This window comes from Channa argus, chromosome 8, assembly GCF_033026475.1.
Source record: "Channa argus isolate prfri chromosome 8, Channa argus male v1.0, whole genome shotgun sequence".
Lineage (NCBI taxonomy): Eukaryota > Metazoa > Chordata > Actinopteri > Anabantiformes > Channidae > Channa > Channa argus.
Genome location: NC_090204.1, coordinates 22,572,533 through 22,644,250, shown reverse-complemented (window position 1 = coordinate 22,644,250; position 71,718 = coordinate 22,572,533). Strand labels below are relative to the sequence as shown.

Here is a 71,718-nt window from a genome sequence, read left to right as displayed (position 1 = left end):
CTGCAGCGTCCCCAGTTTGAGTCTAGCTGGGGACCTTTCCTGTACATTTACATTTCTGCCCTTGCGTGAACAAGTGATAGGCCCTAAATATGATGCTATGTGAGCGTAAACAACAAGGCCTGGCTCTGTCTGATCTTACATGTGCATTTGATGGCGGTTGAGGCTCGGAGCCTAGACAAACACGGGGAAGGAATGTGTAGCTACTTCTGGGCTTAGCGCACTGATGAAAGCTTATAAAAGCCTGAAGATATGATGTGTGACCTTTTTAAATAACTCACAGGAAGGATGAAGAATTCCTGTCTGGGTGAAGAGTTGAGACAGTTTAATATAATTGCTGTGGGTGGAAGCAACGCAAACTCAGCTTTTTTTGTTGTTTTGTTCAACTCGCGGTTGGTATTTGCATCACGTTAGGATTGTTCTGCATGTGTGGGGACTGAAAGTCTACATGTTAGTGGCTCTTTAAGTACTTTAGCATAGTGATGCTTGGAGCTTAAAACATGGGAACTGTTTACAAAAGTGGCAGATAGTCGGTCAGAAAAAAAGGTTAAAGTTCTCCCAGATTCCAGACGTCGAAATTACCCAGATAATCCACATGCTTCTAAGGTTTGGGGCCCCTAGCGACCCCCTCCTGCTGCTCCCCTCAGCTCCCCATGCATACTGTATGAATGCTGCTGAACTGCTCTTGTAGGTTTTACAAATGACACGGACCTAATGGATTAAATTCTGGTAATAACTAGTATTACTGCCTCGTGGTTGTGCAAACCGGTGACGTTGCAGTTGAACTTAATTGAACCATAATCTAATCAGTTCATCCAAGTGATTCTTTATGCCAGATGTAATGAAATTCCCCCAGGGGTTCTTGAGGTGTTGCATTGATGACAGTGATACAAACATGAGGTCACAGTGAACTTAGTCTTTGTTTAAATTCGGTACAAACTCAAGGATGAACCGATTAGAATTTTGCGATCAGGAATCAAAGTTTGCATCGACAGGTGCTGATTCTGGAGCTCGGCTTGCTGAGTGCACCAAATATAAGTTGTAAACGAGGTTGATGCGAGAGCATAGTCCTAAACTAAAGAACCTGACAAAATAAAGCTACATGAATGAAACGTTTTCATAGATTAGAGAATTGGTGGAACTTTGTACCCTCTGTATTGGTGATCACGGACAACATTCCTGTTTTCCACCGCAGCCGACATACAAACACATACATATTCAGTGAAATTGTATCTAATGAAGAAAAACAAGGTGACAATTAAAAGGTCGTATGTTTCCTCTTTTATGACAATGCAAAGACTCTGGGAGGAGTGCTAGCCAGCGCTGCATTCAAAGAATCACTGATTCTGTTGCTGTAATAAAGAATAACTTAGGCACAGTCGCTTGTAAATAGTAAATATTTACAAATAAAAATAAATACATCTTCAGGAATTGTATGCATATATATTTTTATGTGGTTGACTCCAAAACGTACATGCAATGCTACATCAAATGCATACACAGCACTGTTAAGCCCTTATTGATTTGACTGGGATTTATGTGACACTTCAGGTTCAAACGCCAGACTGGCCAATCTGGGTCATAGCAAACCCTTGTCGATGCCATGCAATTATTAATATATGTCTTTTAAGCTTTGATGAAACATTTGTCGGTCATTCGAATGCTGCTTTCTGGAGTAATAAATTCTCAAAACCAACGAGATCTTGACCCATCACATCGATATGTCATAATTGCATATTATCTTCAATGCAAACAATAAGGACTTAAAACGTGCTGAATGTCTAGATAATGTTTTTTTTTTCATGTAGGTTAAGACATACTGTATATGTATGCTTTTGTTTAACGAGTAAATATAACCTCTTTTTGTGATATATTCAACTAAACATATATCGTTAAAATATTTTACCACTGCACATCAATACCAAATCCGCCATTATATCAGTCAGTCCCAGCTTAGTGTAAGTCTGGTGAATACCACTTAATTGATAACGTATGTATGTAGTAGTCAATAATAATTTGTGGTTAAATGTGTAAAGTGTCATTAAAGCGTTAACAGTTGATTAATCAAATGTGACTGTATGTTCTCATCTGATTGCGAGACCACTGCTCCCTTACATTACTGCAATTTTGAGCTTTTATGATTTGACCCAAGGTTCCTAATTCTGACAGCACAATGGGACACTGCTCAGTAACCAGTGTGGACGTGTGTGTAGTACTGCAATCCTGCAAGTCCGGGTCTCCCGTGGTCTTTACGGATGCGTTAGCACCTAAAACCAGGTCTGCGTGCAAACGTGCATCGTGCGTTAGCACACGGGAGAAACAAAAAAGACCTTTCTTTGTATGAAACCACTGCTCTGTTCACTTCTTTTTCTGAGATTCCCTCCAACTTGAGTTTCCCATCTTAGCAACTTGCAGTTTAGTGGCAGCCAAGGAGCGTGACCACTGAGCCAACCAGCTAGTACTGTTCTCAAGAATGGCTCTCACAGGATGCATTGCAACCAAAGGGGGGTGGGGTGGGGTGGGTGGGGTGGGGTGGGGTGGGGGAATCCAAACTTAACTTTCTAAGTGAGTGTGAGAAAGTGAGAGACCAAAAGAGCTAATAATCATAAGTCATTGATCTTACTGTAGATGTGCTGTAGGTTCTTTTATGAGAATGAAGTCTTAAATGGAAAATATTTGAAGAATCTTTTAATTAAACAGCCAATCGTGTGTACGTCATGTGGTTTCATGGGGAAACCATCAGGAGACATCCTGACGTCTGAGTAAGACTCAGGATTTACTGTAAACGTCTTTTTAAAGTCAAGCCGTTGGTTTAACAAAAGTGCAGATGCTTTTCATTTGAATTTAGTTCATTTTGAAGTATTTTGCATCCTACTGTTCTGTCTGACACAGTTTCCCTGCTGTACTAATGCAAAGCTGTATCTGTGACGCGGACCTGCAGAAAATGCAGACTCCACACTGTGATTAGTCTGCACTGGATGCTCCGACATGTCTCCACCTCACATTTCCCCCTAATGACGATAACAGAGGACCAAAGTAAGACTCTTTCTCTGCTAGTGGAACCATTACCCTTGGACGATACATGGCGATCAGTAACAAACACAAAAGCTACAAACTTGTCTAAACAGGTCTGGTAACTCTACAACAACACCTTGATGCAGAAGGATAAGTCTAGACATGTTTTCCACAGATTATTCCATCGCCAAACTTTACATATGCATCCAAAAGTTGCCTTTGTGGCCTAAATACACATATTTGCCTGTATGTTCCCCATAGGAACGTTTTGTAGCTGTGTTAATATGAATATTTAACTGCGAGCGTGTGTGTCTGTGTGTACCTGCTCGTGTGGCTTACAGAGGTCGCAGGTTCTTTGGGCTCCATCTTTGACGGGGAAATAATCGTTAATCAAGTGCCAATTGAGGGTCCGTACGGTGTTTGGGTGTTCAGTGGGGAGGTGGGGCCATTTCAAAAGGCAGTGTTTCCCTTTAGCTAGATTTGAAACATAATTTTGAAATCTAATTTTTTTTTGACCTTTTTGCGAAATAAGAGTTTTCGATTTGTCACAAACGTTGGTTGTTTATTAATCAATTCTCAAATAAAAAAAAATTAAAGTTTGTTTGCTAGTGTCTTTATGTCATGTAACTGCGGTTTGAAACCTTCCCAACCCGACTCCTCAGACTTTCACTTAGTGGATCAGGAGCTCCTGGTACTGGCCAGAGCGGAGGAAACGGCCGAAGGAGTCTTTCTCCATCAGGGCGTAGATCCTCTTCTGGGCCAGGTCAAAGGTCAAAGGGGAGAGTTGCATCAGGTTCCTCAGGGTCACGACCTTGGTGAAGTAGTCGATGTTCACCTGTGGAGGGAGGAAGACTTGCTCTCAGAAAGTGAGGATGATAATGAAGTTAAAATCTGGGAAGTGCTATGGACAGTGTGTAGAAATGTGCTGATAATAAAACAGCACCAGAAGAGGAAGTGATGATTCAGCACTATCATAATGTCATCGTTCCTTTTTAGGTACGATGTGCTGTAGAATTTAATTAGTCACCGTTTATTTTAACTGGCCATTTGTTATGTTTATCCCAGATGAAGCATAAACAGACACCACTTCCCGTCGTGTTCGTCCGAAGATTATTCCAAGGAAAAGACTAAAAGTTTCCATGAAAGGGTTTGAAACAGCGACTGGATATAACTGACCTGAGCCGCCTAATATTAATGCCTGGCTGTGGCTCGGTTGGTGGAGCAGCCGTCCATGAATCCCAGATTCTTGCTGGATAGACGTCCAAGTGTTCTTGGACTTGACACTGAGAACCCTATTGTACTAATTATTACTACTATTATTATTATTATAAATAACCTAAGATGGAAAAACAGATATTTTTCCGATTTAACTGACCTCATGAAGCCCAATCAGAGCTTCAAACCCCATCATGATTTAAAAATCGGAGGTTTTTTCTCTCGTCCACTCAGCCATGTACTGACTGTGAGTAAAGCCAGTGGTGGAGCCCCGCCCTCCTTTCTCTTCGGTCATTTCTCCGTCTGTTTGCGGTTATATTTTCTTCTAGCGTTTGTGTCACTTTAGTTTTGTTTTGTGCCTCTTTTGGGTAGTTTCAGCTTGTTCAGCGAGTCATTTTGCACGTTCTTTTGGTTATTTGGCCTCTTGTAACTGAGCTCTTTAAAACAGGAAATGTGAGAATTAACATCAGACGATTGCTTTAGTAACCGATCCATGCATATCCATCCTGTGCCTGGCCAAGAACAAATGAGTGACAGTCTATAAATCAGTGAGCTGTGCAGGTGTTGGTTGGCAGTTGGACAAAGACAGGCTCACTGGGCCGTTTTCCTTAATATTTTCCACTGACTTAGGAAACTGCACCCACCAGATAACAGTGGATTAAAGGGGACAGAGTTCACCCTGAAATGTTGTACAGTACAACTCGAATCCCTCACCCTAGGTGGTTTACCTGTGTGCTCACGCTGTTCACTACTGTACGTGCAAAGTGAGCTGTGAGCTCACCTGTTTACACACAAGCACGCCTGTATTTCCTCTCTGCACATTTATTTACGGATGAGTCAGGGACCCTCACGCCTTCGTGCCGGTGTGCACAACGTTACACCGACAGTTTGCTCCGACGGATTTGTTTTTCATGCTCTTACATATTCAGCTGCTCGGGAGTGAAATGTTCTGTAACATTTAGACAATATTACTCATCAAAGTACAACTTCAATGCTTCGCCCATAAACTGCACTGAGAGCAGCTTAATACACGTACAACTGTACTGCACATGTTTCTGCACATGTTCACACTCCAGAGACAATGTTTTAATTATATCAGTAACTAAAACATGTTAAACAATCCTTATTCCACAGAAAGCTCAACTGATTTAAAAGAAAACATGGGGGGGGGGGGGGGGGGTCTCTAACCTCTTTGGGCCCCTCAGACTTGATGAAGTCCTCATAGATCTTCTTGGCCTTAGTGGCCATCTTCACGGGGTTCTTGATCTTCTTGAAGTCCTCACAGGCCATCCAGAACTCAATGTTCTCATCACTGAACTCAGACTGCAGGAAGCTACGGAAAGCAGCCAGACCATCTGTGGGAAGAAGTGGGAGGATGTTCGATAAAGACATGAACAGACAACAAAATACGGCACGGAATTTCATTGACTGTTGAATAAGGTCATGAGTCACAAAAACTAATTGTTGGACTTATCAACCATTTTTTTATTTTTTTTTTCTGTGGTGAGACATAAAAATGAAAATGACCCTGAGAAAAGCAACAACAACCGTCCGACCATCTGTCTCCCTCCCTCATTTAACAGCTTTTATCTAGGCTGGCGGTTATGGCCAGGGAGGGGGGGGTCGGAGCCATGCTTGTTTTCCAGCTATGCCTACACAACCCTTATGTTCCAGTTTCTTATTGACTGAACACACCTTAACAAGGTAATCAGCAGGTGTAGCAGTGCAGGGCTGGTTAAACAAAGAGCAGGGCTGCAGGGTTTGTGACCACTACTGCAACCGTAGCGTAAGATGGCTTCACTTCGGAGGAGCTGCCCTTTTAAACAGCTCCACCGCCACAGATATGACGTAGAAACAGGTAAAGTATTTATGCATTTTTCAGCTTTACAGTATATCAGAGGTATTACTGCAGCTGTGCTTAGTTTCCAATTTCCAACCCGTATGATTTTGTCCCTATTAACTAGATTTATTCATTGTCTGTAGCCAGCTATCAACTGGTTAATGTTATTACCATGTTATTACCTTATATTTATTACAACATAATAATCCTGTTACAGTATTACAGAAATATGACCCCCAGGACCTTGTTTATACAAAAACACAACACCTTGTTATCTTGTTATTACTGCTGCTATTAACTAGAATTTAGCTTCACATTATTTTCCAAGTGACGCTGGTCTTCCAGCAGTGAGACTTCTGCACTTTCATACCACATGTTAAAGAACGATGAGAAATGTGACTCTTGCCACAATAGTCGTTTCATTTTTGAATAAAGCCACTGTACCCAAACATCACTCAAGGCCCATAAATGCCATGTTACAAACATTTTCCGACTGTTGGACCAAAATACTTTTAGTTTTGATACACATGAAAGCGCAGGACAAAAATAACCTTTGATACAACAACTACTTCAGCAATTGCCATTGTCTGAATAAGCATATGCTGCAGATGATAAACATGCAGCACTGGCCTTTGGGCTATTATTCGGAACCGGTGGTTTGGTTCAAAATAGCACCAACAGTAGTTGCAAGCGAGCTGCATCTTCAGCACATGGACCCACACAAAACAGAAGCACATACATACAGTATAGACACTTGCGATTTTCTATCACAGCTGCCACATCCAGGACTTTCATGGACGAGCAAGTTAATATCTGTACAGTTCAAATAATATTTACTGTCCCTCTGATAATGAACAAAGCCAGAAATTAAACACTGCACAGACATCAGCTAAAACATCTGAAATCTCTGTATTTGAGAGTAGCAATAGATTACGTGTTTGTGTCGCCCAATGTGCGTTGCCTTATGCATGTTTTAAAAATCTAAAGCAGAAGGTTTGGGGCAGCCAAGAGATAATAATTCAATGAAAATCCAGTGGGAATTAACAAGGAAGAAGCCACGAAGAATAATGTGAACGTAAAGGCCAATGTAGATCAATAACAGTGACACAGCCGTGTCTGCAACTGTTCAATAAATCAGTGCGGGTGGACTCATTTAATTCTCCCCCTTGGGATGTTGCCGCAACACACACAACCTCCACGGACCCACACGGACGCATGCACACACTCGGGAGAAGCATTACTCTCTCTGTCCCAGCCGGTGCTGAAGGAGCCACTTAGAAAGGTCTTTTGCCACCCACTGAGCTCAGCAGACAAGATGTTCCTCCGCTAACATGGGTCAGCTGCTCTCTAACATCTGTACGATGCACAGGGGGGCGTCTTACGTGATGTATGAGCAGGACGGTTTATTTGTACCGCTAAAGACCATTAGCCAGTAGAGTTATTCATCAGTCTTGCTGCTGAAGTAAACAGTAACGTGGGCTGGTCTCTGGTCTGTAATCAGTATATCTGTCTCAGTCTGATGTATATTTGAATGTTTTAACTATATTATTGTTTCAGCCCATTACGATTACGTTTTCGACATGTACGTGAAATACGTTTAGGTAGTAACGATTACTTCACCGCGTAGCTGCAACAACACTGATCCAAATTAGACATTGATGGAAACTCTGGAAAAAGTGAGCTGTAGCTGTCGAATTGTACAAGTTATCAGATAATATCAACCCATCGTTACGTTCGGCAGGTTATCCACTAACTACATATTATGAGTGAGGTGTGTGTGTGTGTGTGTGTGTGTGTGTGTGTGTGTGTGCTGTAATAGAAAACATGACGATGCCAGTGTGTGCGTCCCATTTCATATCATGACTCAATGTTGTGACTTTAGTCAGTGTTGTTTCTATATTTTAACCCGCCCACGATCTTTCCTCTAACCTCCTCATTACATGTATCCAATTTTTTTATGCCACACTGAAATGACAGCGCAGCACATAATTTTGCATCATATTCACCTGCTGTCGGTCACTAGCAATGTGGAGCAGGTACCTACTGCAGCATAGATATGGTTCTGATAACAAATGAGGGTGTGAAAGCAGGTGGTCTTGAGTCAATCGTAAAAACGTTGCTATCATTATTATTCCGAACAAGCAGTGGTCACATGGATGTGTGGGGGGATGAAAATACAAAAATAACAAGCTCTTGCTGGACTGATGCCCATTAGACAGACACCAGACCTCAGGGAGGGCGTGCGTTCTCCTTTCGGATTGGTTCAAGTTAAACCAAAGTACCAGCCGATAAGATGCATGAAGCACACTGCTCTGCAAAGTATGAAATAAGGATCCTCTTAGTATTTTTTTGTGAGGAAACCACAAAGCCGAGACACGGCAGAGTGCACATAACAACCGCCATCATGTAATGAAGTCAGTTTTATTTTGGGATTTCAACAAGGTGTGTGTGTGTGTGTGTGGAAGGGGGAGTATTGATGCTTTAGCTATGAGTACGACAGCGATGTGCAAAAATAGCACCATTACTTTGAGATTAAAAAGCTGTAGTCAACAGGCAACACACAGAAATAGAAAGATGTTAAACCAGTCACAACACAGAAAAGGACAAAATGCACCGAATCTGAAGCTCTAACGTTCTGAACTGCAGCCAATTATTCACACTGCATGTGAGAAATCTGGTATTACAGTCACAAACTTAAGTTTAAGGTGTTCGTTGGGACTGGGAGGTGACTGTAGGTGTCTTCTTTGATTAGTCTCTAAGTAAAAGGGAGTGACTCAGGTAGACTTACAGCTGTTGTTCAGGACTCGGTCCAGACCCTCGCGCCACTCAGCAGCCTCCTCAGGAGTAGGCCTGTGCACAAAATACCTCAGTTCAGTCACAAATTTAAGCTACAAAGCACATTTTTACTCCTACTCTCCAAAGTATTACAGCTTGCTGTACACGTTGCTGCGCACTAAAGACGTTCGGGTTGAAGACTAAAACCAAATTGTCTTATCTTTTGAAATACTTTCACTCCAGCTTCACGCAGTTAGTTTTAAGACACTTCACTGCAGACCAAATGTTTCTGTGCACATCTGTATTCACTCTGCTGCCACCATGATGAGTTACATCAATAATAAAAATGAGTGCAACTGTGCAACAACAGTGCGACAACAAATAGGACGACCACCATCTTGCTGCATGAACTCTCCCGACTCGTTGCTATCAGAACTATCCTAAATCCCACAAAGTCGAAGCATTTCATTTCATTATAATCCTTTGATCTCAAATCCATATGTTGTCAGTGTACAGCTCAAGTAAATGAACTGGCCCTGCCATTCCAATACTTTTGGAAGGAGACAGTCTAAATATTTGCATGCACATTTAATGTAGTGTGGTGTTTCCAGTCTCATAACGCCAGACTCTGGTTTTTGATCTGAGTGACTTAAGGTTTCTGGAAAACATCCACTAAGGATGGACTGGCCCTGGCGTATGTGCTGGACCAATCAGGAGCAGCGAGCTGAAGCACTTTAGAGGAGGAGTAAAGAGCAGAGCCGTGATGCATCGTCTACGCTTCACCCCTCGACATACGACGCCAGGCAGCAGCCTGGTGAGAACTCAGGCTCGCTTTTTGGAGGCTAAGCTGCTCTGCTCTCCAGGTTAACAGTGCTGGAATAAATGTTGGAACATTTCCAAGTTATGTGCAAGATACAACATAAATCGAGTAAACAGAGAATAATCACACACCATTAGAAAGTCGTCCTATTCTAAGAGAAGATGAAGAAGAAGAATGAGACTCAAAATCATTTGGTCAGATGTAATCTAAAAATATTCTATTTTTATCAAACTAAATATTACTATTACTATCATCATTACTACTAATACTAATAATGAGATGTTTGTGTTTTAACAGTGGAATCAGTGCAATGACTTAATGCTAAATGAGCAAAATTTGTCTTCATTTCTGTAATTTTGAAAAGGAAAAACTAAGCAGAGTTGTGCACGTTCACCCACAATACTACAATGTAAAATCGCCCCCCCCCAAAAAAAACTATCTATGTGGCTTCATTTCATTATTCAATAATTCCAACGGAATTAAAAACAAGACCCTGAGATCTGAGCCCAGTCAGTGTCAGCAGAGGTGCCCTGTCCTTTTGATGTGTCCACAGCTCTGCTTTGCCACCATCAATTATCTGGATAACGTCCCCCTGACGTTCATCAGACTCACTTGTGCGGCTTCTCCGGCTTCTTCTCAGCCTTCTCGGGGTAGGGGATGATCAGGTCGAATGCTGTTTCCGGCTTCTGCAGTAAAACTCCCAATTTCGACTTGATCCCCTTGGCCCTGGATGCCAGAAAGCAGAAGGGGAGACAAAGTCTTTGTTTTAACCTCTATGAACAGGGGGAATTCCACCTTTTTTTGCAGGCTTACAACATTTATCTTCCCCTCATCAACACGACGCTGCTCTGCTCTACTTGGGACGGACTCTATTTCTGAGCGTTTCTGCGGCTGAGGGAAAAGTACATTTGCTATAAAAAGTGCAAAAATCGTATCAAATTATTTTCAATTTTAATGAGATACAGACACAAAATTCTCACATTCAGTGTATTATATACAAGCTAATTCAGTCATAAAAGTGCCCTATGCATTACCTGATGTTTTGTATTTGAATCCAGTTTTTTGCACCAGTATTAACTAAATGAAAAATGATCGTTGTTTTCATAAAGTTTGCATTGGAAAAAAAGCGTTCAAATATTTATTTTCTTGATTTCTGCAGATTGGAAAAAACCTTGCTGACCTCACCTCAGGTTAAATGCAACAAACAACACATCTACACAATGTATTCAATACGTCAAAAACATGGACAACGGTTCAAACACGGATGAATGTACCACGCAAGGCCAGAAGGTCTGTTCAGTAAAGATTTTCAAGTTCACAAAGGTGAATTTTCAGGCTCATCAGGATCATTTTTCATACAGGGTGATACACAAGGTGCAGCAATGTGCAGGTCTCACCTTTCGATGCAGGTGTGGGGTAAGGCTGCTAATCCTTTGCACATTGTCCAATGCTTTCGGTGCTTTTCAGCCCTTCAGAGAGAAAATTCAGTCCTCCTGTTAGCGCAGTGTGTAGCCTGACTTCCTTTTTGCTTTCTGACTCTGGCTCTCAGCACATAGGGAGTTTTATACCGACACCCTTTGGGCTCTGAGCCAACAGCTAAGCCAATCGGACTGGAATGTGTGGAGCACGGGCGACGGAGGAGCCTGGCTGAGGAAGGGTGGATGTGAAAGGCTGTTTGCTTTGAGGTTTCAATTAGTGCTGGGTGCAGGATGCAGTGAGTTTTCTCTGAGTTTAGACCTTCAGTTAATTTAATTTGATGTATTTATCACAGCGAGCATCGCATCTACCTTCGACTACTTTGTGAAATGTATTATTTCTGTTGAAACCGAGCAATTTTAGCATAGTCAACACACATGTTAGAGCATCCACTCGACTGCCCATTACATTTGTAAAAGAAATAGTTTTAGCTTTTATTTTTCTCTTCCAGTTGGTAAAAAAGCAAACTTAATTTGGGGATAAAAATAACAGATTTGGCTGCTCTAAAAGCATTTTTAGCATTTTTTTGGCTAAGATCTATTTATTACCCAAGACAGCTGTGTAGGACCTTCAGTGCTAATATAACGTTTTCTAATGCAGTGCAGAACTTTGTAAGAGACAGATTTATATTTCTTTAAGCTATTGTTCGTACCAAAGAATAGCTAATTTAAACAGCCTTCAGCTGACAAAACGGGAACTTTAATTTGGCACAACATGCCGTCAATAATACATTTTTTTTCATTTTTCAGCAATTTTATATCGGTGGCCAGTCACTGTCAGGGGTAAAACAGAGCCTATGTAATATTAAACCAAACGGTTAACAACACATGCTCTCAAACTGCCCAAGAGCCACGGACTTATGAACCAGTTCAGGAGACTGTGCACCGTTGTCCAAACATGTCTAGTAATTATACTAAAGTTATTCTTGCTCAGCACAGCCAACACTCACTCAAATAATCAGCAGCATTTCATTCTCTTTCACGTTAGTGTGCTCACCATCATCAGCACGGTAAAATCCCCCAATTTCCTCCAACCACGAGTGTCCTGGGATGTAATTCGTTTTGCTTTTAAATTGTTTTTGAATTGAACTTATTCGTAATATGAGTAAGTGCTGTCAAATGCACTCACTTGAATTGCCCGTCTAACCGATCGGAGAATTTCAATTATTTCTGCTTCACCGGGAAGTTTTGTAGATTTCTAATTTATTTTTTTTTTTTTTGTACTTTTATAAGAGCTGGGCAGAGCCGTACTGCTCCTTTACTTTCATTTCCTAATTTATTTAAAGAAAAAAGATTACAGACATTTGTGCCATGTCACAAAACATGTACGCTCAAGTTTTTGTTCATCTATGCAGACAGGACAGTCCGGATATAAACTCTCAAACTGGACACAGTCAGGACACGGTTCCTAATATTACGCCTGCTAATGACTGAACTATTCATGGTCCAATGGATTCCCGATCAGTTCAGAAAGAGATTTTCCATTCATATTTTATTTCAAGGCCTTAGCATTGATGAAACTCAAACAAATAAGTGTCCAAACAACTGAACTAGTGTTAGTCACAAAGGAGGGAAATGGACAGAGGACATAACTGTTCCTTAAATAAATGCCTGTAAAAGGTTTGAAAAGTGAGGGAGAGCAACCTCCTCGGTTCCTTTCAAACCTGCTGTACTCACGCTTGGAGATCAATTATACTGCTCCCTCCGAAATTCCCGATAAACTAAATTTCATCATTCTAATGTTTTTTTTAAGCACAGACCGGGTTTGTTTTGCACATGCACATTGCACACGTTGTTTCGTGCGACAGCGAATCAAGAAAAACAAGCAAACCAGACTACATGTGGTACTTTTCATTAGAACCACTCAGCTATTATGTTTGCTCCACACTGACTGGATAACACAGAGTCTCCCAGTTTCCATGAAAAAGCACTGGTATTTTGGCATATCTACATTTAAAATCTGCAGAGACCGAAGTGAGAAAGATATTGGATCAGTTTCATTAAGATGGTTTCATTAAGGGCAGTTGTAGCTCAGTTGGTCCGCGGACCACAGGGTCAGTGGTTCCATTCTCTGTCCTGGCAACGTGGGCAAGATATTGAACCCATAGTTGCTCCCCTGACCAACCCCTTGGATCGCAGCCACTGCCATGTGTGTGTGAATGGGTGTGAATGGGTGAATGAGAAGAAATATTGTAAAGTGTTTCGGATAAAAAGCTATGTAAGCAGCAATTAGGACCATTAAGATCCACCACAATCATCTCTAACTGTCTTGTGTCAAGACGTCTCAAGTGGCAGATTATCAGGCTGCAGGTTTGTAATTCTGTTAAAAGTGCCGCCGGTTGAACGTACAGTACATGCACATGCTTCAGGAAGCAGGACAAAAGTCAAAGTTATCTGCTACAATCTGCATTGACATGTGGAGTTCGTTTCACCATCCAGAGCATCAATATGAGGCGAAGTATTAAAGCATTTAATTTAAAACGGAACCGAACACACACAAAAAAAGGATTTTTGCTTCACTAAATCCAAGTTCAGCAAGTTGATCCCACACAGCTCAATACTGCCACCCGGCTTTCATTTGCACCACGGGGATGAGGTCAAAGAGCTGTCGGGAAGAGGAGGACTCTGCTTCTCCATAAACAGGTTGATGTTCAGATGGCACAGTGTTAAAAAAAAAGAAAAATAATCAATAATCAGGGGACTTTAACGGGGCCCCCAAATACCAAAATATAGAAAGCACATCACAACTGTTCCCCGTGCAGTTCATACCCAACAAGTGACGCTACCATGTCTAAACCACATCAGGCCCACAGGCCATCACAATGTATAGGAAACCAACCCTACGCACGAGAAGCTCCAACTAGCGGAAGGCCTGAAAGCATTCTTCTGCAGGTATGACAATGCCACACACACACCCAATATGATGCAATTGTCCCCCCACCCCCCTCCCCACTGACCCCAACACCATCATTAGGGATCTGTGAAAAGAATGTGCGTCAGAGACAAAAGATCAGGAAGTCTCCAGGGCCAAACAGAGTATGGGCTGTGTCTCAGACCACGTCCACATTAAACCAGGTAAATGTGTAAACGTATCTTTCTTTGTCCGTGTTGTCAGTCCGGACTGAAAGGGCAGTTTGTTTTACTGTAAACCGGAGCTTTACCAAACCAGCCTTTGGGCTTTGCTGTCTTGGTGTTGTGCTCCACAAACACGGTTACATTGGTGCCAAAACAGATGGTGACGTAACTCTTGGAAGTCCAGTTTGCTTGTTTCCTGATAATGATTTCTGCTTGTTCTTTCACAAAGCCATAGGGCCAAACTTCTTGTAGTCTGCTATAAAAAATGCGAAGAGCAGTAACTGGAGCTGTGTGAAGTCCCCGTCCTTTTTAATTGTACCTTCATAGAAATCCACCACCACAGCACTAAATATCCTTTGGGAGACTGCTAGTGATCCACCTGAAGGACATCACAAGATGTCCCCCCCCCCCACCTTGCACATTGCTTACAGGACAAACAGGTGAATGGATGATGCAGTCAACACCTGGACAGCCCAGGGTCTTATGCAGGGACCTTGTTGGTGGTCTTTAGCTCAGCCCCCCCGTTAGTGAATCAAAAAACCTCCTGACTGACAGGTCAATCACTGAGTCTGTTAAGAGGCTGCAACCATTAGTTAGTGCTGCAGAAAGTAGTATTGCTCCTAACCTGCCCGATATTCAGGAAAGACCCAACCTTAATGGTGAACCTAAAGCAACCACATGCAGGAATCAGGATGCAAGAACTGGTCTCCAATGTCAAATGCATCCTGTGCTTTGTTTACCCTCCATTCACTGCTTATGATTTAACTGTGGTACAAAAACACAGCATCGCACGTAGCACCGACTCCGTCCTATGAGAAGTAAATAACAATAACTTCTTTGAGACAGGGTTACAAAAGAGGGCCACTTGATGTTTGATGAACAATCGAGCTGTAACAACACACGGAGAAGATTGAGCAACCTCATCTGGATTTCATTTCTAATTATTCCGCGTGAGGTGCTGAAGCTCAACCCAAGTCTGTAGCCCAGTGGGTTAAAATGAGTACGTTTTGTTACTTAGTGTTTTCTAGATTTCAACTGCACTGTCGTGAACGATACAATTTCAGTTCTGATGCTTCTGAGATACACTTTGAATAATGGTTGTGCTCAGAGCAAATGTTACTCCAGTTCAGGACATAAAATAAATTCATAAATTTAAATTTTTGAAAATTAAAGATGCAAATCTTTTGTGTAAAAAGCCCACTTCTACTGATTTTACATATTTTGACAGCCAATACAGAGACAGACAGACAGATGTATCAATCACCTGTAGTCGGGCCCAGCTTGACTGATTTTGAACATGGTTATTTTTGCTCTAGTTTGACTAGTGTATGTACATAAATGCCATAAAACCTCTTGCTGAAAAAGGCCTCCAGATGACATCACTTGGAGGAATCTTAAGTTCAGATTATGTTATCTTGTTGCTCAGACTACGGAGTTTGTAATCACTGTCAACCTGCTTTTCCAGAGCTCCTCCAGGTGACATCATCTAAACTAAAGCCACTGAAAGTCGCCGTTCAATATTCTGCACAAATTTCAAAACGCACATTTTGCATCTTTCAAACTGTTCCTCATCTTTCTAACAGCACACTCCTAAAGCGACACTGAACCAAGTGTTAAATCTAAACATTTTAATGAAAAATTTAAACAATAGCAGCAGATGTTAATTCTAGTATAAATGATCTTTCTAATTTGGGATTTTCCAAACATACCAAAAAAAGGAATGGAAAGCATAATGTCCGTATAGTTAAGTTTAAATACAAGGTCTGGTTACAATATTACAGTACTACTATTACTTTTCAGCTTTCTGAGTAACTTCACTGTCCTTTGTGTACACTGCATAAATCATCAGGGAAAGAAATAATATCTTTCAATTGTGCAGCTGATGAAGCCCGTGGCATGAGAAGGGTGTTCAGATTTCACACAGGCTTCAGGACCATGTCCTTAACGTCTTTGTTGCGCAGACAATGAAGTCCTGCCAGTTCAGTAGGAGCAGCACTTTTCAGAAATGACTGAGATAACAGGCTGTCCTGGTACCAGTAACAAAGCCCAGTACAGAGGGTACAGAGGAAGCGCTCGCCTTCCTGTTTATACACCAGAGTCCTTGAAAGTGCCTTAATGTATTCTGCAGCAATACTCTCCCTAAATCCTTTGAGAGGTCATCGAAAGGTGATCGAAAAGCTACAGGGAAAGTGGTCCATCTGACTGTGTTGACAAGCATGTCACCGGCTTTTTGAACGTTGAGCAGCAGAGTCCACAGGGAACTGACTTTGGAATATGTGCTGAAAAAAGAAAATGAAATAAAGGCCCAACACATGCGAGGTTTTAAACAATGCTGTGCTTTTGTTTATTGGTGAGCTCCAACATCAACCGCACAGACTACGCAGGCACACAAAGCTACACCGGCTGGTTGACTTTCATCACCGCGTTTCCTGGAAGCCAAAGTTCAGGAAGGGACAGTCTTTTGAGTTGATGTGTACTCAGGCCAACGGCAACAGCTCTATTGCTGTTCAAATAAACTGGCACCAGTTGCCATCCAGGTGTTTTGTGTACTTTGCTGACAGAAGCTCAACGCTCAATTTACAGATGTAATGGCCATCTGGAAGCCCAGGCCAAAGTAATAGCCACCAAATGTTGCAATAAAGGTTATAAACTGGAATCTCTCATTTACAGAAGTATTTAGATAGTATATGGACCTTTTGCTCCAGCAGGCCAAACTGCGGGGAGGCGTATTCTGTTTGCTTTATTCAACATGCTGCCGTTCGCAATACGTAAAAGACAAAAAGAAACCTCGACAGTCACATTTTGTGGCGATGCACAGAGCGGTGCACAGGCTTAAAACCATTTCCAAAGCTCTGAACGCTGCCAGGAGCACAGTGGTACCTTTAAAAGTTCTCTGCAGAACCTGGCCGACCGGCGAAGATCTTGGAAACACTGCATCAATCAGACCGTTAGACGGACGACAGCCTGTATGGAGTTTGTCCTTACGCTGCTTTAAATGTTGTTTGGCAAAGATTCTGTGTCTGATGACCCACATTTAAATCTTTTGGGCAGAACTCCAGGCACAGCTTATCATCCGCCATCTGTACGGTGAACCAACAGCAGGGACAGGGGGCTGGGTGCAGGAAGAATGGGAGAAACCCCCCAAATCCAGGTAGAACAAGCTTGTAGAGACTTGGCCAAGTGGATTCAGAGCTGTAATGCAGCCAAAAGGCGGTTTTCTCCAAAGTACTCAATACTAAATAAGAGATTCTACCTTCAAAATTTGTAATTAAATTGCAAATGAATGTAACGTAAAACGTTATCAACAGGTGGATAATTTTAACTATCAATGACACAAATTTAATCAAAAGTATTAATCATGCTGCATTTAGTGGCTGCACTGAGCGTTTTTGAGTTTTTTGTTGTCGTTTTTCTCCTGAATGGATATTCACAGAACTTTAAAGGTGATTTTTTTACCCACAACTGACCGAACACGATGACACGAAACTCTGATTGGTCCAGAATGTTTGTGAAACGCTGCATCACAACAACTATTAACCACAGCAGTTTCCCCCTTTGACCTCAGATGAGCTTATCACTCTACTATGGAAACTGAAGTACATCCTTTGCATCACTACCAGTACGTTTCTGCAACGCTATGATGATTTTTGCCATAACTGCTGCTTTTCTGGGAAGAAAATTGTGACGGCTTCGTGGTTTCCAGATGCCTCAATGGCAGATAGAGAGGCGAGCGTAATATCTGCATGACATTATTCCAGAAACACCAGCTCTCACTGATCCTGGGCTAATCTCTGATCTTTGTAATGACGCATTGTCCCAGATTAAAGAGATCGCAGACAGCTCTCCTGACGTTTCACTCACTTCCCCCTCATTAAAGGTCAACAATAGGAGCTGTGAGATAAACGCTGCCAAAACAAGGGCGGTCTGGAGGAAAGAGAGAGAGTGTGTGTGTGTGTGTGTGTGTGTGTGTGTGTGTGTGTGTGTGTGTGTGTGAATTGCAGGGGAAAAAAAAGTCTCAGAATGATGTCAGCAGTTCAGCAGAATGGGTTCTGTTGTACTGTAAATACACAATATGGCCTCATTGATGAATTTCCGTTGCTGAACATATTTCTAAATCCTGAGAACAGCCGATGCTCCAGGCTTGAACGTTGGTCCAGCCTTCATTATGCTCTCGTCCAAGTTTACCGGCAGACAAACATGTCCTCCATATTTTGCTATGAGTGATTACACTTGAAAATTCCGAAAGTCGTGTATTAAACCTTCGTGCGATGCAATGATGCTATTTTATTTTTGTTTTGTTTTTGTCAGACAAACCAGCTGAAAGCCAAACAATCAGACTTAATGCAGCCGAGCTGGATCTGTCCAATTGTAGCATAGTGCACATGAGTAGAGTTTTTGGCAAATATGGATAAATTAGTCTTCAACTAAGAGACACATAAGGACCACAAGGAAATGTACAACAAGCAAAAAGACATGCAACACGAAAATGACTAGAATTAGCAGAAAATGACCGGAATTTGACACAACAGCCGCACAATGTTGAAAACAGATATAAAATGACCACAAATAGACTCAAAATTACCAAAAAGAAAGAGCTGGGAGGAGCCTTTCCTGTATCTGTGCCCTGGAGCTAATTTTCTCGTAATCTGTCCACAACACATTGTCATCACTCTGAAAGCAGCTTCTGCTTTTGCTTTTTCATTTATCCACCAAAACAAGATGTGCAGAATCCACGAAGGGAGGACGGAGTGATTTCCAAGGTTTACCGCTCTCCTGGTCGACAGATCAACATCTGCTTCACACAAAACATGATGGTTTGTGATCATACACAAGTGTGACGCCAGCATCATTTTAAAACATAAATGTGATCTTTCAGAATAAAAGGGCAGAAACAATTTAAAGCAATGACTCATAACTAAACCTAAACACCTGAACAGAGCTGTAGTTTATTCGAGTAGACGAGTATCCTTTTTACTTCACTACATTTGTAACAACAGTTGCGTTACACAGTACAAACCCATTACTTTACACATTTTGAAAAAAAAGTGGTTTATTCTTTAATGTGTCTTTAAATGGGGATTATCATATGCGCTGTCACGTTCACTTTGTCGTGTCAAAGTCCATCAAACGATGTTTCCAGAACTTGAACTTGGCCTGGCCTCCCCGTCCTTCTCACGGCGCCATGCGCTCAGAAAGGGGGGGGATGTAAAACGCACCAAGGCCAGTTCTTGGTATTACTGTGCTGAGAACTGGGAGAGAGCTGGTCCCTGCTGATTCACACATTCACATGATTGATGGACTGAGGACATTTTCCGTTCGCTACTTCTAAAGGAAACCAGCCACGTGCACTAGTGCTCAGCGGGGTTACGACCATCCACGGTGTTTACTTGGATTAAATCAGGTCCAAGAGAAGCACAGACCTTCCCACCCATGTTCTGTCTGCTACCAGCTCTCTAGACATTTTCTCAGTGGTTGTATCAGAGTTTTATTCTTGAAATGACAGCTGATAGTTAGACTGTTGCTGCCACTGTGTGATGGTCCAACATGAAGAGATTAGATGTCTTCCCATCGATTAGTTAACATCCCCCCACAAAACAGGAAGTAGCACTGGTCCACAGAAAGGGACTTTTAACACTTATATAGTGTAAAATATAAATCGTGTACTTATGTGAGTGGGAACTTACACAAACAAAATGTACTGTAGTAAAAGTGTAGTGCTTTTACTTAAGTGCAGTTTCTGAGTACTTCCTCCACCAATGAAGCTTAGTTCTGATCTGCATATTAAATGATTCACTGAGGATACGGGGTTAGTTTTTGTGCGTTAGTACTGCACCATCAGCCCCCTTAACTGTGGCAGAGTGTGGGCAAGGTAATTTCTAAAGAAAAAAAAAAATGGCCCAGGAAATAATCACCTAACAAAAGTGTGTTTCATCGTAGTGAAAGGCAACAAAAACACATACACAACAAACACAGATGTCAGGGAGATGATTATCTGTGTACTATGGTACATCGCTTAATACTATATTGTGATAACAGCCTCTAACAGGCATGATGACAGAAAGGGAGGGACAGGGACACCAAACCCTACCCCAGATTCAACTCAGGCATGAGGCAGGGTGATTAAAGAGGTGTCCGGTTTCTTAGTGCTCAGTCCGCAGGCCCGCGAGAGGAAGTTAAATCGCTTTTCCCACAGCACCATTAATCGTTTTCATTAAGTTGTTTGTTTGCAAAAGGCTTTTCCGGTGAACCTGCTACTCTCAGCGTGGAGATACAAAAACTTTGCCTGTCACGGATTCCTGTCCTGAAGACTGACGAGGGCAAATAAAAAAAAAACAAAATAGGGTAAATAATGATGTTCGTTATCATTCCAGCCTTAGAGAAATAAATTGCAAAATGGATTTTCCACTGGGGAGGTCGTGCTAACTGGGCTGCATTTTATGTAACACTGATTACAGAAGCAAAGCCAATAGAAAATATGATTCATAGTGTTTATGTAAATCTAGTGCTCCTTTTGCATGTGCATTCATACATTTTCAAACCCATGAGCTGGACATGAGAAACACTCTAACTGAACGTGTAATTAATGTCCGTGTGTTTTGACTCACAAAAAGCGTCGACCTCCATATCAGATCAGATAAACCTGCTTTAGAACAACAGTGATAAAAGCAAGCACGCTGGGGACTGCAGGCCTCAGGTAAAGAGCTTGTGATTAAGAGGTCTGGGCACAAACCGGACCGAATGTGGAATTAAAATTGGCAATTTAACAACGAACCAAGGGAAATATGGAGTGAAGGTGGAAAAATAGGAAACAGTTTGAGGTGTTGCTTAGTGCGCAGCCGGTGAGCAGGAGAGTGTTGGGTCACGTGATGGGCCCGGTTGCCTGTTGAGCTCACGCACAATGTGTTTGTTATGTTCACACTGAGGAGGGGTTAATGCACGGAGGAGCACTTCAACAGGAAATCGGATCCGTTGGCCGCCTCAGCTCTTTGATTTATATGATGTGGCAGTGCCGTGTGCTTCTCTGTGTGCCACTAATGGACATTGACTTGAAAAGGAGGCCTTGTACGGTGCCTACGATGCTTCCCAGTAGGCTCAGTAGGTCATTACCACGAGATAACAGAAATGTACATTTTGGTTTAGACACAAACTCGACCAAAGAGATTGGGACTAACAACTTGGAATAACGGTAACTCAACTCCACATTAAATCTTTATTATAACTACGTCAGGAAGCGGGTGACCAACCGAACCTCAGGCAACAACCGAGTGTGAGCACGGCTTAAAACGACCGTCCACTGTCATGACAACGCTCGAATCGGCTCTTTTGACGATAATCATTTTTTTGTGCTTGTAAGTTGTCTGTCGTACGATTAATGACCGTTTCATTCGAAAACCGTGGCGCATTGAAATCCTGCCATTGCTGCCTCCAAGTCTTGTTGGAAAAGTTTTCAATCCAGATGTTAGTTGCAGTGGAGACAGGGTCTGGCTGACAGTTTATCTCTGAGATACTTTCTCAAGGAATGTGAATAAATATTTATGTGAGTGGTGAGCTACACGAAACACTAAGCAGCCAAACCTGACCAATACTAATCAGATAGATAGTTTTGTCCACCAGTACTCATGCACCACATTCTACATTTTCAGGAGAAAAATGTGCCACCGCCACTCGAAGGTGGCTGTAAAAAGTACAGATTAAAACAGAAATCACATATGACAGTTCTATAGCAACACACAGGACTGAACAAGTGTTTGTTCCAGCCGTAGGTTAAATGTTCCTCAGTTAACCCTGCGAGCCACTGTTCCTCTTCCCTGATGCGTTTCTCTCCCTGCGCTTGTCGACCTTTGCTGCATTACATAACTTTGCACTTTTTGGAAACCAGCAAAAGATAAATTCCCCGTAATTAACGTTTGGCCTGACTTCAACTCTGAGTCTAATCCACTCACACAGGCGGTGACTGCGCGACTTGCGATGGTCGGTTTTCAATGCAGGCAGAAAATACTCAAAACACTTCACGGTTCAGTGTCAGTGAATGAATGGACTTTTTGTTCTGTTTGAAACACCTCCGAATAAAGAGATGTGTATTAGTGTGCAAACATCTGGTCTTAACTATCGAAGCCGTCTACAAGAGCAACATGTCAACACTGGCTTTCTGCTGGAACACATGCGATTAGATCTGGCAGATGTGTTTCAGAAACGGTGCAGAGTTCAAAGTGTTGACCGTAAACACACACACACACACACACACACACACACACACACACACACAAAGATCAATTGACTCACTCTGACTTAAGTGTGGAGACTTCCCAGAACACAATGTAATCAAGTCAAACTGGGTAAAAACAATAGCTGACAGTAAAATGCCATCCGAGCACCATCTACTGAACGTACGGCACCGCAGTGGATTAATAACTCGTCCACACTTCCACCCAAAGATAAAGTCGGCTGCTGCGTCCGTCGGCGTTTCTGAGCGATGGAACATTTTGATGGAGATGAAACATACTGTAGGTTTCCACCTTGACTTTGCGCTTCGATGCATCTTCACTCTTATTTTCTTCACATTTCGTCATTGCCGTCTGCTTGTGTATCTGTCTGGGGAAACTGTAACTCACGCTTAGAAGTTTTGCCACTTTTTTTGGCCAAATGTGCAGTACAGTTTAAAAACGACTTACTTGTACTCATGAAGTACTAATACACAGCCCACTCTCATTCCCTTTGTCCATTCCCCTCTGCGTTACATGCTAATGCTTAAAGGACGCCTTCGCTGATTTGGAACTTCTTCTTTTGGTTTGGGTCGTACATATACTTAAATGCCTTTAAACTTCCCTCTGATTTCCCTACATTAAACATTTCTCTACTTCTTGCCGAAAAATGCCTCCAGATGACATCACTTGGAGGAACCTTAAGTTCAGATGACGTCATCTTGATGGTAAATGGTCTGTTTTTCTACCTATTGGTTCCCAAAGCGCTTTACGCTGCTTCTCATTCACCTATTAACTCACACTCAAACAGCGATGGGGGACACTCACTCGGAGCAACTAGGTTGGGGTTCAGTGTCTTGCTCAAGGACACTTCGACATGTGACCGGAGGAGCCGGGGATCGAATCCACGATTGTGGGATTGGTGGAAGACGGCTCTAACTCCTAGGCTGCCGGTTGCGTCTGCCATCGATGCTCAGATCATTCAGTGTGGTACCATGGAAACCCACGCTTCAATATTTGGAGCCTGAAGCAACGACATCGAATATGAAGTGAAAAAGTCTCATAAGGAGGTGAACGGGGTGATGGTACAGCAAGACACAACACTTTTCCACGGGAGACCAGGGGTCAACTCTAGCGCGAGACTCTGTGCGCTTTAAAGATGATCATGACACATGTGGTTACAAGAAAATGTGTGTGCAGTTTTGTTTTTGTGTAATTTATCTTGTAACGTGACTTTACCATGAAGTTTTTGTGTGTATATAAAGTTGCCAGAGGGTAGATGTGGGGACAATATGATGAAGAATGTACAAATGCCTCAATATCTGCTGTACGACACTACAAATGTGCTGCTTTATAGAAGGTTCTGCGTACAAACATCATCAGACAATATTTCAAATAAAAGAACAAAAGTACACACACACACACACACACTGCAGAAATATTATCATGTTAAATGTAACATGAGGTCAGAGGGATCAGAAATTCATAATTAGCTTTTTGGTAAAGCATTATATACATTCACCTCAATGAACCTTTAGCTATTAAAATGGAACCATATGAAACAGGTCATTAGGAGGACAAATGTCTTTTTGGTGGAGCTGCAAACAACTGGCAGATATTCGAAGTGTAGCAAGGGAATATGGCGTCGCATTTCATAAGTTGATCCCGTTTTGTATGATAAAAAGCTCAACTATTTCCAGCTGCCGTATAATTGTAGTGGATTAAACTTGAAATTGATTTAAGCATCAGTTTACAGTAAAACCGAAACTCCAGACTTATACCACTGTGCTGACCTAAAGAATGATGCAGCATCTGGCAGAAACATGTTCTCTGCCGCTCTGAGCTGCATATGCTCACATTGAAAGGAACATTAGAGTTAAAATACAGCTGCAGCGTTCAGCTTACAGTATTTCTTTATTTATTTTTGTAATTCTGAGAGGATGTCACCCCAAAGGAACTCAAAGTCAAGTCCGATAGCACAGTTTTCCTTTTTCACTAGGGACCCACACCAGGAGATTTCCCACGCTTAGAGTGTAATATGCTGGTGCCTCCTCTCGTGTCTCTCAGTTCTCCTCCTCCTCCTCCTCCTCCTTTCCAGCTCCTCTCATATCCACTTCACCTCCCGTCACACTCTCTCACTGTGACATGGACAAAACAAACAGACAAAAAAAAAAAGGTGTCTTTGTGCACGAGACATGCGCTGGAGGATGTGAGGGACGTACCACGACGAGGTGCGTCCGAGTTGCTGGGTGGGGGGGGGGGGTATGAGTTTGTGTGCGTGTGGTGGGGGGATGCATAGCACATGTCCAGGGAGATACAGAGGAATGTGCACATTGGGTCATCTCCTCCATATCTGCTCTGGTCATTAAGACCTTAAAGATGCACGGAGAAGACTTCGTGTTCTCAGCACCTCTTTTAAGCTCAAGGTCACTGCAGCCATAGCGTTGGCGGTAACATGAACATACAGTGTGTCCAAGGCTTAAAACAAGCGTCCTCCTCCTTCTCTACATGTCTATGAACTTTTTTCCCCACAGAAACATTGTCTGTTTATGTGAACAAATGATATCATATTAAAATGTACTTTCTTTATTTTTTTTTTACACATTTCCATTTGTGTGTCCCACTGTTGAGCTTTATTCGCTGCCTGTCACTGCCCCCTGGTGTTGTGAATTCAAACTGTGCTCAAAATATTCTAAAACGTGAGATATGTGATAGTAAGTAACATTAAAACCAAGAATTGTTTTTTAAAGTATGGAATCCCATGATACCAACCTGATGCTAAATGACTTCACTGGCTTCATTAACCCAGCAACGATCAAGCGAAATGGGAGGAACCTCAGCTAAAAAAGTGTTTGAGGTCTGAATACGTATGTAGATGACATATTTCAGTTTTTCCTCTTTAATAAATGTACAGACATTTCTAAGATTCCGTTGTTCCTTTGTCATGATGGGGTACTGAGTGTAGATTAATGAGAAAATTTGTTTTTGCAACTTTTCTGGAAATGGGGTTTTGTGTAATAATACAGTGGTTTTCACTAAAACGATAAAATAAAAAGAAAAAAACACACTTAGACTTTTTGAAACACAAAAGATTTTGGACATAACAATTTAATGTTTGATGACAAACTATGTTGCCCCGTGGTTTAAATAAATAATCTGACATAATACTCTTTTTAGAAAATCACATAAAACATAATACTGTGCTTCTGTAACTCATTCTATGTCGCCCCCTGGCGTTAACAACTGGCATAACACATTTTTCTGTTCTCAGAAAAATTTTGCTCTGTGAACATGTTTTTTTTTTTTTGGGTCATAACTATTTTACTGTGACGATTAGAAATAGCTGAAAAAATATATAATTCAGTATTTGGGTGTATATGCCTATTGTTTTCTTTTACACTTTACATTGTTTTAAATGACCTATTGACATACACACTGTAGTTTGTTTCCTGTGCACACAGCACATTTTATGATGAAAATCAACCTGCTTGGAAGCTTCCTGATTCAATGTAGACCACCTCAACTCTTTCCTTAATCTTAATCTTCATTAATCTTTTGCTCCTTTTGCTCTTCAAAGTTCTCCTTCCATCTTCCCATCACACTCCTGGCACCTGACAATACATTTCCATCCTCATCTTTAATCACAGTAACCTGCTGCACATCCTTCTCATCTCTACCTCTTTGCCTCCCCATCCTGTACAAATCCTGCCTCTTCTGGAAGAAAGTGTTCACTGCAGCCATTTCCATCCTCTTTGCAAAGTCTACCACCATCTGTCCTTCTGTGTTCCTGTCCTGAAGACCAAACCTGCCCATCGCATTCTCATCATCTCTGTTCCCTTCACCTACATGTCCATTAAAACCTGCACCAATCACCACTCTCTCACCTGTGGGGATGCTCACATTCTACCTGACATAACCACTAACAACATTGAACATCACCCCTTCAGTTTCCAGCTTCAGACTCCTCAACCTTTCTGATACTCTAATCATCTCTAGAACATTCCTCACCAACTCCTCTTTCAGGATAACTCCTACTCCATTTCTCTTCCTATCTGACCAACGGTAGAACAACTTGAACCCTGCAATCAACTCTCTATCCTTCCCTGTCATAGTCCCAACATTCGAAGTCCCTACTGTCAGTCCTACACTCGTGGCTTTCCTCTTCTTTTTCTGCCTACGAACGCAGCGTCCTCCTCTCCTCTTCCACCAACAGTAGCCCAATTTCCATCCCTGTATTGGAATATTTTAGTTAAGTGCTCACACGTGTAGTAGTTTTCGTACTATTACCATTTTGTTGGAAAATGGAGAAAAAGCCAGTACTGACTAAGTAGAAGCATTTAATATCTTCTGCCTGATAAAAAGTTTAACACCCAGATTCTTTTTTCTTGTTCTTTCTGTCTCATTACGGTCACTGTGGCTGGAAATCTCTGCTTTGAAAACATGTGATAAAGGAAATACTGCAGAATGATCACACAATCCTTTTTTATTAATAGATAGATTTAGTTATTACAAATCCAACCACTGGATGTCAGTGTAACTTCAAGGTTCTTCTACTCCATTACTGATGTGCAATTTCATAAAATTCGGCTCAGTGAAATCCTGCATCATCTTAATGTTTGTATTGAGTAAGTGAAAAAAAGCTTGAATTGACTTGACTGTGTTGGGTTTACAATAGAAAATAGAATTGTAAACAAATATCATGTCTCAAGCTGCAGATATACAAGGAAAAATATCTTTAAATAGTTCAGCCCTTTATCAACATCCGACCCTGAGCAGCAGGAGTCAGCTGAATTTCAGCTGAGGGCTTTTTATTGACAGAAATGTGCTGAAACTAAAAGTGGTACAATTGTGGTTTTTGTCCATGGCAACACTTTTGTGAACTGTAGTGACTTTTCTTCCTTTTTATTTTTTTTTTTTAGAAAACATCAATTCACCACTTATTCTGCATGTATTGAAATTACATTTCAATATGAATTAGACTGCTCATCAGACTGGACCAAACTGGCTGAAACTGGCCGACTCCTGGTCTGATCTGCTTTATCAAAAGAAAAGCATTTCTTTCCACATAGAGTCAATGGAAATCAATCTCTGTCATCAATGGTGTGTGTGTGTGTGTGTGTGTGTGTGTGCGTTTGCGTGTGAATGTGAGAGAGAGAGAGAGACACAGACAGAGAGAGAGAGAATGTGAGTGAGAGACAGAGAGAGAGAGTAGATTTCATCATGGCTACGTTGACATTACATCTAAGACTAAATCGCTGTACTTTTTACTCCACTACATTTCTAAACAAAGTTGCGTTACATGTTACAATCACATTACTTTACACAATTCAAAATAAACCTTTTTGATATTTTTTTGATGAAATCACTAGTTAGACAGGAATCTCTTCCGTTCTTCCTCCCATGGTCTCACACAGCTGCAATAATTAGATTTACATAAACTTTACACTGTGACACTGCACAAAAAGCACCACAGCTTTGGGTTTACGCCAAAACAAATAAAAAAAAAAAAATCAATGTAGACGAATCGTTTTACATAATCAGGATCTAATGAATCTAATCTAATCAATCAATCAATCACAGTCAATGGAACTTCTGATTATTCAAAGTGAACTGCAGCATGGATTGTTTCAGCATCGCCCTGGTAATGTGCTCGGGCCCAACAGTCACGTGACAGGATGGTTACGGTTAGGACAAGGCTCCAGAAATGAATGGAAGATAATGGAAGGTCATCTACCAGGAATCAGAGAAACGAGCTCAAGGGAAGAAAACCCTGAAAAAAACCTCGCGTCAGTGTTGAATAACACTGGAAGTGTAAAAGAGATTTGAAGAAGTGGGTTTGTTTTCCTATTTCCTGGAAAGAACTGGCTTCGGGGAGTGAATGGTAAATGACTAGTCTGACACGAGGCTTTTCATAAGCAACGAAATCATTTTACTCTTTTAGCATTTTAGGGTTTTGCAGAGATACTGGCTACAGGTGAGTGGAGGCTTGGAGTCTACATGGTTTCTAAAAGTTAGTCTGACACGGGAAAAGACCTAATGTCATCAAATCTGCTGTAGGTGCAGTTGCTGAAGGCCTTTGCTTCTGGCTGATTTTTTTGAGAGATTAGATGGATTTTACGAAGTTATGTGTCTAAACATTTCCTGATGCAGGTTCTTTTAGCGGGTATGAACGCAGATGTATGAACACGCAGGTGTGGATCAAACAACCACCCAGAGACCTTTTACTGGACGTGGTCTCGTCCTGGTCCCAGATTAGCTCTGAGGTAGTTTGAGACGAGAATGTGATCGGACCGACGGCTGGTCGCAAACAACAAGTTTCTGGGATTCATGGGATTTTTACTGTATGATCATTAATTATTAATATTATTTTGCCCAGCTGACAGCGAAGCTTCTATACAAACTGAATGGATTCTTCTCAGCTCATTCAGCTTTGCTTTGTATTTTGCCCTGATAAATCACGGTTATTAACCAAAACTGTGCAAGTATCCAAGTTCCACTTTCTTGTTCCCGTCACAGATGCATTTAACGAACGAGTGGATAAGATAAAGTCGATCGATGTCACATTGCACATATTACAGGTTGGTGACATCTAGTGGCTGTAGTGAACTTAACAACCTCCCAAAAGCCTGTGGGGTGGAGGTCGGGGTGTTTGGCAGGGTACTGTGATGTGAGATGTCATTTTTAAACCCTTCATATCCAACAAATATGCATCAATGTTATTATTCGCTGATGCACGTTTTTGTGTGTTTTCATGGCTGTGGAGCCAACATTCTCCCTCCTTTTAGTTCTCCCCTCTCTACATGTGCTGTAATCCAACTCTTCAGTCTCACAAACTAAATGAACTCATGGATGAATTGCAGGATGTCCCCCGACAAAAAAAAAAAAACAGGAGTACAGATGGTTAATGCTATGCTTAGATCTTGATAAAAAAAAAGTCAGGAGGTTACTATGGGGAGGAAGGCAGCATTATGAGATGTCCATGTGCATGAGGCCGGTGGAGCAGCTGTCGTCCACCTGGCAGCGGCTCCATTCTTCACTGATGACATCTGAATACACAAAGTAGACATTCGGTCACATTTTACACTCTAAAGCAGCAAAGTAATCATAGCGGCAAAGCTTAACATTTTAATGAGAACACATTAGATAACCAGTGCTATCGCTTCAACCATCGGCCCCTGTTACCCAACCGGAGGCTCTGCAGAGTTGGGCTTTATCTCCCTGCTCTGCGTTTCCTGTGTGTTTTGCAGTCAGCAGGGGTTGCGGCCCAGCCTGGTGGCAGCTTTGCTGTTACTCAACACCTGAAGTTGATGGCTCGTGCAAACATTTGCTAACGTTCTAATAAAGTTTTATGGCTCTTCCTATTAGGTGAACGCTGCCTCATCATTGCTTTGTGCGCTCTGTTTGCTAGACGCCGCTTTTCTCATCCACACGATGTGAGACAAAGGCTGTGAGCAGGCTCCTGGGTGAATAACAGTTTTTGCACGACGCCTCATAGCAGAGAGCAAATGAATCAGGTAATGTGAAGGATTATGCATAATTTAACGTGGGTACTTCACTCATATGTAACTGTGAGGTTTTATGTCATTAGGGTGAATGAGAAACTAGTAGTATGTTGTTATTTTGTTGTAATTCTGTGACTCTGCTCAACAACTCAATTAAAAAAAAACACATTTTTTTTTTTTTGCCAGGATGTAATTTTTAAATAATTTATTTTCTGGTACTTAAAAAAAACCCCACAACAACAGTTATATAAATATTACAATATTATAAGTTAAATTGCACATTGTTTTCCATCTGTGTTTGGTAAAAATGCAAGAAATATATTGTTGGCAAATAAATACAGTACAAATAAATAGAAATTCATGAAATCATCAACATGCCTCTTCACAAACAGTGTACAAAATCAACAGGGGGGACACTGCACATCACAACCACAAACGTTTGCCTGATGGCAAAGGAAAGTGCTCATTTCTCCTGTCGCCAGGTTGGATTGTCAGTCGGTTGCACTTTGCTGTGCAGACTTCGTTCACACAGCTGTCCACTTCACGTTGTCACCCTCCAACTTGTCTGTCTTCCTTTTCTCCTCCGTCTGCCCAAACCGTCAAAGAGACTCCGTCTGCAGAATGCGCTCGTCGTTTCGCTGCTCTCCTCACAATCTCTGCATCTGCATGCAGCGTCCTGCCTCATAATGCCGTGCCTCTCATTGCCTTCTCAACTTTGTAAGGCGGCCACTTACAATCTTTTTTCAATCGAGCTCAAAGGGGAGATTTCACGCCTTCTTCTCCTGCCAGGGCTGCTTGGTCGTCTTGGTGCCGGGTTTGGCTTGGCACACTAGATCCCTGTAGGCTGGAGAGCGCAGAAAGCGAGGGTAGCAGTCTTTGGCCATGAGCATGTAGATCTTGTGCTGGGCCAGGTCGAAGCAGGATGGTGACGGCGCCGTCATGTTGGCTTTGGTGATGTCGCGTGTTTCGTGGTCAATATTAATCTACAAAACAAAGGGGAGGACGATGTTAGCGGATGAGGCCCCGAAAGAAAATGGACAAGCAGCAGCTCTATAGACTGATCATATCATGTTTCTCACCTCCCGGGGAGCATCGCTGCAGATGAATTCATCAAAGATCGTCTGGGCTTTAGCAGGTAGTTTACTGAGGCACTTGGTGTTCCTGTAATCCTCGCAGGCAAAGTAGAACGCGATGTTCTCCTCGCTGAACTCAGACACCAGGAAGGCTGTGAAGGCGCACAGTCCATCTGAGCAAAGACGGGAAATGTGATTACTCACAGAACCTTATGGATCCACAGGGGCATGTGCAGTCATGTGTGCGGTGCTGCTTTACCGCCACTTATGTCTGTTTTTAACAGTGCAAATGTGACCAAAAGAAAAAAAAAAAAAAGAAGCTAATATTTACTTACATTTGCTGGAGAGAAGTTTTTCAAAGGATTCTTTCCACCTCAGACATTCCTCCAGGCTGGGCCTGAAAATACATGAAGTACGATTAGATTTGATCAAGCAGGCAGCAGCAAATGTAAAACAAATGTTATGTAGCACAGTATTTGGAGTTCTTACTTATTTTTTCCTATTTTGCAGCAGGGTAGATTCCAGTTTGACTTTTGCAAAATGCTTCCCAGCCTTGCTTTCAGCTCCTTGGCTCTGTGAAGGAACAACAACAACAACAAAAAAAAAGCACTACAGATTAATATTTTTTTCCCCCCTTGATGCTGCCGTCGAACCATCGCTCGAATTCACATCACATGCAAAATCTTTAGATTTGGCACAAGCTAAAACTGACACTTCTCAAATGCTTACACACACGCACAAAGATAAGGCAGCAGTGCTGTCTTCCACATCCTGCACTCCACAAACATCAGCCATGTAGGTGTTTGCGTGAAGGTACCTTTCCAAGCAGCAGGTAGGCAGGGATGCTAGTCCTTTACACATAGCAGCAAGGGGGTGTTTCGATTGGGTGGTGGTTATTATATCCGTTTAGTGCAGCGCAGTAAGAATGTTCTCTGTGCCTGGACAGAGCTGGAACCGAGGTTTTATAGCCCTTCCTGCCCTGCCTCCGATGTGTCATCAGGCCTGGCAGCCAATCGAAGAGAGAGAGCGCGACACACTCAGAGAGAGAGAGAGAGAGAAAATAGAGGAGGATATGCAAGGACAAGGGTGGGAATTTACGGTCAGAAGATGAAAGCCACTGATAATCCTGGCTGTGTTGTTCTGCTGTGCCCCTACAAACATGCCACAGTGACATTTTCTTTACCAACACGAAACTGGAAAATAAACGGCCAGTCAGCGTGTAGGCTGTGTGTAGCGTTTGCTTTTTTTTTAAATGGGCTCAGCTTTAAGGTATTTTTGTACACTTTAAGTAACACACACCAAGAGAACGCAACATCACACATTTGCCTTTTCACACCAATACCAATAGTTTCCTTATATATTCGAGTTCTCTCATATGTTTTCATCACGTAACTGCAACTGGTTACTGGGGCAACCAACTCACTCCCCCCCCGACTCTCGACAGCTCCTTTTGCTGTTTGCCCCGGTTTCTTGGTCCTCCTTTCTCTCCTTGGTGCATATTTATAGAGATGGGCAGCTTTAAACTGACTTTAACCTTTCACAGCTTTTCTACCCTTGAATGAAACATGACACATATGAACACTTTTAAATGTTTCCCCTCATCTAACCACAACTTGTTCCTCCTGTGTAAGAAATGGGTTTCAACGAATCCGTGTGACACAACTGAGTGACCCTCTGACGACACTGTGTAGTCAGAGCAGCTCTCGACAGCTGGTTCTTGGGGTTTCTTTGCAAAAAAGAAAGTCATATTTGAAGACATGGGCAGGTTGATAGAGCACCTTTTCTTTTGGTCAACACAATAATCCTCAGCCTCTTTATGGCTGTGATAATGGTGTTAAATCCTGGGAATGATGGGAAGGAAATGGGAGTGCTGGTCAAGTGCAGTTACATTACTGTAAGCAGGCTGGATGTACAGCCAAGAGCAGTTTCCTGTGCGACGGGCTGCGTTCTGCGTATCTCCCATGTGTTTGTCATATAATTCAGATTAAAGAAAGACAACTCTAGAATGGGGATGATCATCAGTGGCCCCTAGCTTTTTTTTTTTTTTTATTAAATCAGAGATGCAACACTTCTGATTCATCATAATGGCCGTTATTATTCATGTGTTTCATGCTGCACCAAGACCCAGAGCCACAGGAGCCAGCACAGACATGTGAGCAGTTTACTGTACGACCTCCAACCGCTATTTCTCAGATGACACTGGAAACATTGTAATGCGCCCATTGTGTTTAACCGTAGGCATTTCGAGGAATTGCGACGCAGCAGAGCTGTGTGATACGCTGTGGGTGAAATCAGCTTTGTGAATGGCAACAGTGGGCACTAAGGGCTCCGCTTGTTGGTAAATGCAAGTGGTGTGAAGAAATGTCACACACAGTAGTTTTGATTCAAAGATTGGTTTTACAAGTACAGATATGTTCAGAAAGAGCCATGTAGATAACAGTCAAGTAATTCATTCTTACTATATAGATCTGGTAAAAGAAAGTTACAAACTCGTCTTACATGCAACACAAAAGCAATATTCAATGTCTTCTATTGCACAAATACAGTTTATTTACAGTATTTCATAGTACTCTCATCACAATCTTGTCTTAGTATTTTTGCTATACACAACATTTATAGTTTGAATTGTTAACAATTCCAAAAACGTCCTTTTTTCTTATAATGGCCATGTTTGTGCTAACTCTCTTTTTATTTAAGGCCCCCATGACCCTGGGTCTATTCGGTAGCCTGCTGGTGGGCTTAGCAGAACAGCTGCAAACCAGAAGCTATAAAATGTTAATGTCAATCTGTTTTCTGAGCATTACAAGCCCCATGTATTGTTTCCAGGAAATGATTCAATTGGTTAAATTATGTTTGGAAAGTCGAGAAAAGCTCGGCACATTTTAGTTTTAATGGCTTGATTCGTTATCCAGTTCTTTTTGTGAACCGCGATAGAGTGGAAGGACTGAACAGCAAGACTTTAGTGTGAACACGCATTAAGTCGCGATTGCAGTTAAGTTGCAGGGGAAGGTCATTTATAAAGACGGGGTTGATTGACCGTGTGTTTCTGCTGCCCCCATGTGGCCAAACCACAAAACAAAGAAAGATAAAGCTTTCAGTAATAATATATTACATTTAATCTTGAGCAGCAGATTAATTCTACTAATGGGGTTTTCAGGCATTAGACTCTGTGTGATTGAGTCACAGGTCTTATATTTCACATGTCCATCATAAAAAGAGGAACATGTCACCCAGTGCTGTAGTGTTGTTTCTGTGCTTAAAACGAGCTATAGGTTCAAAAGTGAATCACTATGATCTTTTCCTAACGTTGTTGCCTGAGCTCAGACAAACCTAACGATAGAGATGGAAGGACAACGTCCATATCTGTGGCAAGTTAGATGGACGACCGCGGCTGAACGAGGACTTAGGAAGTTCCGATCTGGGATCTAAAAAGGCAGCAGGGCAAACGGGCGCTTGCCTGTAATGCACGATGCATTTAGCAAGAGAGAGTTCACAACGCGCCAGGATGAGGCAGAAGTGATGAGATTGACTCAACTGATGTAGAGTGGAAGGCTGTGGCAGGCGAGAAAGACAGCTGCGCAGGGATTACCTAACGTGTCCACGCTCATTGTGCTGGGGACTTAATTGCACCATCGGTTGCCGTGGAGAAACAAAAGGCTTGTCTGAGAGGCCTGGGGGAACCCTGCCACCCACTCGCCTACTCATACTATGATGTCAGCACACTGCTTCCATTAGTCCGACCGGAAACGGGAAAACAAAAAGAATAAGTATAATCATTTTCACTGCCCTTGACGCCGGCTCTTTCAACACACACACACACACACACACACACACACACACACACACACCAAATTGGTCAAACCAGAAAGAACCTTACACCTTACATCTCTACACGCTCCAACGATATTTCTACTGTACAGACAAAACACCCAAAATGAGAGCATACCACCCGTAGGCTCGCTGTCCTTGAGTAATTTGCTTTTCAACACAATAATAAGTCATGTTGCAAGAAGATGACAGATGTAAAAGCTGAAATAAACCCACGAGTGAAGGCGTTCATCCTGTTTTTTCAGAAAAAAAGCCTTTTGAGGTCTTAGCAACACAGACCTTGATTATTTGTCATCGGGTGATGCCAACCGTTGTCCTTGGACGGTTGTGCATTCTTTTACACCGACGCGTCACCTTTTTCTTACTTGTACGCATTTATGTATTTATAGATTAACCAGTCATTGATTACAGACTCTGACTCACTGTCTGATGAACTAGGATGCTCTCGGTAACCACTGTAACATGGAAGCTTTTCTTAGAAAACCCTGGAGGAATTTTGCTTGGTTTTTAAGTCCTAAGAAGACTCTCTCTCAATCAAGTTTGATTGAGAGCGACTGTAGACAATCAGGCTCATTATTATTATTACAGTACATACAAAGGTCGTCTTTATATTCAGTGTTTGATCAGGAAAAACCTAAAAAACACATTTGAATTATGTCACAGCTCTGTAAAAGCTGGACAAAGATTGGTGGACAAGTCAATCTTAAAGACCAAATTGTAGCTGCTGATATGTTTCCTTGTTATTTTTGTGCACTTTACGAGCAAATACCCTCGTTTTAATCGACAGAATTCGACACACTGCATGTTGATGTTTTCAATAGGAAAAACTGCTCTGGCACTTGCTGCCCTTCTTCTTCGCCTACTTGTTTGTCCACCGTCTCCCGTGATTCGAAAATTGGAGAGTAGCTGACGGGAAGCCCGGCCCTCTTTAATTATATAAATGTAAGATAAATGTTTGCTCGCAACAGAGCTGCTCAGCGGGTGAGGGGCTAATAGCAGCAATGTTCACATCTTTAACCCGATCATGTTCCTTAAGAGGCTCTCGAGCCTTTTTCTCCTCTCAGTGACAGCGGCCTTGTGTCTTTGGCAGCCAAATCCTAGTAGAAACGTGTTCAAACTTGTCCATGGATCAAAACCACGAAAGAGACATTTTGTTACATCTATGAATCATACTTTACTGAACAAATCTAAATGATTATTTTCAGTGTGTGTCATGTCAGAATATTGACGGGCCATAATTCAGATAATTCAGAAGTGAAGTGTATGAGTGAGTTTCAAATAAAAGAGCACGTTTTAAATCCAAGTTTGCTTTGTCGCCTGTGGGACTGTATCAAAGCTTAGGCCAGTTCAGGACACTCGCGTGTCAGAACCTTACTTTACCTCCAGCCACAATCCTATTCATATCATTTGCGTGAGTCCTTTTACCTCATGCTACCTCAAACTGGAAGTCCTCATCTCTTCATCTCAGGCTGTCCATTACAGCCCTGGTAAAGACCTTTCAGTTTCATTTGGACTCAGCTGTGATGGAGACAAAGCTTCATTTTTAACTCAGCGTGCAGCTTTGCCTCCATCTGGATTCTGCCGCGGAAATGACAAAGCAGGACTGGGTACATCCTCTCGTTGCGATGTGCAGTTTGTGCTGCTCTTATTGAAATATTTTCAAAGATGACAAACCAGGGGAGGTCCCTGAAACCTCGTTTACACCATTGCCATGGAAACAGGGCGGCAGTGGATAAAATTACCACCAACAGCGAGTTATCTGTTGGTGAATTGCACGCTGATGAGAATCTGTTATTAGCCATCTTTCCTTCCGAAGCTGCATAAGAGCTTCATATTAGCATAGAGAGTAGGTCAAGGAGCAAAGGAAAGTCATCTGTCATCTGTTTCCATTTATCAATCTGCTTTATTGGTGGTGACTACAATGCCAAAAAGTGACTAATACACCATATTAGTCTGAGTTGACTTACTAAAGTACAACCCCAGTTCCTAAAAAGTTGGTACGAAAACCTGAAATAACTAAATAAAAACCTTCTGCATCTCTAACATAAGCAAAAGATGGGAACACTTGAAATATAAAGTGTTTCTCAGTCTTCCCTTGATGGATATAACCAGAATACTAACTTCAGATTCCGGTGTGCGTTTGCTGTTTAACAGAGGGTCACAAATGCTACGAACATTTGTGCCTCGTCTCTCTGTTTGTGGCCTGAAAGACGATTCAACTCTCCACATGCTCGACTCTTTTATTTCCACATGAAGCATTAACCAGATGTTATGCTATGCTTTGTGATGCCGCTTGCAATTCACTTACACAATACAGAATGTACACAGGGGCAGCAGAGCAAATACACCGAGCAGCTGCTGGCACACGCTAACTGGACTGACGACACTGTCTTATGTGTGAACTTTCAGTGTACTGCACTGTGCAGTCATTAAAATCTAAATAGAGACAAATGTGGACAAGCTTTCCTGCAGCCTTCTGTGCCATGTTTCAGTAACAGCGCTGCATTTTCTGCCTGCCTGTTTGCGTTCATGACCTCTATATGGCGGAAAAGGGAAAGTAAAATAGGTAAAAAATAAAAATAAAAAAAAAATCCCAGTGTTAAGGTCAATGTCAGAGGAGATGTCTGCAATGTTTCCTGGCATTACATCAGCTTGTTTGTTTTTTTCTGAAGGTCCCTCATAGGGGTGAGTCAGTGAAGAGCGGAAGGGGACGTTTGCAAGCCCGTTTAAACGAATGAGCGGATGGAAACATTGAAGGAGGCAGATGAATTGCTGGGAAATTCTTGCCTGTGGATTTGCCCAAAATGCGAAATGAAAGTTTAGAATGAGAATCCAAACAAAAGGGCTGGATGATTGATTTAAGTTAGTTTGTTTCAGAGGTCGGTCTGGTATTTATAGATTTATTATTTTGTTGCCTGAAGCATTTTATGACCTAATGCCAGACATTGTCCCACTCACATCTTTGCTCTGAATGAGCTACATCACAGTTGATGTACAGAGTTTTTCACTTAAACTTTTGAGTAAAATCTGCGACTGACATCCAGTGGTCTGTAACAGAAAGAGAAAAAAGACAGTGGACCTTTTTTCTGGGGATTAAACAAATATAAACTAGTAACTTGAGAGGTGATGGAAGAGGGACCTGATCATCTTTTGACCGAACCAGACTAGCTGGTTTCAGTCTTTACGCTCACTGGCTCATGATGGTTGCTTCACATGTTCCATACAGGTACAGCAGCTCTATACATTGAGTGGCAACAATTGTCTATATGCATGTTGTTTTCCTGAAAACAGATTGTGTGTGTGTGTTTTCGGTGTATTTATGGCAGTAAACTGATGCGAGGCTCTGTCCTCTTAGTTCCTAAATATTGACCACTGTTCACAGAACTTAAGCCTAAAGCCAAAATGAGTAAATAAAACGTGAGTGAGCTAGGACGTCAAATATTGTAATCTCTCACTCAGAACCTAAAGAAGTCCATTTTAACTTGTGCATGTAGGAGCCCTCAGGTTCCCCATCTGTCTGATCATCCTCCGGGGAGGCGAGAAGCCGTCTGCCACAGGCCCAGGCAGATGCTCACTGTGCCGTTAAACAGTGACCACTGGAGTATGCTTCCCCTTCAGCAACAGTGGGATCTGGAACCACTCCCAGGGGGGGCTGTTTAGACAGAGGTCAGACGGGCCCACAACGTGCAAACTGCCCAGAGATTCAAAGTGATAATCGAGGAAATCATTTCTGTTTTTTTTTTTTTTTTAAATTCTGTTTAATCACTATTTCTTTCCCTTATGCTACTTCAAAGCTTTTCAATTGTCCTGTGTCAGGAATAGAAACTGTGACCGAGAGTGTGTGTGTGTGTGTGTGTGTGTGTGTGTGTGCGTGTGTGTGTGCACGCGTGTCCACTGTCACTTCTACTCCAGGCACCATAGCAGAAGTCAAGCGTTACTAAGCTGGCACATGCAGTACCATGTGGCAACTCTGTAACAGGGGAGTCTCCAGCTCCTGGTTCTGTTTGACATACTGGAACTGCACTATGAGCCATTTTCTCCCAATAGCAAGCGACGTCTATGTTGGTCACCAGCTCGGCTTCAGGTGTTAGCACGCAAATGTTTGCCAGTTAACACTTATAAGTCCAGTTCAAAATGATATGAATGTCTTTAGAGATGGTCCTTACATAATGGTGCCTGCAAAACCACTAAGATATTATATCCACCTGGAAAAAAAGAATCTCCTGTTGGTGCTGTACAGAGGATCACCGGAGTTGTTAAAACTAGGGATGAACAACGCATACGTCCGATAATACTACAGTTTAGCACTTGTAAAAGTACTAGGTATTTGTGAGTACTAAAACGTAAGTAGTTTGGGACATCCATGATTAAAAATGACTAAGACTATGGATTAAGACTTATTTGCACCTACTCGCTCATGAAACCCAATGAACCATTTGTTGAAATGTCGGCGCCATGTAGCGAAGCAAGCGTCTGTTGAAACTTCACATCTTTTAGCGTCATGCAGCAAAATTGCAGGTAGTGTAGCTTACAATGGAGCCAAAATGGGGCCCAGTTCCAAATATTGCCATTTGATCTGAGCACTAAAAGTGTGGCAGCACATAAAAACGTTAAGAGTTGGGGGTTAGGGTTGCTTCCTTATTGTCACATGATGTGCGTCATGTGAGGGGCTGCAACAAAAACGTTTGTTTCGCACTGCAGACACCTGCCTCCTTAGAAATGTTGAAGTATCCAAACACTAAGTGGAGGTCTGAGACTCACTAGAGCTGCCAAGCAGTAATTCGTATCTCTTGGTCCTTTTTTGTTTCACCATCTTTGGAAATTGCTTTCATATATTTATTTATGTTTACTTTAACAGTTAGTACTATTTGGAGTTTTGGCTTGAAAATATTTTAATATATGTTTTGGGCTGTGATATTTATCTTTGTTGTATACTGTTATATACCAGATCCACGGCTTTTGTTTTGTCCCTTCAGGGGGTCACCGCGTTGATTTGGCATGAGTTTTTCTTCCTGTCGCAACCCTTCTATTTGTATCCGGGCTCTGGACCACACCTGGGTGGGGGAGGGGGGGAATCCAATGCATCCTCTACCACTGATCTACCAGGCCCCCATCCTATTGTATACTGCCCACATTAAATTCACAGAGGAGATGGAGACCTTTCTTACAGCTGCAAAAAGCGTTTGATTAAACATTTTTCTTCAATTGGATGGACATGGAGCTCAACACTCGACTTTACAAAACGTGGCAGGACACTGGTCACTGAGAGAGTTTAGGTCTGGCCCACAGTGGCCGGCCCACCAGCTGACAAACGGGGATAACTGCTGCACACAACATGGCTGGGAATGATTGTTTTTGTTCTTCAAAAAACTGAAATGTAATAAATACTTGAGCTGCGGCCACACGCTCCCCGGCCAATCAAACAAATGCTTTGGATGCACAATAAGTCTTATCACAGGTAACCAAGCAATAGAAAACCAGTCAGCAACATGCTACTATCTCGTCCGCCGACTGTCTATGAAGCCACTTCTTGGCTTTCACGGCCTTTTGTTTTCAACAGTGTGACGTGTGTCTATTCATGCATGTATGTACAGACAATGTTTGGTGGAGCCTGCCACCAATAGCAACTAGGAGGGTTTTATTTTTATTTTTTTTAAGTGCCGGTGGGTAACATGGCACTTTGGACACTATGATCTTAAGGATTAATGAGTGTGGTTTTCACAGCTTCTGCCCTGTTTGGGAAAGTTGAAAAAAAAAAAAAAGCATTTTCAGGACCAAATAATATTGTCCCTCTTAAGATGTACATCAGTCAGTAATAAACCCCTAAAGGCTTGAGGTGTGAATGAGAGCGGAGCAGAGTTAGCTGGCTGAACTAAAACAGATTTCACTGTCATGAATAAAATATAAGTGGACGCTCTCCCCCCCCCCCCCCCCAAAAAAAAGCACCTTGAACAGTTAAATGACTTTGACTTGTGGGTGGTCCATTACCAGTATGTCCCGGATAAATTACTGATAATTAACTGCAGGTTGAATGGCTCTGTGGTGGGCTTGCGAAACATCAGGGCTGGACAACAACAGGACTGACATTTTACTCTCAACAACACACACACACCACACACACACACACACACACACACACACACACACTATGAATGTACCTGCTTCCATGGAGATCATAACAAAACAACCACTAATGTCAATAGCAGGGATCGGCAGGTACTATGATTGTCAGAGATGTTTTTGACACAAAAGGGGGAACAGAATTGAGTCTAAAAGGAAATTTAGTTTAAGGAGATTAAGATTAAGGAGATTATTATAAATTTAGGATGAACTAGTTTTTATATATTACAAGCTGCAAAATGCTCATCGTAAGACAAAGCATTTGGCATCTTTGCACAAGTATTTCAGGATACAGCACGACTTGATTAAACAGAGTTTAGTTCAATCCACTACAGAAGATGTTAGGAAAGACAAATACATATTAATTCTTTATATCATTGTTGGTCTACATAACTTGATCTTTTTTTTTATTTGATCAAGTAATTCAGAAAACCTGGAAGTTTCTTTAAGATGAACATAGTACTGCTCATCATCAACAGTCAGGCTGCAACCAATACACCTGAGAAAATGTTTTCTTGGATGTATAAAAAGATATTTAACACTTGGCTCAGCAACAGAGCAAAAACACCGATGCAGAATAAATCTAGAATACAGCCAAAAATACAGAAAACAATAATAATAATTATTATTATAATCATAAAGTGATCGGGAAGGTGAAATACGGTTGAAAGCAAAGTGTTTGAGGGGCAACAGAGACCCCAAATTGATCGGCAAAACGGAAGTTAAACAAGGAAAAGGTCAAAATGTAAGAAGAAATGAGCAACAGACCTCCACCCTAAACCAAACTAGACTAAACCGGCCGTGTTATTTGCAGAAATGTACAGTTTAATGTTTAATAAAGTAAATGTGCGTCTGATTTGTTTAGGTATTTTTCCTGCACTGCTTCTGTTGTTTGTCTCAGGGCCGAACAAGAGCAGCAATCAACTGTCCTCATCCTCCCTGTGATCCATAGTCATGGCTGTGCTGCACCACGGGTGTTGTACTTACTATTGATTATAAACCCCCCCCCAAAAAAATCACAGAGATACAGGGAAGTGGAGAAGGAGTTGCAGGAAGAAGAGAGATACTACAGAGCAGCGCAGGGAGCAAAACAAAGGCCGAGCATGACTGACATGATCAGCACAACAGCACTGCTTCTCATTTTGTAAATCTTTGCCAATGATATTTAACAGGATGCATTAACCTGTTATTTGCAGGACTGTTTATATTTGCAGAGCACGAGCATCCTCAGCCCCACACAATGTTTGCTCACTCTCCGCTGTTTAGTGACATTACTGTAATACACGCCGTCATGGCCGCAGGTAATTTGTGCCATCATTACATGCCAATCGCTGCCTGGCTCGAGAAAACAAAATCACTCACAGCGAGATGTGCGTCAGCTGTGTTTGACTTTACTGGGCCAGATAGTGTTGTGTTGCGTCTGCCAACCGATGTGCTGTCCCACATTCTTCGCGCTCTTCGCTCCCTGAGTGACTAACACATGGACAACAGCAGCAAAGTTAATGGATGTGTAACGCTGCGTCTGGCATCTTCATCCCCCCACTGCCCCAGATACTGGAAAAGAACAGAGCTTTTCTTGTACGCGGTGCTGCTGCTGAGTAGAAATAGCACCATAAATGTTTGATTACTGTTGCGCTTTTTCCCTTTTTTCATCGTTCTAAAAATGAGCCAAGACGTCCACTCTGCACGGCTGAAGCTGTAACTTAGCTGCGTGTGACTCATCGCTGTTGGAGTTAACTCGCAGCCTCTTTGCAAGTTATAGATCCTCAACAAAGTTTCCCGGCAGATGCCCAATTTAATAAAAACTGAAAAGTGTGGTAAATAGACAAAGGGCACTGGGTTTTCGTTTAACAGAGGTTTCCCTGCGCGGTTTCGTTGCCGTTCTGAAAGTGGCACTCGAATCAAGGTCAATCCCTCTGTCTGATTGCTGGATGACAGCATTTTTGAAGCCCTAATACCCTCGTGGTATTATGACAAAGTAAGTCAGTGCACAAAATATAGATGCATGTTCACTTTTAATCACAATTATAGCAGGGTAAGGGGACGTGGCGGAACACAGCAACACACCATATAGGGTTACATGTTCAGCCAGTTTGACCTTTACAGTACACATGCACTAAGGAAAATATTTGGCTACGTTCATGTTACAGCCTTTAATACTCATTTCTGAGGTTTTTTTTTTTTTTAAATCTGTTCAGGTCCTGAACATGCTCATCCTGGCAACAGGCCATATACACAGGGAAGTGAGACACGAATTCCCACAGCCACAGAGAACCAGGACCACATACAGCATCCAAGTGTCCTTGAATCCGATATTCAACAATGGCTTGTTCCAGTAATTTATTTATTTATTTATTTTACTGGATCATGGTGGAAAAAAAAAACAAAAAACACTTGCAGAACATTTTTCATGTCACAAAAGGAGTTTCTGTCACTTTCAATTCAACTAATTAAAAATACAAACGCAGTTACCTTTGTGCAAATAATTTGTCCGATGTTTTAAAGCTGATCAGCAGCTTGAAAGCTGATTCCATTTCATCACATAAACAAAAAAGGTGTAAAATTTAGCTTCCAGTGAATCGTAGACATGTTGGCCCAATAAGATGCACGATGTCTGCAGCATATTGAGCTAGTTGACTGACTTGAAATTAAAAATGAATCCAGCTCTGCCTATGTTCACGTCACACAAAATTCCCGCAACACACAGAATTGTGTGGCTCTCTCACTGTCCAAGTGCAATTCAGTTTGTCACAGTGTTTCCTCACTTTGTTGTAAACCACAAAACGTCACTTTCCTTTTGTTTCGCTGCCAACTGAAGGTAAGTGCTGGTTGGAAAAGCAACGACAATTAACGCAATTTATTCGTACGTCAATAAAGAAACATGTTTCAATTAATACTCCAACTGTTTTGGGTTAAGTAAATCCAGCAATTCGATCCGATCCGCTAATTCCCAATAAAAAAATATGCTACGGCTTTAGCTCAGTCGGTAAGGTAGTCGTCCATGGGCCACAGCGTCAGTGGTTCAATCCCCCGACGCCGGCTATATGTTAAAATGTCCCTGGGTAAGACACTGAACCCCCAACAGCCCACTCCCCAAATCAGCATGCGGACCATGATCCACCGTGCGACCCTGAACTCACGGGATAAACCGAAAAGGACAAAAAAAAAATACAAATAAAAACAGTTTTCAACATTGGAAATATACATCAGATGAATCTTGACATGATATGACTGATGAGAACAAAATCTAAATAAATAAATAAAAACAAAGGAAGCATGTATTGTGACAATTATCAGACTTTTTTTTGGGGGGGGGGATTCATTATTTAGAAATATGGCCCAGCACTAAATACAATTAGCTCATCGTCATATGATGTCCTCTGTACAGCCCAGTCCACTGAGACACATTTTATCTATAGGGGATTGCATGCAAGGAGCTGGTGTAGACAAAGGAAACAGTCAAGCATGTCACCCCATCCTTGTACATTCACAGTATTCAGAGATGACGTCAAAGGGTTAATGAATTATTCACAGCATAGGTCCAGTTTTTGGTCCACTGTACTGGTCAAACAGACCTCCGCTGGCCTTGGGCATGTGCCCTGTTCACTAAGTCCTGGTACATCTTGGACTTAAGGAATCGCGGGTAGGAGTCTTTCTCCATGAGGCTGTACACCATGGCTTGGACTTCATTGAGGCTGGTTGGGGACGGATCCTCCAGGCTCTGCTTGGTCTTTTCCCGGGTGCGGTAGTCAATGTTTACCTACCACCAGGATAAGGAGAGCAAATAACACGGATCATTTGCATTAATTCATATTATGATAGTCACACATAGCAACAGTGTGTGCGAGTGTAAATAACTTCTGTTTCTATTATTCATCAGCTAAATTATCAGGTCCGATAAGAACAACCCCCCCCCCCCCCCCCGGAAACACAAGAGTACGTCTTTCATGAAAGCTACAGTTTATACAGTAGCTATAGTCGATTCTTCAGATCGTACTCACACTAGTATGGATGCCTTGCACTGTGTCCTAGCACACCCTCCCCCCTTCTACATGCTGGACCTGGCATTATGTTCCACCTGTCAGGTGCCAGGCGTCGCTGAGCTTAGTGCGTATCACTCACACCTCCTGAAGGCCGTCTTTGACGAGTTTATGTAATCGGTAACCGGGATTTCGTAGAAAACTCGACCAAAGTGTTGCGATCCATGCTCAGGCACGAGTCCAGCTCCCCCCCCCCCCCCCCCATGCAGGCCAAGCACAGAATAAAGCGATCACACTGGTCAATACGGAAATGTTTTTGCAAGTGGACCATGCTGGGATACGGTAGCTTAAGCTTAAGTTCTCGGTCATTTTGACTATAAATACAGTTATTCCATAACCTTAACCAAGTGGTTTTGGCTCCTAAACCCAAGTTAAGTTTAGGCAGTGACACCTTATTCTGGGATTTAGTTTGGGAAGCAGGCAAACAAGCCGGGGGGGTTGAGTCAAGATGGGAAATCTAGTGGGTGTTCGCAATGTACACATTAAAACATTATTGTTTAAGTTAATAAAAGCATAATTAAATACAGCAACACACACACACACACACACACCTCTCTCGGTGCCTGAACATCAATGAACTCCTTAAAGATTTTATTTGCTGTCGACACGAGTTTGGTGGAGCTCTTCATCTTTTTGTACTCCTCACACACCATCCAAAACTCGATATTCTCATCGCTGAACTCAGACCGGAGAAACGTCCGGAAGGCAGTGAGGCCATCTGGAAAGAACCAACAATGAATCAGATAGTAAGGAAGGAGGATCGAAGAACAACAACAACACTTCCAACATGCATGATTGATAGCAGCAGCCTAGCAGCCATTTCTGGACGGCAGCTGAGATCTGCCTCTTGTATGTGTGTTTTCTCTTCATAATAGAGGAGCTCGATCATGTGATTAAACCCTTCATCCTGTGTTGATATTTTTCCAGTACGTACACACTCCTGTTCCCAGAAGCGGGAAACAGCTCTCATGATTAGAACACAAACAAATCGGAACAAAATCCTCCCACAAAGAGATCTTTTTTTTTTCTGTCTTCAGCCCAGATAAGTGATAAATTAAATTGACTCCCCATTCATGATTACGCGGAGGAAGGCCATGTTTTTTTAAGGGTCCATGTCACGTTGACATGTTATTTCCACACTTCTCATTTCTGCTGTTTACCTAATAAAGCTTGGACAGCGGCGAGGGGATGGTCCATCTGTGCATATTCAACAACATTACTCATACATAGAAACACACACACACACTTATGGGCACAGGGGCATTCACACATCCAACATTTAGGGTCCCTAAATAACACGAGTGGAACGCAGAAGTTACACACCGGGGAATCCAAAGCTTTTACCGTGTTCCCTTAATGTTTTTTTTAATTTTAGAGAAAGGATTTTCCCGTTCAGCGACTCACTTTGTGGAAAGCTTTCAGAAAGGACACAATCCCAGTTAGGGGACATATACTGTATTTCTACTTAAAATAAATATGTTGTAGTGTCTTTTGCAAACCACGCAGCTACTATATTCATTACACAGCACTGCAAATGGAGAAAACACATGCAAATGAAAATTTGAGACACAGACGCAGCATTAAAAACACGTCTCTGTGGGAGCAACTAAAAATACACCTACTAATCTAAATGTCCGTCGCTTTTTCGTGGCCCCTGGAGACATCGCTTTGACACTTGTCTACGACGGTTCTGGGGGGGGGGGGGGGATCCTAAAAAGTGACGGACACAAGTGCAACACACTTTGTGCCATAGTTTCTGCCACAAACTTACCGGAGCTGACTTTGTTAACTTAGTGTTAGCGTTTTGCTAATTATTATCCTGCTAAAATAATCCTGTTTCTTTCTATTTGCAGTACTGTGAGCTCTCAGGGCCGTCGTAGTATTTTAATCCAGTATATTTTAATCCACCTGATGATTACATTTTTGTAATAAATACCATAAATGTAGTATCTAGGAGAAACCATCCAACCAACCAACCAACCAACCAAACCAGTATTCGCCTAAATCGTGGCAGACACTGTATGAATTTGGCCAAATTTTAGCCCCGATTCTATGCAAAATTCCCTCCCATCAGTTGTCGTCTGACCTGCATGTATGAGGCTGTGCCTTTAAATAATATATCAAATAATATAACAATTTGTAAAAAATTAAAAAAAAAATAATTTGGCAATCATTTATATTTCAATATTATTAACAAGTGTACACTGCAGGACTTTATTCCCCAAATAAATAGGCCATTCTTAACTGGTGATCTGTGTCTCACAGACTAATACAAAATCTGTCCACACTATAATAAAAGCGAGAGCTTGTTCCATTTAGTGGAAGTGACAGCAAATTGTACAAAGATCTATTGAATCTATTGTACATTAATCTACTGAATCTTGCAAGTTGCTGTTCAGTGTATTTGGAATCAAAGTGTGTAATTAACTGGCCCGAAATTCCTACTAGGGCATACTGACGGAGTTAGTCATGTGACAGCCAGGGCTCTACGGGGATACTGGTCACACACTTCAGGGGTGTTTTCAAGTTGTTTGACATGATTTACCAGAGTTAACTGAAAAGCGAGACACGTGACAAAGACCAACATGGTTCATTTCAGTTCATCTAAGACAACACAAGAGGGCTGAACCAGTGCTGGCAGCCTAAAGGTGAAGTGAGTTGAGGGCAATTACACGGCAAGAATCCCCAACGCGTTACAAGCAGGTTAAGAAGAACTCATCAGGGACTTTAAGTGATAAATTCAAAGTCGGCACAGCAAGGGAACTTAAGAAAGTGACAGGGGACTGTCCAGAGTCTTGAGCTTTAATACAACCGAGCAATTAGGAGCAGGTGGGAGTAATAAGGACAAAGCTGAGACAATCAGAGTCAGCAGAGCCAAACAGGGTTTGAGTTTAAAATGCTGTTAAGCCTAAAACAAGGATGAATGTGCCGAGTTGATTTGTCTGCATCCTGCTCTGGATAACTAAAATACACGTTAGGCTTGAAAGACACGGTCGGCCTAACGTCTGTCCTCTCCAATCGAATTGAAGCTAATGTGAATTTTTATTTTTGCTTTTTTAAGGGAGCGAACATCTAGTGCCGTGCTTTAACCTTGCGCATGTATGTAACACGGGCTCTCTTCACCTGGGGAAAGGCTCTGTTCGTCCGCTCTATGTTTCCTGGGTGACAACACCAAGTCCTCACAACACAAAAATGACCCCCCTACATAAGATGAGGCTTAAAGTGAGAGACTGGGACTCTGCTTGTGCTGGTAGACACAAGAAAGAGCAAACCGCTACATTATTGTAGCTCTAATTTCCTCAACAAGCGGCTTGTTCAGCAGGGAAATTGTTAACTTACATTTGTGGGAAAGAAGGTGATCAAGTGATTCCGACCATCGGGCGACCTCGTCCGTCGATAGTCTGATGGAGAGAAAGATGGCACTGAGTGATTATTGAAAACCCAGTTTATCTTTATTTGCCATCATTTATTTATCTGCTCACAGTCCTTCCGTTGAGGGAATTGTAATATCAGGTTCCATTTGCATTTGAATCTGCTGCTTCCGTGGGGCCACAAATGTTGATCAAAGGGTTTTTTTTTTCTCTTTTTTTCTCTGGGCAGACTCACTTCAGACACCTGGCGGTGGTTTCGTGGGCGGGAGGAAGGAACTCGGAGAAGTCACTGTAGGAGTCAGATTTGTTGGACAGGCAGCCCAGTCTGGTTTTCATGATGCTGATCCTGTTAAAAAAAAAAGAAGAAGAGACAAACAGTACTTAGACTGTGCAATGCTTTGACTGTACTTATAACATCCTGTGACAAATAGCAGACATAATATATGCAGCGCATGCAGATGATGAATCATGTGTGGGTGCATGTATAGGTTCATCACTTTAAACTTAGAAACAAATTTGAAAAAAATCCCTTTTCTATTTTGCTGAGATAAAAGGTTGTGCTCCTCCGATTGTAGGCGTAAATGAGGAAACAGTTTTAAATGCAAAATCGCAGGCTAAACTTTTAGCACTGTTGAAATAATGAGTTGCTTCGTGTGAAGCTGGGGAAAAATGATAACGATGCCAAATGATACTACGGGAGCTGATATTCTCAGTGACTGCATTTATAGACACACCTGATGCCTAATAATAATCTCGGCAGAAACAAGAGCCCTGCGGCGAGAAATGGATTTTAGTGGTTGATAATTCTATGTTTTTGGCTTCAAATCATGGGAGAAAATTAGTTTAGCTGTTAAGAGACTTCCAAGCTGTTAACGTGAATGTATAGCATGATTTCTAGTATCCCACATTAATCTTGTTCATTACCTAACATAATGTGTAGTGTATTCTGAGTGAATCACACCTTCTGTCTCACTTTCCTCAGGAGGCAGCAGAACTGTAAACACTAGTCATTATGCCACCAAATGTCTGCTGGAGCTTTACCTAGTTTTGCGTGGAGAACCCGTAAAGTTGCATGAGAATATAACGCGAGTCCAGCGTGTAAAGCAGTGGGAATTTTGTTTTAATTTGTGGTTGTGTCCATGTCGGGTTTTCTTTACTTTTATTTTAAGCTACATTATGCAACGTAAAGCTATTGGTAGTGGGAGACCCGTCTGCTTCGCCCAGCCACGTTCTGTACAGCCCTCCAGGTAATACTTACTATGGAGTTACGTTAAACAAGCTCGGCCACAAGTTATTAACATTTTTGGACATTGTTAGAAGGTGAACGTCACTCAAAGACGTCTAAAAACCACAGGAGGGTATAAAAAAAGCAGCTCTCCTCAATAACGTATTTCGAGAGGGGAAAAAAAAAAGTTTGAAAAACGTTGCACGATTGTAACAGAGCCCTAAATTCTTGACGATCCAAAAACATTTCCTCCTGTAGATGTAACGCTTACTCCGCTCATTAGCCAATTTATTTTTCACTAACAGAACTCTGTATAGAATAATTAAGCACAGTGAGCACTAGAAACAAAGAGAAATAACAATTGTATTACTCCAACAGTTAGAAGGAAATAGTAGCGTTTGTGACATCGTAAAATAAATAGCTGCTGGATGTAGCTTCATATTTACCATCCAGATGTTAAAGTAGTATTAATGTTGTCATCCAGCCATCTGCCAGCAGGTGAATAAATGAATTTCCCTGAAAGTCCAACAGTTCCTATCAGAGTTAGTTTATTCATTAAGGTGCTTTTAATAGGAACCTTTCTGTGTTTTTCTGAATACTGGACTACGTTTTGTTTTCTTGGATGTTATCAGTGCAGTAGTTGAGCTGGAGGAATGGATTGTTTTGAGGCTTGGACCTTGAATTGGAAACATTGCAAGAAATTTACTGTTCATTATCCGGCTGCAGCCCATTTGCTGGATTTAATGGCCTTCAGCCTCCACGTGAATGCTGAGGCTTTTTAAAATTTCACTCCGTTGCCTCCATCTGCTGCTGATTGAGGTATTATAGTAGATGCACGTGTGTGAGAAAAAGAGAACCCGTGCATTTGTGCATTCGATCAATCAGGTTCCTGCATTTCAATCCAAAATTGGCCGGCAGGCTGCCACAGCATCATGTGTGTGCATCCGAGAGGTAAATATTGTTTTTGTACACGAGAACATTAGTTTAAAGAAGTAACAAAGCTTTGTCTGGGTTTGAGCGGCTCTGTCAGAACTGATGGAGGATAAAAGTGAGGGAGGAAACACCGTCGTTAGGTAGGATGCAGTCTGCACCGGAGGCTCACACACAGTGAACTGGAAGGGCAGCGTGGTTGTGATTCCTGTGAGTCATAACTTCAAGGTGCACTTTATTTGTTAATGAGCGGAGGACTGTAAAAATAATCGGCTGAGACATTTGAAGTACGGCATTCTATGTATAGACTGCTGAGGGTCAGGCTTTACGTCAGATTTTTCCATAAACATGTGGTGCTGTGACAGCTGGATGACTTCCTCACACAGTAACACCAGCAGCACTTTTACTCATTTGAGGCTCGTCGGTATGTTTAAAGCCAAGATGCCAAGATACCTAGTTTAGGATGACGTGCACACAGTAGGTCATAGAATTATAGTGCTGATGGGAAATGTCCAGAAGACCACATTTCAGGTAATTCTGCCCTTTAGTCAGCTTATGTACACAGATATAAGAGAAAACAGCCAAAACGGGCAGTGATTTCCCTTTGGTGGCTTTTTCAGAGCCTCTGCTAAAGAGAGACAAGAAATTAATCTGGGCCTAAGAAAACAACAACAACAACAACAACAACAACAACAACAACAACAAAAAGCTATTGCAAATACAGCCGCCAGCCACCAAACACACATGTAAGCTCTGTGCTTGCACAAGAAGAAGGGAAAGCTCAAGATTCAGGGTTGCAAATACACAAGCAGTAGTTTTTTCACACCTCTCTCGTTCGCCGCACACACAGGTCAAAGGTGCTTCTGATCAAGAATAACTGTAATAGGAAGATGTCATTGGCACATTATCATTTCTCCTCTCATACGTTGGCTGTTCGGGTGAACAAGAACAATCAGAGTGGCCTCAACGGGTCTGAGTTACAGATAACATTGCCTAAAAAAAAAAGCACTGCAAACTGAGAAAACACATGCAACTGATTTTGTTCTTCTATTTAATCATCTGTGTTGTGTTTTATTTGCAATTGTGTCGCTGTCTTTTATATATAACATCTTAATACTTTTCAGCGTCTTGTGTCTCAAAGCACTTTAAAGATTCTCGGTGTTGAAAAGTACTACAGTACAAAGAAACTAATCTTATCTTGCCTCTGATTTCTACACCTTTGCCACGTTCCACCACAGGTTTAAGCTACTCTTCCTTTATTCAGTGCCACTGTGCAGGCACCTCAACTCAGAAATGCATAATTAGTGATTGCCAAGTAAAAATTAGGGGTTACTTTTTGCAGATTTGCTATCAGACTTCAATTTGTGGCCTGAACCTAATGTAAGCACATCTGGTCTTGTTATTTCTTAGCTTCAATACACTGATATTTAAATAAAGCCGCTGCATCTTGTTTCCAGTGCTACTGCTCATATTTGTGCTGTACATGTATCAGCACGTACCCTTTTACTGTCTTGACGAATCTGTACCTCCAAGGCTGCTGTGAGCTGCGTTCTTCATCTGCAGTATGATGCAGACACGTGCTGCCGCTGAGCTATTTATAAAAAGCCTCTGACAAATCCATGTAGTCAGGAGGAAGCAGTGCATGTTCTATTCAGCCATGCAGCAAAACTGGCTCCTGGAGGACAGAGGCTAAAAACAGCAACAGCCCTTTCGATGTCTCACATACATACAAATGGGTCTGGTGAATCTGAAGAGGGGTCGGGGTTGGTGGGTTAAGAAGTGAAAATCTAGATTGTAGGTATGAACAGCACTTTTGACGTTACCTAACTTGGCGCAGTGCAGGTTTACAGATTTGCCTCTGTGTCCTAATTTCTGGCTGCTGACAGACACCCCGCAGGCCCGCATGTCGAAAGAGCTGACATGAGTAATTAATGAAGAGAATAGAGTCGTGCACACAGCCAAAGTTCAAACGAATGTGCAAAAGTGGGAAATAGTTCCATTTAGCGATTTCGTTCTCTCCCTACAGTCAGTAATGCAGCTCATGGGGAAATCAGATTCCTCTGTGGTGAACTGTTTTGGTGCCCTCAACCCCTATTCTGCAGAGGCAATGATCACGTATGCATGACTGCACATCTGCAATGACGCTGGCGTTGACGTCCCTCAAGTTATAGGACGAACGTCTTCAAAACAGGTGACAGCGATGCTGTCGTCCTGCTGGGTACAAGTAAAAATAGCAGCTTGTCAAATCTGTTTGGACTTTTCGGGTTTTGCCCAAGTATAGCAGATCCCATTCGGTGCCTCTATTTGGGAAGTTTCCCACTTCTTTTTTATAGATTACTAACAGCCTGCACAGAATGTAAAGCTTACAAAGCAAACACAATCATCTGAATTTAATATTTTTAGGAAAATACACAGAACGGCGGTTCTGTTGAGTCGTTTGTTTTTATTTCCCACTAAAATACCAACATTAATAAAATATGTAAAAAAGCTAAGAAGAAACAAACTAGTACATTTAATCACAGTAAAACATAATATACACAATTTGGGACAATTTGCCAAAAAACTGACTTTCTAGCAATAGTGATTTTGTTCTGGTCATGAAAAATTACTCAACAATGAAGATCAATGCATTGTTTCTGTCCAAAGATAAAACACACACAAAGATACACAGTATTGCTAAATCTCACTAATCAGCACAATATGTTGCTCAAGCAGCGTTTATATCTGTTTCCAGTCTTTGTGGTGGGCAAACTAATGTACCACACTAATGTCTCCAGATCAGTGTTGCCACTTTGTGACGACATTTGGAAATGTTCCAGACCCTTTGTTTGTTAAAATGCAGTTAGTGACAAATCTGGCTTTTTTGGGCCAGTGCATGTTCTCTTACTGCAATACATGCTGTCGGTCTCTAGCCGTAGGACGGTTTGTTGAAATCGCACCACCGTGAAGGCCGGTAGGTGCCTGCTGGTGCCAGGCACCAGAGCGGGGGCTGCAGCGTGGGACAATCGTGGACAAATGGTGGCTACTTTTACAGTATGTTTCTGTCCCACAGCTCAAAACTGCTGGATTACGAATAAAGAGAGTTATTGAAGGGGGCTTTAAAAATCACATGCAGTCACACATCACGCATGACGCGGCTGGTTTTTAGGGCACCACAGCATCATCCTGGTGACCTCAACAGTAAGCTGATACGATTTTTCCATTTGCATTTGGATGATTGTGAAAACGATGCTCTTTTACGACCAAGTTTGTGGCCCTTACTCATTTTTGTTCACAGATGAATAGTAGTGTTATGATTTTTGAAGCTTAAATATATTCATACAAATTCCTACAAACAAAGCTATTGTTGGGCTACAAACAAACTACATCAAGGTCGCGAACGACTTCATTGTCACCGCTACTGTAGAGGCGAGCTCACTCGTATCGGATGGTCCAACAAGTACTTCACTCCGGACATCGTTGTATGAAGAACATTGAACATTTATTGTATTTGTTTCTCAACTTAGCCAGTGACGGACTCATTGTACATGTATAACGTTTACGAACAGTAATCTCACAAACACGTTTCATCAAACAAGTTTCGCTGAGAGCCCCTGTGCCTCCACAGCTACACAGTGAACCCTTCACGTCTACCTTGTTGCGGTGCCCACTTCCTTGTGGTCAGTTCCTTTGCTCCAGTTACCGGGTCTCCTGCAGGCCACGTCCGTTCCCTTTCAATAGCTGAGCTGAACTGAAGTCTCTTGTAACCAAACCATTGCTCTGCGTTGTTTCCTTGACAACTGGACAACCGACTTAAAGGTTAAACTACAAAGGGCTATTAAGGCAACCATCAAAGCCGTGTGATGTCACTAATGATACCATCAGTGGAAACCCAGGTTGACCGCCCTTTTTTTTGAGACAGCTAAAAGCTCTAAAAGAGCACAAGCAGGGAATTTACTGATTTTATGTCGTCGAATAAAACGTGAAAATCTCTTGACCCATAACTTTATTTCAGGCCTGCAACCAAAAACCCTAGAAAAAAAAAAAATCAAACTTACTTTTGCACTTCCTCATCATAAAGTCTAACTGATTGCTGAACTCAAACGGGAAAAGCCCTGTTTTCTGTCAGTCTGCCAATCGCCCCTGACAAACCTTCGAGGCTCTAAATACAACGTGACAGTGCAGACTGCCCACCTATTAAATTAAAGGGGAAATAAAAACCAACCAGTATAAAAAATAGCAGCAGTAGCAAAACCTAAACCTGGTATTTAGAGTACAGCAAGCTGCTTCATCATTCAGATAGTAGCTGAGCCAACAGTGTGTGTTTTCTGTGTGTCAGTGTGTGTTTGACTGGTCCCCGTCTACTCCCACTCTGCCCAGTTTCTCACCGTGTCCATTTCCCAGTAAAAAATATTTCATTTATTTTCTAATGTCCCAGAAGAAAAAGGAGCGTCTGTCCCTCTCCTGCACGCCGTGTTCACAGGCAGGAGGAAGGCTGGGTTGCTATGGTTACAGGCTCGCTCTGTGTGTCTGTCGCTCTGCAACCTTATCATGATTCTCAACAAACAGTTCAGTCAAAATTATCAATGCAATGTCAGGTTGACTCCTTCTGCATCAATTAGAATGACATTATTGGCTTTTGATTGCTCAACGGTGTTAAGTTAAAAACCTCAACGATCTACTGCAAGACTGGATATTTTAGTGGGGAAATGGTAACAACATTTGCAACTTAACATTTACCTTTTATTTGACATTTACAATTAGCAACATGTTCCTATTGTGTGAATAGAAAATGTCAAGAGGTTGCATCTAGGTTCATTACGAAAATGTATTTCCAACTGCAAATTAGCTCCACTGTGTGTAAGCGTAACATCAAGGAGACAGGGTGGAGCTTCCCAAAAATTCACTGGGCTGACCTGTGCCTACATTCCTGAGGTTATGACGGGGATGTTTCAATCCAGAAAGTTGGTGAAACCAAGGATGCACTGGGACGGACTGACAGCAATTCATCTAAGCTTGTTCCCTCCCTCTCTTTAAAGCCAAGTTGTGAGATGGGTCCTCACAAGTGCACAACCGTGAACTTACACTTGTGTGTTTGCGTGTGCGCGTTTGTGTCCACAGTGCATCTAAGAAGCGGAAGTCTGACAGCCCACAGAGGAATGTGTCAGACCATCTGACGTGTTGCCATCACGAGCGGCCTCAGAAGAGCAGGACTAACGGCTGATTTTTCGAGATTATTTCTCTCCTCGCTGCAGACTCGGGTTCTACTGGCTCAGGTGAGTCTCAGAACCAGATGTTCCACGACACGCGGGGCCCCCCCGGGAGCTGCTTACTGCCGCTGTGTTCCAGAAACACCCGCAGGCGCAAACGCTGCTGAATTTACTGTCCACAACAAGAGCTTTTTCACATGTCAACAGAAGAGAGTAGATCAGTGTAAAGTGTTTTCATCTTCCTTGCGTACTTTCCCAATGCCGAAGGACACCGGTTACTGCTGCTTACAGTAAATAGAGGCGTGTTTTGTCAAGGCCAGCTCAGAAAATGCTTCCGGCAAAACACAGGGTAGAGAAGGATGAGCGCAGGAGAGCTTGTACCAAATGTCTATGTCCATTAGGCCTGTGCACAAGCTGTTTTCCTACTGCAAATAGATATTTTTAAAGTGAAATGTTTGTCTCCTTTTGACAAACAGTCGTACAGGAACAGATGGAGGAGCACCAAAGAGGAGGAAGTCATCTTTGGAAACTAAATGCATCGACGTGTACGATTTGTTTAAAAGGACAAAAGCTCACTGCTTTGAACACACAGACTGCAGAAGGACCCCAATGGGGGTTTCCACTCGCCCGTTGACCCTGCGCATCATTTGCTCGCGTCGCTGTCACCTCACCGGTTCACGTAGGATTCAACCGGACATCAAAATATGATCCGTGATGTCACAGTGTGGTTATCGCTGTATGTTAAAGCTGCAACGTGCAACATACCGTCAGCTTGCACTGAGCATAAAACTGAACAACAATCCACTCTGCTCCACCCCGACCTCTTCACGCTCTGCTGCGCTCTTCTGCTACAACAACCGAACAGCAACAACCTGTTCTACACTGGACGTGAACTTTTCTAAAAAAAAAAAAAAAATGGAGACATAGAAAACAAGTGCAGGATGTTCTTTTAATGCAAAGCTCCACTCTTGTGTAAATCACCAACATATACATTGTTTTTAAAATCCCATAATATCACCTGTCACAAAATCTTCTCATAAATACCACCTTAAGGGTGTCTGCGTGCATTTCATCCAAAACGTCCAGAGACGTTCCTGACCGAAGCCACAGACGATTAATCCCACCTACGAACATGGAAAGAAGTCATTCAACCCTAACAACAACAAAACATTTGTTTGTCCCAACAGTTTCCAGAATCCCCCCCGCACACTACTGGAGGGAGGAAAGGACCTGTTAAACATTACAACACATCTCTAAACCCAAGTTGATTTCTTACTTACTGTACATATCTGATTTATGTGACAATGCTTCGGTAAACTTTTGATTGGGTTTAAGCACAAAACAAGTAAATGTAACGGTTAATATAAGTTCCGAGACCCTCACCACTGTTGTTGTAATAACAAACAAACAGTTGAGATAATGGAACGATGTGGTCATGATTTAATAGAAACTACACTGACTGGTGGCTGGAAACAGGAAACTATGTCCTTAGAATTGACGGTTGTTTTCGCTCGTATTTACTGAAAAACAGTGACATCATCTCGGCCGATAGCTAGTTGTTATTTAAAAATGAAACCGTAACTTATGGGAATACAGAGTTGCTCATGCACATATACATAATTCTAGGATGATTAAAACTTAAAAACAATGACATAGTATCGATGAAAATACCACAAATGCTTATTGTATTTCTGTCTTGTGCATTTGTCCATTTACTCATCAATAGACAGTTTCTAGCTACTTTGAAACTATTATCAAATCCAATAATAAGCTCTTGTTATAAATAGGTCGTGGATACTGGTTTTAACATTATGTCCACCTCTAAGTAATGTCTATAATAGGTACACTGTCCTGAAAGACGGTTGAGTCTTCTGATTAAACGTAGTGAATCATGTTCCATACAGCACCTCTGCAGACCCTCCGGGGACTGTGACAACACGTGAGCTCACGGATCAGCTGGTCAGACGGGTTCAACGTGGGATAAAGCTGCCCAGGGGCTATTCGGCACATAACACCCTGATGTACAGTAACAATAATGTCACCCCTCGTCACACACACTCTCTGTTTGGTATCAACTTAATCCAGTGTGCGGGTCACAAGCCCCAGCAGCTTATAATTTAATCTCTGAAAGAGAGGCGTGCACTGTGCCGGCCTTTCAGGGACATGATACATTATCTGTTGGTGCACTTTGTTTGGTAACCTGAAAAAAAAAAATTAAATCCCATCTGCTCTATAGGTTCTTACAGAGTTTATAACTTCTTCTCTTTCCTTCCCGCCCAGATGCACATTGTTCATTGGGATTAATCTAAATTCACTGCCTGCAGACTTGCAGTGAGAAGTCAGTTTGACAAATTGACATGGTAACTTTGGCATAAAAACACAGGACATTCACACTCAGCTTTCTGATATCCACCCACCTATTGGATAGTTTTCTTTTTTTAGCTATGGGAGTTTTGTTTTTTGCAAATGTAAAATTCAAACTATAGCTTAAAACGTTAATATATAAATAGAATTATAAATACTGGAAAAATGGAACTAGTGCAATATCTGAAATTACAAAATGACAGTAGGCTTCCATTACTGCACTGGATATATTATTAAAATGCAGCTCTTCATGGGTTGACACAGCAAAAAAAAAAAAAAAAAGTCTTGTTACTATTTACAGAAAGAAAAGTGAATAATGCTTCGTTCTCACAGACCGATATGGTAGAGAAAATGGTTTTGCTACAAGTTGGGATATTATAATTATAAGAATCACATTTTATACCCAAACTTAAAAAAAAATGTCTTAGTATAAATAAAATGGGAAAGAAACATGGTACTAAATAGATAGTTTTGCAACATTGTTGGCCAGAGCCTGATGCTTCTGCAATGTACTGCCAACTCCTGATGAGCACATTATCAGATGATACATCATGAACATCCTCCTTGTAGGAAATTGCAGACCGATTTGTGTTCTAATGGGACATGGGCCACCAGGTTTTATTAATGAAGAGGGTTGGTTAGGTTTAGGCAAGAGAAGCGCTCTTTGGTTGAGGTCAGGAAGAGATCCTGGTTTACATGTGGTTATGTATCTCTATCTTTAACTCGGACTAAACTCAAAACTGACTCACTATGGGCAAAAAGTGCTTGCAAAACAAGTAGGTCTCCCAGTCTTTGGCCAAGTATTTACTTCACGGCTATGTCCGGTTGAGCTGAAGATAATCTGCCTGTAAGATACAGCAGGACTGGACTATTAAAAGCACATATGTGCCGGAGGTGCTCAGGATGATAAGGACACACCACTGACTTGCATTAGCTCCTAGAGAACATTGTGCATGGTGATAGAATTAGGCACATTGTATCCAGACCTAGTGAGATGTGACCGGACTGAATGAGCTTGTTTCAGCTCTGCACAATTTCTACTTTAAGAGAGTGTCAGGCTCTCATTAATCCATTCCTGATCAATTATTTATGATTATGGAATTGAGTTGGGTTACAGACAAAGTTCCCAAGACACTTTCAGCCATAAATCAAGAGCGAAAACAATATGCCACAGAAGAATAGTTGTGGGTATTTGCAGCGGATTAGCACATCTAAGCAGTAACCCTCAGCACCTGGATAACAAACCCTGTGATGCAGGTGTACTGTAGTGGTTTTTTCATAATCTAGGCCTGTTGCCGAGGATGCCAAGCGCTTTGGTCTTTTCAGCTTAACTGCTCAGTGCCACCGACTGAGCGAATGTCCCTTATCGCTCCTCCAGCCTTTAGCCATTTATGTAATCAGTCTGTTCAGGGGATTTATTTTGCATTGCAGCAAGCAGCTACTCTCTTAGGCCTGCAGCATTTCTCTCGTGTTTGATTTGTGAAGTGTGTTGTCATACGCTTGTAGCAAGGACTCATCCCGTTGACTTGCAGTCGTCACTAGCACACTTTCTTGACCGATGTGGTGACAATACCGCTGCACATCATGACAGTAGCAGCAGTTTTTTTTAATGCTCCTGTATTATGGCATTTTTATTAAGGATGATACCAGATTTTATCACATACAGGTGTCAGGAGTGTGATGGGAATATGGAAGGAGAACTTTGAAGAGTTGATGAATGAGGAAAATGAAAGGGAACGAAGAGTAGAAGAGGTGACTGGTGTAAAGCAGGAAGTAGCAAAGATTAGTAAGAGTGAAGTGAGGAGGACATTGAAGAGGATGAAGAGTGGAAAGGCAGTTGATGACATACCTGTGGAGGTATGGAAGTGTCTAGGAGAGGTGGCAGTAGAGTTTCTGACTAGTTTGTTTAACAAGATCTTGGAGAGTTTAGATTGAACAAAAGTCAACAGTAGCTTGTCGTCTTGCCCGGATCCCAATCCCATTTAAATCCCAATTAAAACATAATGTGATTAATAACAAATTGTATTAATTGTATCTGAGTTTATTTCGACCTATATTTTAGAACTTGAGCCAACCTGGAATCGTTGGCTCAGGTTAAATTCTGTTAGGATGTGATATGATAAAACCTTTGTCAGTTCTCACTGAAATTTTGCATCCCAGGGCTGCTCCATCAAAAATGATATACAACAACTCTTAACAACCATAGACGACCACATTAAGCCCCCCCACACAGAACATATATTGGAAAACATTCCCTGGATTAAAATCTCATATGCTGCTTTAGGAATAAAACCCATGTGCAATCATTAGGCATTGGGAATTTTAATCCTGCCAGAAATCCTTGTTTTTGAAATACTGTTCACTGAGGCTTAACAGGATTTATAGACATGGTTCACTTGAATATGACAAATGATGATTTGCATGTTTATGTGTCTGCGAACACATCGTTACCAGTGCAAAGTGTTCACATTGAAAGTTCAATGTAATATTACTTATTAATTTAGTTTAGAATATCTGCTGCTACAGGACGCGCCTCATTCAAACGTTTTAGCCAAGATGTGGTGAGCTGGTGGTATCGTGTCTGTACAACACGTCGTAAATGAGGGGAAAAAAAAAAAAAGCGCTGGGTGAACTGACCCTTTAAATTTGATGTTTAATGACAGACAAGAGAGGGAAACGTAGGAGTAGAAGAGGGGTCACAACTGAAACACACGAGGGTCTGGCTACTTTCTAGTGGCACTTCAAAGCCCTTCTCTGCCTTTGATACGTCTGATGAGTCGCATTTACTCAACTGAAAGCCCTCAGAGCTCTCAGCACCAAGGGAGGCAAGGTGGGAGGGTGTGAATTTATTTTCAGTAGTGTTCACAGGAAATGGTACTGACGGCATGTGTGAAAAAGTAAACACATGGCTCGGAATGTGGACAGGCAGGATACAAACACGCAGAATAAGAGCTCCGGCACTCATGTAGTTTCATTACTGACATCAAATCAACAGAATGCCCAAATTCAAAGCTGCACACCTCAAAGACCCCAAAGACCCAAAGACAAAGTAGCCTGAGCAACACTCATCCAATAAATAAATGTCAATCTTTTACCTTGAGTCTGGTGTGTGCGAGAGCTGCTCGACCCTTTCTTCCCTTCTTTTCTATCACTGCCTATCCCCACTGTGCGTTTGGCAGACGCAGCCTCCGTCTAGCTAACGCTGTTGTGTATATGTATGAATCTGTACAGGGCTGACGATATCTAATGTATCTGATGCCAGCGAGTGGGTGCTACACACAGCATGCTCATTGGTGTGAAATTGTGGGGAGAGAGAGCAGCCGAGATGGATGGAGGGAGAGGCAGAGAGGGGGGTGGAATCCGAGCGACACAGAGGAAAATCTCCAAGGACAACCCGAGCACATCTGCGAGGAGCTGTTCAATCATGTCGCGGTTGAAGAGACAAAGAAGATACGTACAGTAAACGTGCGGAGCAAAGAGGGGGTCTGGGGATGGAGGCGGAGGGCTGGGATAAAGTTGCGGAAAGTGGAGGGCAGAGAAATTCTGTCTCAAACCATCAACACAAAAGTGATTTCCTGCCAAATTGACCTTAATAGATGGATCATCCGGTGACAAATGGGAAAATCTGCAGAATGTTAACATTTTTATAAGAACACAGATTATCTGATGTTTTAGAAGCTAAACTATTCGCTTGCTAAGCTGATTGACAGGTTCTTTTCCGATGTTCCTGCCATTGATTGTTACAATGGGACAGTAAAATGAGGCCGAGGTGTTCAAAAGATTGCAGCTCAGTGCATTCACACTGCAGACGTTGCTCCACGCTTCGATATAATCACCCGCTGCAGCAGGTATCTAGCATCAGCGGCGAGCTGTGCAGAAAAATGCAAATGGAAACAACATTTTTGTTGTCTAGCACACAATTCATTCACGGTAAAGAATAATGTCAAATGAAAGACTTTTCCCTTTAAGTATCCTCTGGGTCATCTGCGAACGGAAACAGGTTACGTAACAGCGGCCACAATGTGCACATGTTAACTGACACACAAGGTAACACGTGAACAAAACACACAGCAAGCAAATAGATCCCAGTGTCTCTTGTATTAAATGTTAATTTTGCAAATGCTCAAAGGCAGAGGATGCACAAACTGCGATTGCACCTTTATACTGTAGGACCTTATGTGTTTTGCGTTCGAAGGCATATGCAAGTTGGCACACGATATGATATTAGAGCATATAGCAAAAGGAGAAGTGGGAGATTATCTTCTTGAAATCTGAAGATATGATCTGCAAAGAGCCGGGATTGTGGAGGAGGCAGCCTGGCAGAGGACAGATAATTCTTGCCACTGAATAGACAACCAAGTGTTACATAAACACACACACACACACACACACACACACACACACACACACACACACACACACACACACACACATTGCCTACACGCACATGTTCTAGGTCCTCGTCCTTCGGTCTGTCTCCTCCTCAGTTTCAGATACACTCGCATTCACAGAATTGAAGGGTGGGGTGGAAGTGTGAAATAGCTTAACAGCTTGAACAATTAACACCATTGTTCTAATGGGAGAAGAAATCTCTAGGTAAAAAGTGTTTCGTAATAAAGGAAAGACAATTTTAATGTATTTGGAACCAAAATAACTAAACAATTAAAGATAAGCTTGTGCTTAATAAAAGCTAAAGTAAAGTAAACGAAAGTGTATGATTAATACCATGAAATTATTTATGTGCTTACGTGTTTGCAAATTGTGACATGACCACTGCAGTTTTGTCCGGTTGTTTTAACACATTCACAGTTATGCAATACACACACAAACTATATAGTTCTGTCCAATTTCCTAGTACACTAGGAAATGTTACACACAGGAGGCCACTGCACCTGTGTCCTTTGAAAGGTTGTGGTAGTTTTGTATCTGCAGAATATTGAAAGGCACATTTGCTTTTAAGTGGGAGGGTGGGAGGCTCCGGTCCACGGGTCTGTGCCCAGGGTACTATGATCTGTCCATGTCCACAAAGCCTGGTCATCATCTGCAGGAAGAAAAAAACAAAAAACAAAATTACATTAACAACATAATATTCATAATCAAAGCCTGCTCTTGTGAAGTTCTTAGTGAGTCCAAAAATATCAGTGAATTTTAACACTTACATGCTGATGGACAGACCGTCCAAAAATACATCGAAGAGAAGAAAAAAGGTGTTTGTAATTAAAACACAGGTTAGATGACACATGCTAATAAGAGCAAAAACCATTTGAGAAAAAACCAAAACCAAAAAAACAAAAAAAAAAAACGAACAGGGTTTGAACATAACTGTCGGAAAGCAGGGCTTCTTAATTAAGTCTCCTTTCACGGGTGCACACGGCAATTATGACAAATGTACTGTACCTCCTCCACGGGCCATTATGTGGTGTTAAAAAAAGCAGCGTACAGAAAGGCTTCGATCATCAGCCCTGAGAAAGGAAATTGTGCTCACACCAAATCAAACTTAATGATAACACATCATTTTTTTTTCCCCCCGGTTCTGCCTGATGAAGTCATCCAGCAACTGGGGTGTTTTTTTTAAATGTGAGGAAGCCACAAAGGGACAGAGAGGTGGAAAGTGTTTGCCCACATGGCCGACCAGGGATGTGTGACCTTCATGATGCTGCGAGCTGCTTGTATCGCACTTTGTCTCCATGTCTGTGTCTGTCTCTCCGGTTGACCAATCAGAGAGAAGAAAAGATTTTGTGACATCTCACATGTTTCAGATGTCACTCAGTAGGATCTGAGCAGACCAATGAGGGCAGACACTGTAAATGTAATAATGGGGGCGGCTGTTGCTCAGTTGGTAAAGGCAGTTGTCCACGGACCGCAGGGTCAGTGGTTTGATCCCCGCTCCCGGCCATATGTCGAAGTGTCTCTGGGCAAGACACTGAACCCCTAAAAGCCCGTTCCCCTCCCCAGCTGTGCAGTGCTGGTCCAAGCTGGAAGGGAATCCGGCGGAAAAACTGTGCCAAATCAACATGCGGACAATGATCCGCTGTGGCGAACCTGAACTCACGGGATAAACCGAAAGGACAACGACAAAAAATTAAAAACCTGTAAATGTAATAATCTTTTTACTGATGCAGGTGAGACTTCTTCACAGTCCTTAAACGTAAAACAAATAGCAAGTAAGCATAGCTTTCGAATTTGCTTATGTAAGATTCGGCTGTAGCTCAGTTGGTGACCCAGTCGTCCACATAGCACAAGGTCAGTGGTTCGATCCCCGGTCCCATTTACCATAAAATTCTTTCACAGAAAATTGAGGGTGTTTCTTCCTTTTGCATGGAAAGGTATCAACATTCTCATCCACATCTGTATTTGCATTCTTTAGATGAATTAAATAAATGGTTCATTTATGTACAATTTCAGGAGACAAATCTCTATTACAATTATAGGGTCAACAATGCAATTATCCTTGACTAAATTAAATGAACAGCATTGATATACATACACACAACTGGCAGGGTGTTGCATAATCAGTACAGCTAGTATCACAAGGTTAAAATATGATGGCTACTATCATGTCACAATTCTTGTGTAAGTGTAAAAAGCTCATCGACTGAAGTAATTTGACTGGAAATGTGGTTAATTTATACATTTTCAACAAGAATCCGAGGAAAGAGACATCTCTGTCCATGGGGGGCAGCTCTCATTAGTTATATGAACAGGTTGTTGGATGCCTGTACAAGCTTGTAAATATAAAAAAGTACTTTGTTCATTCATCTTGGACTGATGAATGTTCTTGATGAAAAGTTATTATGTTGTAACTTCCACCATGCGCTGGCTTTTACTGACTATCAACTCTCTGTTGGACACCGGACTGTCTGGCAGATTCATCGGATGCTAAATTTGGTGTTAAAATCCTGAGCATCTTTGTTCCAGCCATCTCCATTATTGTGGCTTACCACAGTGAAATGGGTTCCAAAAAGGCCCACAGAGCAGCTCAAAAAGGTTGCGGGATGTAATACCACCCTGGACACACCTGTACATTCCCACATTGTCCTCAGGTTCTAAATATATTCACGCTGTTACTCATTGTTTTCCCGCCAGTTTCCACGATTATCTCAGGCTTGTGGATTTAATTTTATGGTCTCTTCGTTAATCTTTCTCCCCTTTGCTCGCATTGTTTTTCTGCCCAGATGGCCTTCATCCTAACCCTCCGAGCACACCGTTACATTAGTCTGCACTCTGTTTTGATGAGACCCAGAAGTCCATAAATCATGACATAAAATGATAATTACTACTAATTTTGGGACCAATACAGCTAAATCATTAACATAGTAGATTGGAGGTGGCTTTTGTTCCATGTGCCTTCTCCAAGAAGTCTTTCATGGAACTTTCCAGGTAACAAAACAACCCTCTGTCCACCAGTGTAAATATTTAGTTGGAATCATTAAGGTTCAAGGCGACCTGGTCAATGAAGGTATCAAGGTGGCTCGCACTTTTCCAAATGGCCGCTTAAAACTTTATAATGGCACGTTGCTGTCTCCATGTTTACTGTAAGTCGTCCACTGAGGTCCTGACGGGCCTTCTGCCACCACAGTAGTGTAAGGGGGGGGTCATTATTTCAGGTGACAGGGGAGCGAGGCCTCCATGGTCCATTGTTGCTAGGGGTTGCCTTGTGTTTCATATACCAGGAAATCCAACAGAAATTCTTGGGCGACGGGACTATCAACACACTGTGCACCATCATCAACACTTAGTTTGCTTTTTTAAGGGTGAGGGCAACCCTGTCTAGTATCATGGGGGCAAGCAGAGCTGTGGCTGACAGATTTTTCCATTTGGCTTCATTAAGGTTCATACTTTGACACTTTGAGAGGCTTACAGTAAACACAGAGACGTCAAACATATTCCAGAGAGCGCCGAGCGTCCAATTTCACAGAAAAACCCCCAAAACAAAACAAGGCTTTCTGTCTGCAGACCAGCCTGCCTGTTGTCCAATCATGTTGTAGGAGACACCTCCTCTCTGCTCCCACCCATGATGTACAGCCAATATTAGTCAACAGTAAAGGGTCACTGAGTGGTCAAAAAGCCAGTTAGCTGCCTCTGGATCTAGATTACACTCTAGGTTTGGTTCTTGGTGGCTGAAGACGAGCTACATCCTGCTGTTCACTATATTTATATAATTCCATTTTAACAAATCCTGCTGTCCACTGATTTTACTGTACGAATGTGTTCCGTAAAAGTTTTTGCACAATGATTTTCCACAATGGATTTGAAACATAAAAATGTGATGTTTGGAAACCTACAGTATCAGTATCGTATGCTGGTGGAAAAAAGCAAAGCCTCTTTTTGGTTTGTTTGGTTTGATCAGTGACTGTTTGCTCTCCCGATTTTCCCTGAAGGTAACAGGATTCAGGAAGTAAATACATCATTTGGCTACGATGCTCAGCTAAAGACAAACCCAAGGAGTCTGTTGGGAGTACGACGCATGTGTTTGCACAATTGAATTATAAATCTGCACAGGCTAATGTTTAGTTTCCCAGAACTGACAAAGAAGATGAGGGAAGAATGAGGGAGTGTGTGAGAGAATGCGGAGTCTTGCTGACGGTAATGGACAGTGATCAGCTGGATTCTATGTGGGACCTGATCTTGTAGTGTGAGGAATGTTGGCAAGTTAAAAGCAGGTGGTCTGGTGGTCTGGGTGTAATGTGTGCAAGCAGACGCTGGACTCTTTGGGTGTTATATATGACTGAGCACACGTGCTGATATGGTTACAGCGAATACTAAAGAAGTATGATTTTCATTCAGACTCCATAGTCCATTGATTAGATCATGTACGATTACCAGACTTTGCAGAGTTGTGCTGCAAAATCAGTCTGCGCGGAGCCCACTGCCTTGTCTTTTGAAGGTTTTTGAATCCCATTTATTTCAGTCCCAGGAATAAAAATTCCACAGTCCAATTTAAGTTTGGTAAGCAAATAAAACTTAAGAGTTACGACACGTTTCATATTTCAGGGTTGAGGAAGGACAGATTCCAGATGTGCCTGTTGTGTAGCTGTGTGAATGTGATCCGTGTTCCTGTGAAAGAAAGGCAGCATCTCAGTGAAACTGCCGTGAGCAGATTTTTGATTGTTTTATTTTGATAATTTTCTCTGTGAATTGGCAAATTTGTCACACAGACACAAACAGTATGCGTCTTGAAAAACATATCCCTATTAATATTGCAATCGATTCATAATGCCTCCCTCCGCTCTAAGGTGGCTACGTTTGTTCCACTGTGGAAAGGACATTACATTTTTCTTTGTGGAAAATGTCGTTTAAAAAAGTGACTTCGAAAACTACGCAGCCACCGGTGACTCATTGGATTTAACCCACATATCTGCCATTTATTATTAACAAATAACCTCAGCATATTTCCATCCTGTCATGGAAGGTTGCAGACACCCGGATGAAAGACATTCTGGGTTAGCAGGGGCCAAAATGTCATGTTGAGACATATGTCTTAAATAAGGGGGAGGAGCCACGTGTCAAAGTGACGCAAGAAGCTCCCGACTAATGCAAATGAATGTGGCCACACATTGTGTTGGATCAAGGGGCGAGATGAGTCGCTGACTTTGTCTTTTACTGAGACAGCCTGTAACGGCAGCCGGCCTTCACAGTATTCATCATCTGCTCGCAGTTGTTTGTATTGCCGTGTCCTTGGTTGTTAAGTCAGTGAAGTCACCTCAACTCTGTCAAGAAGTGATGTTTTCTTCCAGCATCCTGAGGGACTTAAGCCGTCATTCACAAGCTTTAACAACTTTAGTTATCACAATCATTCATTCTTTTACACCTGGACTTAATTGCTCATTATGCATGTCTGACTGTTCACGAATCATAAAATGGCACACGATGACCTCAGGTTCATTTTCTTATTTGTTGAGCAGCATGAATGAGAGTCTGCAAATCTGGAGTAGAGTAAAAAGTTTAAAAAATTCTACAAGAACATTTTTTTTTTTTTTTAATCTGTTCATTAAAGTAGTAGACAGTTAAATAAGAAATCAGACAATGCCACCAGTATTTCATGTGTGAGAAAGACACATTGTGGAGCTCAGCAAGAAGCAAAAACAAAAAATAAATAAATTGGCTTTTGGTTGGATTTTGTGTGGGAGGCTCAACAGAAAATTCTCCACTTTTGTCCTGAAGGAAAAAGGCTGGTGGTTAAGAAAACAACACCACAGGACTACAACAGAGTAAAATGGAACCTGGAGACCTGGAGAAATGTAAAGTGCAAAGGTCACTTGCCGGTAACCAATAGAAATCTCTCTGATGCAACAGTTATATGATTAGGTCAAGTACACAGGACCATTCTAACTGATTATCCATTATCCACCATTATCGGGCGTTTTCTTAATCTTATTTTCATTAGTAACATTATATTCTGCGCTATTGTTAATTTTAAGGCTCGTGCTGCGGCAGAATTCAAACAAAGGCGCAGAAAACCAACTGGTTCGAACCGTAATATGCAAAATATTTGCACATAACCTTGAATTCACTTCAGTTCTGATGACTCACTCTGTCTTATCTGATTCTGTGGGATCAGGATCCTCGTTGCCCCACATGTCTAAGCTCTGATACAGTACAGTTGGTTTTCAATAACGCAGGCAGGAAAAACACTATCACGCTGCATATCAGCGCTGTGGTGCATGAGGATTTTAAAACCCATGTGGAACCTCATCCCAAATAAACTGCGGGTTGGTTTCTTTTTTTCCTCATAGATGAGGGAAAGATGACTGCATGACTTAAGCGAAGTGCAATAAGGTGTGTAGCCGCTGTGTGTGTGTGCTGGCCGACTGGACGGTGGCATAAACCTGTTTCCTTGTTTAAGATGACAACAGCGTGTCGTCAGCGTCTTCCCCTGACAGAAGGGACGGCGGCCACAGCTGAGTAAATGGTACGATGGTTGTGTCGATGAATCACAGGAGTGTTTATGTGCATGCTTGAATTCATATGAATAAGCATCAGTTCCCTGAAATACAATTCAAGGAAGCAGTGACCATTTCGTGGCAAGAATAAACAATATACATCCAGGCTCCAGAGTTTAGTTTTATCCTAACCCCTCCCTCTCTGTCCCTCTCTGTCCCTCTCTGTCCCTCTCTCTCCCTCCCCCTCTGTCTCTATGTGCAGATCATTTAAATGAGCTCCACCTAAATCAATACCAGGAATTGATTCTCACAGGGAGACACATTATCTCAATGGGTCTTTTTCACAGAAGACATTTTGACCTGCAGCAGCCAGAGAAGCACAAGTGTGAATAATGTTCTTAATGAAGTCTGGGTTTTCATTTAACTGCTTCGGTTTCACAGTCCTGCTAATGTGCATGCTGGCTCTCTGTCACGCTAATTAGTGACACCTGAGCTTTTTCGACCCGGAGCCAAAATGTCTGAAGTTTCACTTTCTGTTTTATGGAAAATGTCTGAAATAACCAGTTTTTCCAAATTATTATTATTACTTTCTACCTATCTTGTGGCACTAAGCTAAACCACCAGACTCACCTGAACTCTGAATCCACCGTTTGCTCAGGTCAGCGCAGGGGGAGGCTAAAACGGCAGAGGTGCTGCCCAGTCCCCTTACGTTACATCATGATTGATTGCGTGATTGACCCTCTAAGCTGTCTGTGAGGAGGACGGGGTGGTGGGTGTTCCAACAAGACCCAGGACTTTTCCACAAGAAACCAGGATTCAACTTAATGATAATCATAGTACAACAATGGCAACTATAGTTACAGAACACGTTCCTCTGTCGCTGTTATCTTAATACTTAATCCATGTTGTCTCTTAAAGTAACCTCATGCTGAAGTCGTTTTCCCTAAAGCCTTTTTTTGTCGTCTTTGAAGTCCTGGTGATGCTCGCAGATCGTTCAATACTGACGCCACAGTGGACCTGTGGCGTCAAATAGTGGCGTCTAACAGTGACGCCAAAGGGCACCTGTCTTGAAACATGTTGAAATTAACAAACTATTGAACTTCACTGCAATTTTTACATTGCAATTAAACTTTCTCACCCACAGTTTGGCTGCCATATTGGATGTGTTACTGACTGAACGACAAACCAGGAGAAACGTTTTATCATCCTTAAGGACTGAAGTGAACATTGACCAGAAGGTTGGTGTGAGTGGGTCAACAAGGCTGAGGACGTTCAGGCCCAGTGTGAAACCCCTTTTGTGGTTGTGGCTCAGTTGGTTGAGCAGTCAATGCTAGAACCGCGAGGCCAGTGGTTCGATTTCCACTTCCTTCTGGCAACATTTCAATGTGTCCTTGGACAAGACAACAAATCTTAAGCAGTATATTTATTTAAATCTACTGAACAGATTGAACTTTGCTTTGATGAGCAAGCACCAAGCAATAATGCAGGCAGGGAAAAAAAAAAACGGATGCATTGGCTGACGTCATAACATTAGGCTGAAATTGCATTTTAAACACATACACACACACACAAAAAAAAAACATTAATAATATTCAGGTAATTGCAATTATGTGTTTAATTGTTCAAACCTATGCGCTTCATAAGGCTTTTTCATTAAAACACCACACAAAATTGAGAGAATATCATGTTTAAGATCTGATGGATTAGCATTTGCGACACATACAATATGCCAGCTCAGTCCTGCTAATGTCCGTCTCCCGTTATCCATCTATGACGCCCAATTAACTTACTGGTATAATTTTGAATTATAGGTCAGACGTGACCACGCATGCACCATCTGGTCATTTACATTTTTTTCCTGTCTGCTCGACTAATGTATGGTGTTTATGAACGAGGACAGAAATTGCTAATAGGGCAACATCGCAGACATGCTGAATTAGGGCACTGGGTTTACACACCACCTCCTGAAGGTGGTGTGTAGCAGGTCTCCTGGAAGCAGGTCGTTACACATATTTAACACACACACACACACACACACCTACACACACCACAAGCTAAAGGAGAATCTGGTTTTTCTAAGCTCTAAGCCTCAAACCCAAGAATCTGTTACTTGGCAACAACAAATGCTCCATCACTTTGTCATTACACATAATTGTGCTCGTAACACACCAGCTTTAGCCCCAGTTTACTGCTGATTGAGTTCATCAACAGCACGCCGAGGGGCGTTAATGAGGGCTCGGGATTCTACTGAAAAATCAAGAAGACCTGGAGGGATAATATTAATTAGCGGCAGAGAATGATGATTTCTAAAAAGACCTGGAATGATGAGTGTAAAAAGGGCAGGTTGCTGACTGTACTGGGAAGGCTGTGCATCACTGGAAATGAAGCTTACATAACCATTGCTGATAAGAACCAGTTTTAATCAGCAGTCAAACAAAAATCAAGCTTAAGCAAACTGCAGGTTGGCAAAGTTAAAGTACAAATAATGAAACAAATCAACAAAGCCAAGCAAAAGGTTATGTGGCATTAAATGTAATTAAACAATTAGACATAATCTTTTACAGTGTGTTTAACTTTGTAATCATAAATGACATCGTCGGAAGCAGCATGTATTCATTGTGTGACTTACTGCACTGTTGATGTTCTGGTTTTAATTAACCGGAAGAGCCTGTCAATCATCATGCAAAATGCTACATGTCTTTGGGTGAGTTCAAAGACATGTTCTTAAAGTGGTACAAAGAGTTGGGCTTGAAAACCAAGTGCAGGACAGATTGGATACG

The 71,718-nt window shown here is 42.0% G+C and overlaps 4 protein-coding genes across 10 annotated transcripts in view; all 4 read right to left on the bottom strand.

Moving 5' to 3' along the window:
- Positions 1-3,545: 3,545 nt before the first annotated feature.
- rgs5a (regulator of G protein signaling 5a) lies at positions 3,546-11,218 on the bottom strand. The gene is made up of 5 exons (XM_067512807.1): positions 11,060-11,218; positions 10,275-10,388; positions 8,856-8,917; positions 5,416-5,582; positions 3,546-3,847 (listed from the first exon to the last, which is right to left on the bottom strand). Exons 1-5 carry the CDS (start codon positions 11,101-11,103, stop codon positions 3,683-3,685), a joined length of 552 nt encoding a protein of 183 aa, XP_067368908.1. The 5' UTR covers positions 11,104-11,218; the 3' UTR covers positions 3,546-3,682.
- Positions 11,219-30,105: 18,887 nt separating this feature from the next.
- On the bottom strand, positions 30,106-31,954 carry LOC137132176 (regulator of G-protein signaling 5-like). Of its 4 annotated transcripts, none has more exons than XM_067514390.1 (5): positions 31,806-31,954; positions 31,478-31,561; positions 31,324-31,385; positions 30,995-31,161; positions 30,106-30,898 (listed from the first exon to the last, which is right to left on the bottom strand). In XM_067514390.1, the coding sequence occupies exons 1-5, from the start codon at positions 31,847-31,849 to the stop codon at positions 30,683-30,685; spliced, it is 573 nt and encodes a 190-aa protein (XP_067370491.1). In that variant the 5' UTR covers positions 31,850-31,954; the 3' UTR covers positions 30,106-30,682. The 4 variants fall into 4 exon arrangements, with proteins under 4 accessions (XP_067370491.1, XP_067370488.1, XP_067370489.1 ...); XM_067514387.1 differs by having other exon boundaries at positions 31,722-31,931; XM_067514388.1 differs by having other exon boundaries at positions 31,728-31,931.
- Positions 31,955-42,903: 10,949 nt separating this feature from the next.
- LOC137132184 (regulator of G-protein signaling 8-like) lies at positions 42,904-61,349 on the bottom strand. Of its 4 annotated transcripts, XM_067514400.1 has the most exons (6): positions 61,151-61,349; positions 51,329-51,379; positions 48,583-48,693; positions 48,316-48,377; positions 45,528-45,694; positions 42,920-44,696 (listed from the first exon to the last, which is right to left on the bottom strand). In XM_067514400.1, the coding sequence occupies exons 3-6, from the start codon at positions 48,681-48,683 to the stop codon at positions 44,502-44,504; spliced, it is 525 nt and encodes a 174-aa protein (XP_067370501.1). In that variant the 5' UTR covers positions 48,684-48,693; positions 51,329-51,379; positions 61,151-61,349; the 3' UTR covers positions 42,920-44,501. The 4 variants fall into 4 exon arrangements, with proteins under 4 accessions (XP_067370504.1, XP_067370501.1, XP_067370502.1 ...); XM_067514401.1 differs by lacking the exons at positions 51,329-51,379; positions 61,151-61,349 and adding an exon at positions 52,002-52,026; XM_067514399.1 differs by lacking the exon at positions 51,329-51,379 and having other exon boundaries at positions 42,921-44,696; positions 61,151-61,345.
- A 9,186-nt stretch (positions 61,350-70,535) lies between these two features.
- The window catches only part of LOC137132254 (thiamine transporter 1-like), a 10,896-nt gene continuing 9,713 nt past the window's right edge, over positions 70,536-71,718 (bottom strand). The window contains exon 5 of the mRNA XM_067514546.1: positions 70,536-71,718. This exon is cut by the window's right edge and continues 468 nt beyond it. The gene's annotated coding sequence lies outside the window, so the exon portion shown is untranslated.

Excerpts from the sequence above, each read along its gene's own strand:
- LOC137132176 (XM_067514387.1), bottom strand. The coding sequence starts at position 31,849 with ATGTGTAAAGGACTAGCATCCCTGCCTACCTGCTGCTTGGAAAGGTAC. Across the intron at positions 31,162-31,323 it reads AAAACTTCTCTCCAGCAAAT|ATGGACTGTGCGCCTTCACA; the intron begins GTAAGTAAATAT and ends GTCTTTGCTCAG. Across the intron at positions 30,899-30,994 it reads GCAGCGATGCTCCCCGGGAG|ATTAATATTGACCACGAAAC; the intron begins GTGAGAAACATG and ends TTTGTTTTGTAG.
- LOC137132184 (XM_067514400.1), bottom strand. The coding sequence starts at position 48,683 with ATGAAAACCAGACTGGGCTGCCTGTCCAACAAATCTGACTCCTACAGT. Across the intron at positions 48,378-48,582 it reads ACCACCGCCAGGTGTCTGAA|ACTATCGACGGACGAGGTCG; the intron begins GTGAGTCTGCCC and ends TCTCTCCATCAG. Across the intron at positions 44,697-45,527 it reads ATGTTCAGGCACCGAGAGAG|GTAAACATTGACTACCGCAC; the intron begins GTGTGTGTGTGT and ends TCCTGGTGGTAG.
- rgs5a (XM_067512807.1), bottom strand. The coding sequence starts at position 11,103 with ATGTGCAAAGGATTAGCAGCCTTACCCCACACCTGCATCGAAAG. Across the intron at positions 10,389-11,059 it reads CCCCACACCTGCATCGAAAG|GGCCAAGGGGATCAAGTCGA; the intron begins GTGAGACCTGCA and ends TCTGGCATCCAG. Across the intron at positions 5,583-8,855 it reads CCGAGTCCTGAACAACAGCT|ATGGTCTGGCTGCTTTCCGT; the intron begins GTAAGTCTACCT and ends TTCTTCCCACAG.